Raw genomic sequence first — 72,089 nt, 5'->3', positions numbered from 1 at the left:
CCGTATCTTAAGTATTTCGGTACTCGAAAATACGCCGGTTTTTAAAACGGTTACTGAATATATGTACTCAAAAGTTCGCCGGACTCAAAAATAAGCCGGTCTCGATAATAAGCCACCAAATCCTTACGAAAATTTAAAATAAGCCGCGGCTTATTTTCATTATTTCAGGGTATCTCTTTAACTTTTTCCCTTGTTAATGATATCTTATCAATATAAGCCGCTGATATCATTTCATTTTAATGTGTTAATGTTAGGCGATATCTGATATGCATATCTCATCCAAAATCGTAATATCAAGAGGCGTTGAATTCTTAATGCAAGGAAGCCATCCAGCTGGAAGGTTGGTGGTTCTACCCAGGTGCTCGCCCATGATGAAATATTGCACCTAGGGTCCTCCATCACCATCAAAGCTGGAAAATCGCCGTATGACTTAAATTGTGTCGGTGCGATGTAAAACCGTAAAACCCTACAAAAATGTTCATTTAGCAAGGTCGGGTAAACAAGCCTATAGAATATGATTTATACGGCACTGGCGTATAATGAAATCGATGCTAAGTACGGCACTAGCTGATGATAAAATCGATGCTGTGGAATGTGATTAATAAGGTGATGACAGGTAAGGAAATTGCTACCGAGGAGTGTGATAATAATCCACTCTCTGATAAAAAATTGCTGCTAAGGATTGTGATTGGTACGGCAGCCGCACTAACTAATGATGAAATCGATGTTGAAAAATATTATTAGTTCGGCACCGAAAGATGATGAAATCGATGCTAAGCAATGTGCTTATTAAGGCATAGACGGATAATCAAATTTATACTGAGAAATGAGATTAGTACGGCACCGACTGATCATGAAATCGATGCTGAGGTTTGTGATTAGTACAGCACTGACTGATCATGAAATTGATGATCAGAAATGTGATTTGTACGTCACTGACTGTTCATAAAATCGATGGGAAAGAATGTGATTTGTACGGCACTAACAGATAATAAAATCAATGTTGAGATTTGAGATTAGTACGGCACTGACTAATAATGAAATATATGATCAGGTATGTGATTTGTACGGCACTGAGAGATAATGAAATCGACGTTGAGGTTTGTAATTAGTACGGCACTGACTGATCATGAAATCTTTATTGAGGAATGTGATTTGTACGACACTGACCGTTGAGGAAATCGGTACTGAAGATAGTGATAAGAACTCCACAGACTGATGATGAACTAGATGCTGAGAAAGGTGATTTAATTGTCACTGACGGATAATGAAATCAATGCTGAGGTTTGTAATTAGTATGGTACTGGCTGATCATGAAATCGATGCTGAGGTTTGTGATTATTACGGCTCCGACTGATCATGAAATCGATGATCAGGAATGTGATTTGTACGGCACTGACAGATGATATAATCAATGTTGAGGTTTGTGATTAATATGGCACTGACTGATCATGAAATCGACGTTGAGGTTTGTGATTAGTACGGCACTGACTAATCATGAAATCTATCCTAAGGAATGTGATTTGTACGACACTTACCGTTGAGGAAATCGGTACTGAAGAGTGTGATAAGAATATCGCAGATTGATGCTGAAATCGATGCTGAGAAAGGTCATTTGTTTGTTGTTAACGAATAATGAAATCAATGCTGAGGTTTGTAATTAGTATGGCACTGGCTGATCATGAAATCAGTGTTGAGGAATGTGATTTTTACGGTACAGACGGATAATGAAATCAATGCTGAGGTTAGTGATTAATACAGCATTGACAGATCATGATATCGATGATGAGGAGTGTGATTAGTACGGCTTTGACGGATAATGAAATCGTTGCAGAGGTTTGGGATTAGTACGATAGTGACTGGCAATGAAATCGATGCTGAGGAATGTGATTTGTATGGCGCTAACGGGCAATAACATCGATGATGCTGAGGAGTGTGATTTGTACGGCGGTGATAGCTGAGGAAATTGGTGCGGAGGAGTCTGATAAGGATGTCACTGACTGATGAGGTTTATGCTGTGGAGTGTGATTGGTACGGCACTAACTGATGATGAATCCGATGCTGTAAAATGTGATTAGTTCGGCACTGACGGATAATGAAATTATCATCGAATAAGCGGGCAAAAATATAAGGATCATTATCAGAATCTGTGAATGCCAACCGACACAAAATATGAAATGCAAAAAGATTCTTGAATGTGGGTTCACCGATGCCCAAGTATTTCAACCCTTAATACGTAGAAAATACTTCATCTCTTAAAGACCTGCTCCAGTCCTACCTTTTAATCTTAAATTGTCACTGAAAAAGCATGAAAATCCTGACTATGAACAGTGACGCCTGTCAAAATAGAGTCTATTTTATATAAAATTCTATACTAAATACCTGTGGTGTTGCAAACTCCAACGTGATCTTCCTTGCCGCTTCGCTCATTGATCACTGCCAACACAATGTTTTTAGCTAAAATTCAGCTAAGTGGACTTCTTTTAGTTATATGATTATTTAGTTATTTTTCCCCAATGTTGTCGAAGTTTACACTTCCTTTAGCACAGGCGAATGTTCCATAATGAAATATAAAAAAAAATCTGAATGAAAATTGGTATTTATTTACACGACCGGTAAGTATCCTGAAACGAAACTGAAAGTAAACAAACGAGTATGTCGACGTTGATCTTTGACGCCGTTCACTGTTATAATGCTGTCATTTGACCCAAGCCGAAACAGATGGAGGCTTTTGAACATTTTCCTGCTGGCCAAGATATGTTATTGTCAAAAGTTTGGTATATCATAATGACATATTAATATATAAGTTAATTTTTTAACCGATCTGACATCACGTGATGAACCAGGGTCACGTGAATGTTGTGTTGGCAGTGATCAATGAGCGAAGCGGCAAGGGAGATCACTGCGTTGGAGTTTGGTGGTTTTGCTAAAGTGTGCCGCGTGGCCGTTAACTGTTACCTATTGTTATTATGGGTTGCATACACACAACAGACTTTGAATAGCCGCGGAACAGGACTTTAATGCTCTTATATTACTCGGACACTATTAACATCGTCAGGTATTGTAGAATCGCTACCATTAAAAAAAACGGTAGTAATATGTCGAGCAAAACTACACTTTAAGATCTGTGAACCTCATCATAGTTAACGAAATCAATAAAATTGTGATATCAAATGAAACAATATCGTCTATTTATTACTTACATGGTCAATCATGGTATACTTGTTGGTATTTATTTGCCCATACTTTTGGTATAAAATCCCATTATTATTTGGTCGGTCGGCAAGAACATACTTCACATTCTTCCATAAATCAGTATCCTACTTACATCATAAGGACTTTTCGTAGATTCAAATTACGACATTATTCCATGAGTCATTTATTAATCTTCACCCTGCTACGTTTCTAAAATGGACTGGTCTATCATTCAATTTGGGCAGTACCATTTATTATGCAAGGGGGTGTTAACTGAAAATCTACTGACTGAATAGCGAACAGTCCAGACCATGATCAGATTGCACGGATGTACAGGCTGATCTTGGTTCGCACTGGTCGCAAAGGCAGAATCACTTGGCGCGAGCTGGCTAAAGGTTAATACATATGATATGATACGCTAGCGATCGTTTTTGTTCTGATGAGAACCTAAAATGTGCTTTAAATGTTGGGGATGGATGCAAACCAAACCCCAAGTTCTGTATTACTGACACAGTTAATGATTAACCAATAATGGAAAAATTTGTATGCCATAAAGTCATTAAAACTGCGAAATAATTTCACTTAATACTCGAAACAAATTGAAGCAGATGAAATTTTATATAATTTATCAAAATCAATAGTTTAATGTCAAAATAATGAAGTATCGGTTATTTTGGGGGCTTCAGATATTTACATTCATTAAGTCCGTATAGTATTAGTGCGGATATTCCGTGCGCGAGTTTTGAAAATGCGTCTTGCAAATCTTCATTTTGGCTAAGAGCATTTTTCTTGCTTGATTTCAGGTTGAATTCATTATGATTGTAGTCTCAAAACATACGTAATATTTTAAGACTGATGACTAGATATTTTAGTATAATTATTCAGACAATTGCACTAACTTGGTCATTCTATTAGTTCGTAAAATTTAGCTCACTGATGAAATTTTACTAATATAATAAATCTTATGTATTTGTTATTACAGACTGTAGCACTAACGAAGGACAATATGCAGGATTTTTTGCCCAAAGCCTGATAGAGGTTCTTAATCAAGGTGTGTGTGAATATTACAAAAAGATTAATATGGAAGGTTCTTTTTGTTTGTCTGCTTGTAACAGAGATTTTCAACTTACTTCGACACGGACAGCGGACTGCGTACTTACAGTAGGGGTTTTCTCAAAATATTTAAAGGTTCGCAAAACAGAAAACATACTTAGGGTATATATGTTTCTTTTACCTATATGTGTTGTAACTTTTGCCTTCATTGTACAAATTAGTGTATTGTGAGATTATCTGCTGTTATACAATACATACGTTTGAAAATATATAGATAGTAAACAGGCTACATCTAAAACACGTAATTGCAATATTCTGGTGTCATATAAATACTCTGTCACATTTTACTTGCGTTAAGCATGTTCTTCAATTATCCGTATGCTTTAACATTTTGTTTTTATATTTTGAGACATTTCTGGCGTTACTTAACCTCCGTGCGAATCGAACGATATGACATGTGAACCCACTTTACTACGATAATAATTTACCTTAATATGTTCATGCATTAATAATACAACTTGAAACATGGATTTGAAGATAACGGCGATTCCTAAATTTAATATGTGTCCGTCCATACAATTCCTAGACTAGTTTTTTCCTAGTAACATAATAAAAAAAACGCAGTACAAAATATTATTGTTAAAAAATGATAAAACATCCTGAATGAAATGGAAGTCCGTTTATTTTTTGTTGTATAGTATATATACCGTGTTCTAGTAGAATTCTGTTCGAAAAAGGTAATTGCTTTTCATTAATTTTGATAATTGTATCTAGTGTCCGATAAAATAAAAGTTTTACTGAAATATCTTGAATGATTTATTTCAACACTTTGTCTTAACATATTGGAAGTTCTCATACATGTATCTTTCAACCCCGTCGAAACGGGATCCGATACATGACCATATTTTAGATAAAACATCCTGAATTAGTTAGGTATCAGCATATGTTTGGAGACAAAAAAAGGAAAAATTGCCACTTCGTATTTTCATAATCTGATATCAGAATTGCATGTTAAAAATTGTTTTAAATTTACTATCTTAATGTGACTACTCAGTATAAATTATCAGTCTCAAATGGAATTTAATCTTTAAGTACCATTAAAACTTGATGTCAAAATGTCAATCTAAAACCCAGCGGAGACCGAAAATTGTTTTGTGAATATTAGGCATGGGATGCGTCCAAGGTCATATTCCGAGCATATTACAAAAACTGATTTATGGCCAGTGCATGCATAGAATTGTCAACGAAATTATATTTTTGACACCATTTGAGCAATTCTGTGTGGTCATTTGATACAACCAGTTTTTTTTTCTGGACTTAACGTCGCACCGACACTTGATAGGTCATATAGCGACTTTCCAGCTTAATGGTGGAGGAAGACCCCAGGTGCCCCTCCGTGCATTAATTCATCACGAGCAGGCACCTGGGTAAAACCACCGACCTTCCGTAAGCCAGCTGGAGTGAGCTTAGTAGTCGAGACAAGCCTTTATCATTGACAAAGCCTTTTTTAGTCCTGCATCTTTTCGAACACATGCATACACATGGTATGTGTAGATACTCGGTTTTGGGGAACTTGGACAAAGATTTAAACTCATGAAAACTCACGATATATATTGGTTTAATAATTTATAATGTAGCCATCTTTTATATCCTGATAAGATAACGTGACCGGGAAAACTGAATGAATTCAGTACCGTATAAAAATGAATTTGTAGGGTTTGAAATAGTTCAGAATATACATGTATAATACCAAGTAAGACATTTTTACCGCGGTGCATTAAACTGTCACGCATCGTATCGTGCATTTTCAAAATTGTGCGTCGTACAATAGCATTTCAGCAACCCGAGTGCATTAGTACGAAACTATGTTTCCAAAATCACTATATACCTTCTTTGATACCAAATATTCAACTAAATTGTAACATAATGTTGTTTTATTCCCTGATCTTAAATAGGCGAACCTCTTGCGGCACAGGGGAAGAGTGTCTGTCTCCTTACCCGGCGGTCATTGGTTCAAATCCTTGATTAAAAGGTATGTTGATTGTTGAATTAACAGCCTTTTTTGGCTGCTAGCGAATACTGGCTAGAACCTCACGAAATTGACAACAAGCATTTAAATAAGTTGCTACATTTCAGATAAAAAAGAATAAGTTTGCGATGTCTTGTTTATAAATACGGTAGTCGAAAGATTTGAATATAATAGATACGTTAATAAAAAAGGTATAAAAGGTAAAAGGATATTTAAAAAAAAATGCGCCCACGCTGTTATGAATGCTTGTAAGACAAAATACATGTATTATCGGTAATTCATATATGCAATACAACGGATATTAAATCTTATAACTGTCTTTTCTCGGATATTTTAAATAGGAACAGTATAACGGCATTAGAACCGGATGCTAAATACGCCGCTGTTCAGTTTTGCAAAAAAAACCCAACATACATACAGTTTGAGAAAACCCCTATAGTAAGTTCGCAGTCCGTGGTCCGCAGTACGCGTCGAAGTAAGCTGAAAATCTCTATTAGCGACAATAGATGCATACTAATGCAGAAATGGGCGAACAATGATTGCTACATTTATTACGACAACTGCAAGCTTCGTGTATATGGCGTGAAAAAAGCGGTAGAGTATGACCTAGTGTATAACACCTGCTAGATCAACTTTGTACACATTCTTGGTTACAATAGATTTGTACTACCATCACTTTCAAAAGCCGCATATTGCATTTCTACAGTAACTGAATTTCACTGGAAAGCTATATTAAGTTCAATAAATGCTGTGATGATTTATTTGGTGTTGTTTTTTTTCCATTAGTATTTCAATTATGTTATGGCCGGCGGTTAACCTAGCCAATGCTGCTTGATGTACAAATATAATGGCCGGCAGTTTACCAAACCAATGCTGCTTGATGTACCAATATAATGACCGGCCGTTAACCTAGCCACTGCTGCTTGATGTACCAATATAATGGCCGGCCGTTAGCGTAGTCAATGCTGCTTGATGTACCAATATAATGGCCGGCAATTAACCTAGCCAATGCTGCTTGATGTACCAATATAATGGCCGACTCTTAACCTAGTCAATGCTGCTTGAGGTACCAATATAATGGCCGATAGTTAATCTAGCCAATGCTGCTTGATGTACCAATATAATAGCCGGCAGTTAACCTAGCCAATGCTGCTTGATGTACCAATATAATGGCCGGCAGTTAACCTAGTCAATGCTGCTTGATGTACCAATATAATGGCCGATAGTTAATCTAGCCAATGATGCTTGAGGTACCAATATAATAGCCGGCAGTTAACCTAGCCAATGCTGCTTGATGTACAAATATAATAGCCGTCAGTTAAACTAGCCAATGCTGCTTGATGTACCAATGTACTGGTCGACAGATAACCTAGCCAATGCTGCTTGATGTACCAGCTGCCAGTAACTTTTCACTTACCCTTACGAATCAGATGTGTAGGACTAATGATTACATACACAACGTCTTCCATCAAATTCTTATGGAGAACATAAGTCTCGTCCGATGATCAAATACCTTGACCCCACGATATCCATTTTCTAGATAAAAGTAAGCAGGCGAGCCTTTGTAAAATTACAAAAATCTGATCATCAGTTGTGTTTCCATGAAAAAATATTTACTAAGGTCTGTGTGACCGATACCATACAGTTGACTGATGGCTTCACACATACAAACATGTTCACTTTGTGGGTGCTTCTTTGGATGCTGTGAACAATTAGCAGTTTTTAGTGACAAGCATAGAACATGAACAAAATGCAGTTGTTAAACAGATTGACAGAAGAAGAAATTGGCAGCCATCTTGGATTCTTGTAAAGTTTAAATAAGTCATTTCTTAATTATTTCCAAATCAAGAAAATAAATACACAACAAATATAAAGCATTATTACAAACAGCCATAGTTATATTTACATGATAACTTCTATGAGATTTAGAAAACTTTGAAATAAATGCATTCCTCTTAGCAATGACTGCTTGAGAACTAGACGAAAAAGCCCGCTTTTTCAAGGCTAACAAGGCAGTCTGAAAGACAGGTAATTACCCCGCCTGTTATGGATAGTGAAAGTGTAAACCTTTGACCTTGAGCTGTGATCTTGCCCTTGAACTGACATGGCTGACCTATAAATACTGTACATCGTCTTGATGAGGTGATCATTTGACCCAAGTTTCATGAAAATCCTTAAAGGGGTTAAGGAGATAGAGAGCTCAAACCTTTGACCTTGAGTTGTGACCTTGACCTTGAGCCGACACGCCTGAGTCATAAGTTCTGCACATTGTCTTGATGAGAAGATCATTTGATCCAAGTTTCATGATTATCCTTCAAGGGGTTTAGGAGATACAGAGCGGACACGAAATGAAAGGCTCAGAACTTTAACATTGAGTTGTGACCTTGACCTTGAGCCGACCTGGCTGACTCATAAGTTTTGCACATCGTCATAATAAGGTGATTAACTGACCTAATTTTTAATGCCTCCGTACAGTTTCTGGTGGATTGATGTATCTAAGTCGAAGCTCGCTCCTGGTAATGCCTTTTACATCTCTTGAGTATAATGCTCCGTAGTCTGATCTTCCTCATCACATGGGCAGGTTGGTTATGGTGCCAGTCTGTATTTCTTGTGCATTGAGCATTGAGCTTGTTGTGCCCTGAGCGAAGCCTGTCCAACATCACTTGTTCAAACCGACCAAGGAGATGAAAAACATCTTCCTCTATCACTGGTCCCGTTAGTGCCTTGATGATGGTGACTTTCCCCTTGTAGCTCACAGGTGTCGTTGGTTGTTCTGACTGAGCTCCTGGTTTAGCCAGTCGGGTGCCTATTCATTGCTTGCAAGTCAACAATTAGATGGAATCCACTGAAGAGCTACTTTGCTGGTTATACTCAGGCTCTGCATTCTCCTGGACAGGTACCGGGCTTTATTGTTCATCGTTAGCTTCCATGACAGACAGTGCATCAGTGAGAAAGACGACTGAATGGGCATGTCCTTTCAATAAACGACAAACCCTCCATACGGCCGACAAGTTTTATTCAGTTTAGCATTACAACGGTCCTAAATTTTGCAAAAAAAGAATGATTTATTTGATTTTTTTATGTGATTTACACAACATTCTTGCATGCCGGACAGGATTTGCCCATGCTTTTCCGGTGCTAGAAAACTCATTTTAAACCTAGGGGTATGAATGAATGCGTAAATTCATACGCTACTATAACAAGATAGCGACTTAAAGAAAAACCTTCTTTTTTCTTTATATCTTCTACAAATTGAAGAATAAGGCATGCACGAAAAAAGAATCAGTCACTGGCAGCGGGTAAAAATAGGAATATTCGGCACTTGGGTAACTGCTTAGGCAGGAGCCTCGTTACCGCATAAACACCATTCTCTGCATAATAGTTAGAGTGATAATACAAAAAATCGTTCAGATTATTCTACAAGCAAATCACTTTGCATGTTAATTTTTTGAAACCTTACGCTAAATTTTTGATCGAGACCCCAGCATCAATATCAGCATAGCGTCTGAAAGTGAAAATGGCCGCCAAGATGGCCGCCAATTTTCTTAGACTTGATTAAAATGTTTATTAAGTAGTATTTTATGTTGAAAGTAAGCACAATGGGTTTTGATTATGAAATATCTATATCTTATTTTCGAAAAAATAAAACTTTGAAAGCCTATATTAAAAATGGCCGACACAATTCAAGATGACTGACATAATTTGGCCAAAAATTTAGATTTTCAAAATATCTAAAATATTTGCCAAAGTTTCATCTTTTATTGTAAATCTTATTGAATACAGTTCATAAATGTGAAATTTAATGCCCTTATATCAATTTAACACCAGATGTAGCTCTACTGACAATTCTCTAAATTCAAAATGGCTACCAAGATTCCCCGTCACTACAAATTTGAAGCCTGCGACGAAACACAGTGAAACCTGATAGGCAATTAGCTTATAGAAGAGTGACCAATAGGAACTGGTCATTCAACGGGGATATTTTCATAACCCACTGTCTTCAAAAATGAAAAGGGTGCTCGAATGAAGAAAAAAAGACGGACAGAAAAATTTCCATTCATACGAAGAACCAAGCGGGTTACATTTTGGCGATATAGGATAAATTCCTACATTACGAAATGTGTACCAAAACGCCAATTTACAATTTTTATCAACAAGATACTGGCATAACTCTTTAATTTCAAGATGACCATATATATATTCTCCATATTTTACATGTAAAAGTAATATTGTTCAATAATTCATTTCTTTATATAATGACAATATTTAACACAGTGTATACATAATAATCACTAAGACTGAATATCAAAGCTGATTTACGGAATAAAGACATGTTGATATGTTGACCAACTTTCTTAAACCATTATCATATTGTGTCAGTTATGTCAGTATTGAATGCATACTCCTGCAGTGTTGTTATATTTTCTGGTCCTTTGACCTATGCTTCCTCTTTTAGATTTTAATAACTATCAAAATAATAGTCTTAAATATATTGCAGTCTATCCTTGGAAAAGAATGTGTGTGCGTTTGTGTGTATGTGGGGGTGGGGGTGGGGGGGCGAGATAGGATAGGTACGGGATTTGCGCCCTCAGCCCCTGTTAAGAAAGGGGGGTCAGGAGGATCTCCCCAAGGATTTTTTTTTATATATAGGTATGAAATGGCAGCCTCTTAAGCATTTTCTGGTCTATAGTTTTCCCCCTGAAACAATTTGAAATATTGGTATTAAATGATGGTCTCTGATGCATTTTTTGATCTAAATTTTGAGAAGCATTATTTCTTTGCCAAAATAGTTGGGTGCAACTTTGATGAGTATAGGTAACTTTTTAGGAACTTTGGGGTAGGGCATGGCCCCCTCGGTCCGGCCCTGGATCCGGGCCTCGGTTACTTTTATAGACTTTATACGATGTTTCAAAATAACTTATATATCTTCTGCATTATATTTTATCAAGAAATATATATTTCTGACATCATGATTTCTGTTACTTCTTGAAAGCTTGATGGAATTTGATGACATTTTAATCTAAAGTAAGCTTTGAAAAGTGCTATTGCCAGTGTATTATGGTTATTAGGGCTAGTGTTCTCACCTATGACATTGACCTTGAAGCACAGTACTGTATCATAATGCTTAAGGTTTTGGTCAGATCTTGTACTGTCAATAGTTATAACTGAGTGTTCTGGACGAATAGAATAAATAGTAAACATACGGGCGAGCTTTGCTATTTGTCTGTTCTTCTAATTTGGATAATGACATTATATGATTCTTTACAGGATACGTTTTATTAACTGCATGAATGCCTTCATACATTTCTGATATCATGATTTGACTTGTAATGTGTGTTTTACTGATATTTTGACAAAATGAGGGTTGATCCAGAATTAGGTAGACTTTCGTCAAAACTCCAAAATGAAGAAATATACTAGAAAAAACCTTCTTCTAAAATATTCAAAATTTATTTAATTCATTTACAAAATTTAAAGCGTGTGTACCTAATATTGACAATGCTGTAAAAATCAGAAAAAATGTAAGGTTTTGAAACACAGGGAACAGTTTCGTAGTGCCATTGTTATTTCTGTAATGTTATGTATTTTCAAAGGGTTTGGACATCTTATTTTTTAAAGTTTTGATAAGCTCTGTACAAAATAACGTATCGTTCTATAATTTATGTGAAGACAAGCGTATAATTTTGAAAGTCTGTATGTATTACATATTGACATAGCAAGTCAGTGAACCTACTTACACAAATATGTTCCAGCTGATACATAATATATTTGTGCCTTTGAATTCCAGTGGAACTACAACTATTTTTGGTTGCCCAACTTCAGCTTTTACTTGTTACTCTTACAAGAAAATGTAATTTGACGAAACTGCTAAATTCTATTCTCATGCAGACAATAGATAAAAAATGAAAGTATATAAATAAATATACAATTTTCAGTATGGTATATTATTTGAATAAAATTTTATGAATAAAGGCCATGCAATTTCGGATCATACCTTGTACATAATTATATGACTGTCAGAATCATTTACATTGGCTGGCAGCTTATAAATTTCGACTTACTGTATAATTATTTCTTAATATATTGATATCGGTAAATCAATACTTTTCCTACATATTTTTCAAAGTAAAACCAGATATAAATGTAACGTATTTATAAGTGTTGTTAGATAAAAAAGAGCAACACTTTACAAGTACGTTTGTATATTTCATACCTACAGTATCAACTAAATACACAGTCACTTACTTTTGAAATATCTTATAAATATAATGATACAATAGATAAGTGTAGTGAAATGGTAAAGTAAAGCATGTAAAATAAGTTGCGTACAGTCTGTCCTCAAACAAAACTAATAACAAATAGATATAATTATGCTATTACAAACTATTGTTCATGTTTTGCAGCAAAATTCATTGTAATTTGTATTTTAAATCTGCCTAAAAATAAAATCTTTCTGATGATTTGAAATAATAAAACAAGTTTAATGAAAAGGTAACGTAACTTGAGTAAAGTATGTCACTGATTGATTTTTCTTCGATGATGTGTTTACGAAATATTGTCATATAATGCAGTTCACATGATCACAAATTCATTCATACTATGTTTAAAATGATATACAAGTAATGTACATGTTGAATGAATTTACAGAGGGTCATTTACCATACCCACCTAGCCTTGCCTTTATTTCATATTAACGCCAAAAGTTATCTGTATTACAGGTTAAACCAATAAAACATAAATCAAATTTTGGTAATACTTGGTTGCTAAATCGTCTGGAAAAAAGTATATTCAATATGTTGATAAAAACAATGACAATTTTCCGCCCATTTTACCATTATAAATGCGCATATTTTGTACAAAATTGATATAGCTAATCTCTTGCCGAAAAGTAAACGTTTACATAATTCTGTAGAATTAACAAAAATTTACTGAATAAAAATCGTAATTCAAATATTATACAAAAATCTAACAAATAAATTTCTTACCTCGATCGAGCAAAATTTCTACCAAGAAAAATCAAATTGACATAACTTCGTCTAAAGCCTGTCAAAAACGTTGTGTAATAAAGATATCTAGTCCAGTCTATTTGAAGGGTTACGTCCCGCCAAATATTGGATTTCACGGGACTGACGGTATAGGCGTGAACTCTAACCATTACGATTTTCACGGGGATCCCGACATAGCCTTGAAATCCGATTACTTTGGCGCGGATATAAATTGGACAATTTAATACCCGTGATAGTGGTTTTGGGGATAGAAACATAAATAACTGAAGTTTGAAAAATATCTTCTTTCTTATTACTGAACCGAATTTGATAAAATTTACATAGAAATTTAAGTTATAAAATACAGTAAAACATGAGAGGTATCTTATGCGTAAAATCTGACATTTACCTCAATAACTCAAACATTTGCAAAAAAAGATGATGCAATACCTGCATTTAAACTACAGATATATTGAGGCCCGTATGTCAGTTTGTGACACTAACCCGTATCTGCGTGAACAAAACTATAATCTGCATTAGACCCAGGCGATATAGATCTAGGAGTTTGCTCTACTTCTAGACTAGTGGTATTTGTTTGAAGCTTTTGACAAGTCCCAGAATTTATTGTAAAAGTACATATTTTCATTATGTAAAAATTTCGCAATTTGAAATTTTTAGTTTGTTCGCGACGTTTAAACCTTTACACGAGGATTAATTTCGCGAGATGTAGGGCCTCGCTAATATAGCGAAAATAAAACCCTTACGAAAATGTCTGCTTTTACAGTTTACCTCTGTCAGCTGATAGTAAAATATCAGACGAACAATTGAACTGAATAGGAGGCTCCGAATCGGTTTTGCATGAAACGGAAAGTAGACTTGGCATTATATAGCACCAGACGTGATATGAGCAAAATAACAAAAACAGGAATGACCGCGGAAGGAAGGCTTCTATGTCCAACGCACACAATGGAATGAAACACTATCTGTAATTTAAAGTGGTGTTTTCATTTAATTACAGGCCTTAGAAGTTTATTCTATTTTATTTCATTATAGTGTCAGCCTCATCGTAAACATTTCAATTCTTGCATGTGAACCACTTTTTCCCTGTATATCACGTTCTAACAAGATAAGTCATGTGCTTACATTTTTTAATGCTACGTAAGTGCCAAATATATATTCTTGCGCCGCAGAGACATAGGTTAATGGCCAAATATTTTAATGGGTCGTTCTATTACACATAACTGGTGCATTTGGTTTGAAACTATTTTTTGAAAAGAAGATGTAATAGTTATGGTTATCGAAAATTAAGACTTTTGAATCGGTAGTCAGATTCGTAAAAATCACAAAAATCAAATTTTACGTACAAATGCCTCTCTCTAGTATGTATATTTATACGAAATTATCATGATATGCTCAATCTATATGATGATAATAATAATCCTCTGTATGCTATATAGCATTTCCTGCACTATGGGTCATAATTAAATGATTATGTATGAACAGGTGATTGTCAGCCTTGAATCCGGATTTTTATATTTTAAAGATATCAATATCTAGAATAAAATATATGCTCACTATCTACATATTGTTTTACTAAACACGCCTTTTAAGCATTTATACAACAAGAATCCATTTATATATATTGGCAATTAGACAGTGCGTCGCGTACACACGGATCACATACGTTTTTCGCAGATTTGCACAAACAAATTTAAAACAATTTTAGAGGTTTACAAAATTGTAACTAGTGTGCAAATACAATAGAATTTAATACTTTGTTTTGGTTGTGTGTGTAACATATTTATCCTGATACTCCCATAATGATTTATGGTTAACTTTTACATTTTCTGAAACAAAGGAGTATTTTGTAATTTTGACAGCTCTATTTTCATTTTGCAATCTTTACAACGTTTTGAAATGTACACATGTGTTGCAACAATTTCAACACTGGGGAGAACTTGAGATGTATGTTAGACACACAATAATTATATACATAGGGTCGAAATCGTTTTGAAAAAGAAGTTTGATATTTCCTAACAAACAGAATGTGCACAAGCAAAGTACATGTACATGTGATACGAGAGAAAATTCTATCACAATTCCAAACAGAATACCTTCTCTTGAAAGATACTTCTGCTTATTCTGAACAGTTTGTTTTGCATTTTATGAAAAACAAATACTCATGAAGCATGAAAACATAAAACAAAACAATCACCTGTGGGGCAGTTTCAAAATACTTTACCTGAACCTTAAATCAACTAAGGACTACATATTTAATTCATGGTCAAAGTCATGTCCTATCTGTCATGTAGATTTTTTTATGATTTAGGATAAAAGCGAACATTTTCATACTGAATGTACAGTCAAACCTGTAAGACTAGCCTTGGTAAATAAACAAAAATGCTTTATTTATTCATTTTTGTAGCTCACCTGAGCCAAAGGCTCAAGATGAGCTTTTGTTACCACTTGATGTTCGTCTTGCATCGTCCGTCTGTCAACAATTATTTCTTGTCTGCATAATAGTGGTTTCATTTATGTTTTGATTTTGGTTTTGACCAAACTTGCACGCAACTTGTGTCACTATAAGATCTTGTTTCCTTCTTTGAACCAGCTTTCTCCCACCAGAAGTTACAGCCCCTGAAAGGCAAAAATTGGCTTTTTTGGTCTAGTCTGCACGATAGTTGTTTTATTCATGATTTGATTTAACCAAATTTGCACACAGCTTGTATCACCATAAGATCTCGGTTCATTTCTTAAAACAGCAATATTCCATTATGAGTTTCAGAGTTACGGCCAGAAATTGGCTATTTTGGTCTGGTCTGCACAATAGCAGTTTCATTTATGATTGGATTATAACCAAACATGCGCACAACTTATATCATCATAATATCTCGGTTCCTTTCTTGAACAAGCCATATTCCGCAATGGGTTCCAGAGGTACGGGCCCTGAAAGGGCTATTTTGGCCTTGGCTGCACAAAAACAGATTCATTTATGATTGCATTTTAACAAATCTTGCACATAAATTGTATTACCATAAGTTCTCGGTCCTCTGCCAGGATTGTTCAAATTATTCCCTAGTGTCAAATATAGCCCCGCGTTGGGAATTTAATGATGTATATATACTTATATACGGAAAACTTCTTGTACAAAACCACACGGGCTAAGGCTTTGATATTTGGTGTGTAGCATCGTTTAGTAGTTCTTTACCAAAATTATTCAAATTATTCCCAAGGGATTCAATTTGGCCCCGCCCGGGGGTGGGGGGACACATGGTTTAAATAGGCTTGTATAGGGAAAATCCTTTTAAAATATATATTCTTGTCTTAACCCATAAAGCCAAGAGCTTAGATATAAAGTCTGTGGCGTGTACAAATCATGACCCTGGGGTCAATATATGCCAAGCCCCGGTGGTCCCTTTTTACATTGACTTATATAGGAACAATCTTAAAAGTCTTCTTGTCCAGAACTAAAACGCCCAGAACTTAGATATTTGATGCTTAGTATTGTCTAGTAGTCAACTATCAGGTTGATCCAAATAATGACCCTGGGGTCAAAAGTGACTGCGACCCGAGGTCAACAGTTTTTACATTGGCTTATTTTAGGAACCTTTAAAATATCTTTTCTGAAACCATAAGGCCCAAAGCTTAGATATTTAATATGTGGCATGTTCTAGTAGTTCTCTACCAAGATTGTTCAAATTATGACCCTGAGTCAATATAGGCCACATCCGGGCGGTTCATTGTTTTACATAGACATTTGTTTTTGAAGCAAGTACAAAGAAATTTGGACCACAAATATAATGTTTAACACAGATTTCAATGCTTACGTTGAATAGTCTTAATCTTGACCTACTAACCTACTTTTTTTAAGTTAAGGCATAGAAATTTGGACCACATGTATAAGTTTTGATACAGATTTCAATACCCATCTTGCATAGTCTTAATCATGATCTACTGACCTACTTTCTTGTTTTTGAAGGTACAAAACAGAAATCTGGACCACGTTTATAACTTCAATACTCATCTTTATTGTTGTTAACCCTGATTTATTGACCTACTTCCTTGTTCTTGAGGCTACAACAAAGAGATTTGGACCACATATATAATGTTTGATATAGATTTCAATACTTATCTTGAATAGTCTAAATCATGACCTACTGACCTACTTTCTTGGCTCTGAAGTTACAATGTAGTAATTTGGACCACCTGTATAATTTTTTAAACACACATTCTATAACTTTTGATACAAATTGTAATACTCATCTCTATAATTTATAATCGATTTCAGTATTATCTTGAATAATGTTTATCATGACCTACTCACCTAGTTTTTTGTTTCCGAAGCTTTTGCAATGTAATTTGTTCAAGCAAGCAATTAAACTCAGGTAAGCCATATAGGGTCATCATGGCCCTCTTGTATTTTATTTGAATGAAGTATGGTTCCTCGATGCGTGTTTAAAACCTTAAATGGGAAAAGAAAATGATAGCTTTTAAGTACGTCTTATTCGAGTGTCAATTCTGACGGTTGTCTTTAGCAGTGTTGGTTTAACTGAATACAATTTTCTTTATCAAATGCTAATAGAGATTGTACAGTCATTTTAAAAGGAAAACAAAGCTTAGGTCCTGTTCTCCAGCATGATATTTGAAAATTAAATATACTGGCAAGTATCAAATAGTCTATTATTATTATTATTATTATACCAGATTTATAAAGCGCCCTTTTCATGATCAATTTCACGTTCAAAGGCGCTTTACATAGTTCAAATGCAGCCACACAGGGCGCATAATTCATCCTCTACTTGTACAGACACCGAGCGATCTGACCAGAGGGACAGAGTGAGACAAAGCCCCCACGATCGAGAGATCAGAAATCAGATACAGGCTTGTCCGGCTAACTTAGCCTAGCTCGTTGCGAATAGACAGCCTGGTTCTTTAACGTGCCCAGTGTATAGCACTGATACACGCAAGGATTGCCTGGGTTCCTGACCAGTACACCTCTAGTTGGGTGGGAAACACTGAAAAGCGTTTCTGAAAATTCCAGAGTAGCTGCCGGGGATCGAACCCCGACCTCAGGATTGGAAGGCCAGTGTGCAAACCACTGAGCTATCCGTCCACCTATTAACAACATTATATTTTTTCCGTTACTGACTCATTTACGATTAAAATACAAAAATAATGATTTTACATTGGATGGATAACTTTCGAATGTGCAAGAAATGTCAAGATTGATTTTTTTTTCTGGTTATTGCTACTCTTAGTTGAATACTTTAAAAGTGATGATGCTAACCATGCTGTCAGTCATGGTTTTTTATGATGTTGTTGTTGAATTTGATAATTGTAAGTTTAATGCAATAAATTTTGGTAGCTTCATGTACATCAAAAGGACGCCGGTGATGATGTGCATCAAAAGGACCCCGATGATGATGTACATCAAAAGGATGATGATGGACATCAAAAGAACGCCGATGATGATGTACATCAAAAGGACGCCGATGATGATGGACATCAAAATGACGCCGATGATGATGTACATAAAAAGGACGCCGATGATGATGGGCATCAAAATGACGCCGATGATGATGGGCATCAAAAGAACGCCGATGATGATGGCGAAGACGGCTTATGGTAAGGACGATCAGCATTGTGAAGCTGAATAGGACGATTTTCATGTTGGTGACGGTAAATATTTGTTTTATTATTACATTTGTTACTAAAACAAATACATGATTGCTGTTATTTACGAATGGTTGTCCTTCATCATTATGACAGTATCCTGGTTAAGATGATTTATCTACCTCATTTATTGGTCATGCTAATTTACAATATAATAAAAGCAAGGATGATTTTGTGGTGATGATAAGACTATGCTTTTGACTTTATCAATAGATATGCTAACCTTCCTTTAACATATGAAAGTGTTAAATCTATCAATCTCGATATTCTATCAGATTTGGATACTGTAATATTTACCAGTGTTCTTCAGTCATTTGGTATGCATCAACATGTCGAAGTCATCGATCCATGTCTTTCTGGTAAAAATTGTACTATATCTCATGATAGTTATGCATCTACGGTGCGGAAGACGGTTTCGGAAACAACGCTCTATTGACGTAAGATGTTTTCAATCTGGACATTTCTGCGTCCATGCACAAAATATATTTCCAATAGATACAGACACGGATCAGCTAGTGGGTGCCAAACACTATCGTGCTTCGACCTACCTGTTATTGCTTACATGCTCTTGTGATTGTGCAAAACATTTAAACGCAGCTTTGAGTGGAAATGGCGTACATCCAAACTTACAATCAATCATCAACTTTACAGAGACCAATGCACTACCGTGAATAAACTTGATAGCCTTGGGTATTGTTTAATCACCCCTAGACTATGTTGCCTGCTTTTCAATTTTGTCTTTTGGCAATTTCTCTGATATGCAGGCTTCAATACCTAAGATTCCCTCTCTAAATCCAATTTGTCCATTGTTTTCTCATTTAGGGCAAACTCATTATTTTGACTGGGAACCATACATCGATTCGCACGGAATCGCACTCTGTGCATCGTTGAAGGTTTAATGTACACCACCGTATGAATGACCCTAGGGGTGTCTCTTGATTTTATTTCAGTACTTGTTAATATGTGTAAATGTTAAGTTCTGCTCTACCCGAGGCTAGTGTGCATGGGTAGAAGCTTGTATTTCCACTACCGTCCATGAACAGGCTCAATCAAACCAAGCCTGCAACATTTTCATTTATAACGTGATGGGCGACATGTGGTTTTCCATTATTTTTCTTTCTATTTTCTCATTTTAGCCCGGACCCATTGCTTCTCTAATAAGGTAAAGTCATGTTGCAGAGACTACAACGGCTTGGCCAAGATAATCTGCTTAGAGGTAATCTAGTTGCTGACTTTCCTCCGATTCTTCCTAATAACAACTTGCGAAAAAAACTTGTGACTTTTCCATTACTTAAATTGAAAACACTAGGAATGATGTTTCATTCAACTCTACCAGATTTGATAAAGGTTCAGAATAACATCCTCAGTTCCTCTCAACTAAAATTCTGAAACTGTCCTCGTGCTACTCGACCTGTCTACAGCTGTCGACATTACCGACAAAACACGGTTAAATCGCCTGTGGAACACCTTTTCGGAATCACAGATAAAGCACATGCATGGATGTGAAATACAAAGAGTATCCCCTCCACCACCCTGTCATTCTAGTCAGGAGGAAATAGATACCACACACCTAAAGAAATACGGGGGTTTGCTACAATGAAAGGTGACTTCCTACCAATGCATTGCAGCATAAATGGTGTACACTTTGTACCGAAAAAAGGACATCAGACTTGTTCTCATTCACAGGAGGAAAGGGTCTTCTTTGGGTTTGGACCTCATTGGAATTGAATAAGGCTTTGGACCTAGGTTACAAGGTCATTCAAGTGTATCAAATCTGGCATTTCAAGAAATGAAGCAATACTCTCTATAAGGAATATATTTATAAGTACTTGAAAAGGAACCAGGAGACCAAAGTGGGTTAAATTCAGGTAGATAAAGAAGACTATTTTCCGGTTAAAAGTGTCAATGAGGTACAATGATGCACGTACAGTATGTAGCTATTTGTCCTAAAACTATGGCTATGTGTATATTATCAATGTGGAACGCCACAAAGTGTGCAAGGTCAAAGGCATTACCCAGGATTACAATAACAACCAAAAGTCAAATTCTGCAGTATGATACAATCTGTCTTAAACAGGAAATCCTTTTCAGATCTTCCTCCGTTGCCGGCTAGGGGACAGAAAATGCCGGCTTTATTTCAATGCAGAAGGGTACGACTCCCCCAAAATATAGAGCTACCCGTTTGCCGTGTGTGGCGGCCCGTAAGCCGGAGAGGAGGGTCCTGGATGTTGAGATGCCCCGTAGCAACCCCGGGAGGTGATGTTTGATTGTTTTTAATGTATGCATTCTCTGTCATGTGAGGGTGCCGACAAACATCATTTGCTTCTGATTCTGTCCAGACGATTGGCCCGATACGATCAATCAGCTATTCATACCAATTCCCACGAAATCTCACTTCAATCATTATTACATCTTCTTTATTCTACATATTAAATTGCATTTATACGTTTTCGTTTCTACATCGCACAATTATCTGTATTTTTGGCAAATTCCTTCTACTGTCATATTTTACTTCGTTCAGCAAACTTTACAGTATGTTCACACAAAACTATTGAACACTTCATTGCAATATGTATTCCAAAGTGTATTTCCTATAAGGCGATGGCTTATGGTCAATTGGTTGAGTAAAATAGCAATCCCTTGAATCCCCTTATTGCATTTTTGCATTACAGCTGATGATATAAACAAGATTGCAAAATACCTGGCCGAGTAAATCACTACAGTATTCCTTACAGAACATGTATGATCTCGATATCCGCTCTGTTTGCATGGTCCTTTGTTGGACTCCGTAAATATGAAAAATATATACTAAATAAACGACCGCATACCGAAACAGACTCTGACGGCACGGAAGGTCAGAATTTTTCTCATCGGCCATTAACCTCAAACATTGCTTTCCTTAGATTTTTGCTGATTCAGTCCACCAAAGAAACATTCAAATGACAGACATCTCTCCTTTCGTAATTCAGAAAACTCTAGGGGTTGTAGCTGGTGGTCCAAAATATGTCAAGAAACTGCGTACAGGGGACCTGTTTACGCACAGAATCTACTTAGTATAACATCATTTTTCAATCACCCATATAAGTGTATTGCACACTTTACTCTGAATTCCTCAAGAGGGGGTTTTCGCGGTTCTGACCTTGCCGGGGTATCGGAGAAGAAAATTGTGCAAGAACTTACTTCACAACATATCACTGCTGCAAGACGTATCAAACTCAAACGACTAGGCAAGGAGATCAATACAAGTACCTTCATTCTAACATTTGGCATTTCATTTCTTCCTTCTTTTGTAAATGTTGGATATCTTCGTACAAAAGTCAGTACGTATACACCAAATTGTTGTCAATGCTACTACAATGTTTTTAATTTAATGCATAACGAAAAGAACTGAAAATGCGAGTATATCTGCCCAAAGCGCAGAAAAAATGGCCATTCTCATGGGTATGACACCTGCAGTCGTTGTCCATTGCGTTGTGTGAATTGCAGCGAGCAATATTCAGCCAAGTTTCTGGACTGCAAGACAAGAAAAGCGGGTAATCCATGTCAAATTCACACTGGAAATCGGATTTCTGGAAACTAGCCAATTGCCAACGCTAAATTCATATCTACATCACCCTCATCAACCTATTTTTCAATTACAAAATCAAACGTAAACAAATTAAACTACAAAGATGAATCTATGCAAACATATTATGTGCCTGTCCCAGACGTATTAAAAGCAGCAAAACCTACGTAAACGCTTGAAGTTCAGACTGCAGCTGCTAAACCAACGTTGCCACCAATCGTTCAAAATGTACCAAAAACCTCAAGGGGGAGATGTTCACAAGGGTCCAACCTTCCGAGTCAATGCAACACTAATCTATTGTTCAAATTACTAGTCTTCAAATTTGTGTTTACCATCTTAAACAGATGTTAGATGTCAATTAAAATCATCCAGTGGGATTGCCATGGATTTAAAACTAACTTTAATTAAAATCTCATCTTATCAAAATATAATCCCTCACTTATGTGCCTTAATGAAATTTTTTAAAGGAAACCGACAAAATATCTAAGATATCTCAATGTATAACTTTATAATCCACATGCATTCTGTTGGGACATCAATCATTATTAGTAGTGCATGACCACGCACAAATTGTCTAACTACCAATACTCCGTCGGTTGCATTAAATGTACATTGTACAATTACTTTCTGCTCCATAGATATACCTCCGAACTTCTTTATCTTGAATATTTTGATATATTAAAGCCATTATTAAAGCCATTTTAATGGTCATCATGAGTTTAGGGCTGTTCTGACAGAAACACTAGAGGTCAAATTATTGAAACATTTATTGAAGGAAATGCACTCTGTTAATTAAATGATAAATCAAAACGATATCTTAATCCTGGGAAAGGTAACCTTTTTTCTTGATTTGACAAATTGTCAACCGAACATTTGTCTTGATTTGGAATGGAAAATGCTAGATGACTTGTATGGCAATGACCATTTACCAATTATTGTTTCAAATACTTCTCATCCGCCTTCAGATCACCCTTCATATTTTGAATTTAATAAAGCTAAATGGGAGCAGTTTCAAACGATATGTCAAAATTATTTGACTATGGAGAATTTAACAAATATTTATGATCCTGTTGATCGGTTTTCTTTTATTCTATCTAATACTGCTGACAAGTCATTTCCGAAAACTTCAAAAAATATTAAACATAAAAATAAACCGTAATATAATGATGATTGTAAGACCGCTTTTCGAAAACGTAGAGCTGCCATTAAAAATTCAATATAAGACCAACAAAAGAAAATCTAGAGTCTACAATCAGTTAAAATTCTGAGGGTAAAAGCGTGCAGAACAATGAAACAAGCAAAGAAAACGTCTTGGCAATCATATGTTTCTAAACTAAATTCCAATCCCTAGTTATAAAGTTTGGAAGTTTGGGATAGTATTTGCAAAATTAGTGGTAACAGAAAACCTCAAAAAAAGAAAAAAGAAGAAGGAAAGAAAGAAAAAAGAAACCCTCGTCAAACAATTATGATCAACGTATTCAAAATATTAAATCACCTAAAGAAACATAAGACTTTAAATTTTAGTTCAAATAATGCTGAATATTATAATAAACATTTTTTTTACTTTCAGAATTGCTTGAGTCTCTTGAGAAATGTCACGATTCTGCAGCTGGTCCAGACCAAATCCACTATTAACTTTTAAACACATACAACAAGAATCATCGGAGCTCTTCCTCGAAATTTAGAACATTACATGGAAAACTGGAATTTTTCCAGATTCTTGGAAAGCCGCTATATTATTCCAATACCAAAACACGGGAAAGATAACACGAACCCAAATAACTATACACCGACACTAGAACGCATGGTTAATTCAAGACTAGTCACGTGATCAAATAACAAACTTTCAAAGCAATTTCGCAAGCAGAGTAGCACAACAGATTATCTTGTTCAACTGAAAAAATTTATTCGTGATGCATTTGTCAAAAAAATAATTAAGAAATAATTTATAGCAAAAGAGTGCTTTAACACTATTTATGCACGATGGGTGGTTATACGTCGGGCGTAATAATTTCACGAGGGCGCTTGTGCTATAAATTATTTCGATTCTAATATGCCCTTGATCTCAAACACTAGATAAAATGTAGAAGCGCTCTTTCTTGATCGCAACAAAATTTTTGGCGTCACCGCACGTTAACGTGACGTCATTCTAGCATAAGAGTATTTTAACAGAGACAAGCATATTAGAATATATTATAATTATGTCGATGATTTTTGATAATGTTATCGTTACAATTGAACACCAATTACAGCTGTGTTTGAACAAGTGAATGAAGTATATAAAGTCCCCTACTGGAAGGCACCTAATTTTCTCTACTGCAGTGTAACATAATGATCTGCTATCTTTAAATGATGTTGAAAAATATTTTACTATATATACAATACGTTATAACACAACATTTGGATTAAAATTTGCATATACAAATATCTACAGTGGTTGAATGATTACTAGTATTACATCTATAAATTTAAAAAAAAAGTATTTAATTTCAATTTTGATAAAATTTCATTTTAAAATTGATGGGAAAATATGAAAACAAAATGTAAGAAATCATAATTTGAAAGGGAGAAAATTCTGAAAAAAGCAACATTTATTTTTAATTAGGTTCATATGACACATGAGCTTTTATTAAAATATTTTACAGATTAGGCAGGAAAATATCAATGTTAACTTTTGACCTTTAAGTGTGATCTTGACCTTTGAGCTAGGGGTCTGGGTATTGCACATGACACATTGTCTCATTATATGGGTACATTTGTGTCAAGGAACATTAAACCCCTTAATGGATGACAGAGTTATGGACCAGGGAAGAAACAAAACACTATTTACCTTTGACATCTGACTGTGACCTTTAACTTTGATTTAGGGTTAAGGGTATTAAGTAGACATGTCTCATTATGGGAAACATTTGTGCCAAGTAATATTAAAATCCCTTAACGGATAACAGAGATATCGATCATACAGGGAAAAACCCTCTTGACCTTTGACCTCCAAGTGTGACCTCGACCTTTGAGCTACGGGTCTGGGTGCTGGGCCTGACATTCATTTCGACTTATTATGGGATACATTTGTGCCAAGTAATATTAAAATCCCTTTAAGGACTGTTGAATTACAGACAAAACAAGAAAATAACCCCGATGGCCTTTGATCTCAAAGTTTGACCTAGAACTTTGAGCTTAGTGTCCGGGTTTTGCGCATGACATGTCGTCTCATCTAGGAGAATGTTTGTACCAACTAATACTAAAATCCTTTGATGAATGACAAAGTTATGGACCAGACATGAAAAATCACTATTGACCTTTGATCTCAAAGTGTGACCTTGACATTTAAGCTCGTGGTCTGGGTTTTGCGCATTCACAAACTCTTAATGAATTACCATTGCCAGACCGAGTTATGTTTATCCAGGCCATGCTTCTTTCCAGTCTGTCTTTGTGTGTGTATATGACCCTCGATTAGTTGAATTCTTTGATATATGTGCGACTTCTACTATACCACTGGTTGGGATTCCAACAAACTACACAGGGACGATTAGTACCATGCATAGTTTTCTCACTGGATTTTCTTCAGATTTTGGCAATTGATAATCTTAATATTTAGAGTTTGCAAACTTACCATTTTTGAATTTCTATTTGCCCTGGCGAGTCCATTAAGCTTAGACTTCAAACTTTTCCTTCATTTCTTTTTAATCCCCCGCCGTGGCGGAGGGATTATAGGAATGGTCTGCGTCCGTCTTTCCGTCCGTCCGTCCTTCCTACCGTCTGTCCGTCCTTCCGTCCTTCCGTCCGTAACAAAATCGTGTCCGGTCCATATCTCCTAAACCCCTTGAAGGATTTTCATGAAACTTGGGTCAAATGATCACCTCATCAAGACGATGTGCAGAACCCATGAGTCAACCTTGTCGGTTCAAGGTCAAGGTCACAACTCAAGGTCAAAGGTTTGAGCCTGCCATTTTGTGCCCGCTCTATATCTCCTAAACCCCTTGAAGGAATTTTATAAAACTTGGGTCAAATGATCACCTCATCAAGACGATGTGCAAAACCCATGAGTCAGCCATGCCGGCTCAAGGTCAAGGTCACAACTTAGGGTCAAATGTTTGAGCCTTCCATTTTGTGTCCGCTCTATATCTCTTAAACACCTTGAAGGAATTTTATAAAACTTGGGTCAAATGATCACCTCATCAAACGATGGGCAGAAACCCATGATGCAGTCTTGACCGGCTCAAGTCAAGGTCACAACTATGGTCAAATGTTTGGCTTCATTTGTGTCCGCTCTATACTCCTAAACCCCTTGGCAGATTTTCAATCAAACTTGGTCAACGTCACCTCATCAAACTTCGATTGCAGAACTTATGAGTCTCAAGTCATTGGCCGCTCAATATCAAGGCACAAACTTAGGGTCAGAAATTTATATGACCTTCCATTTGTGTCGCTTATACTCTGGGCTAACCCTTGAAGGAATTTTATAAAACATTAGGTCAGATGATAAACCTATCAGACGATGATGCAGAAATTAAAGTCAACCATGCCAGCTCAAGTTAGTCACAACTAAGTGATCGAGGTTTTGAGCTTCCCATTTGGTTGTCCACATCTGTATCTTCTATAACCCCTTTGACAGGATGAAAAATCAAACTTGTCAAATGTCACTCATTACAGAACTCATGAGTCAGCCATTCAAACTCAAGGTCATGTCACAACTGAAGGTCCAAGGTTTTCAGCTCTGTATCTCTAAACCCCTTAAGGATTTTTCATGAAATTTGGTTCAATGATCATCTTTCATCAAGACTTGCACATTCATAGTCAGCACACGGTTCCAGTTTCAAGGTCAATGTACAGCTAAAATCAGTTTGTACCCTTTCACTATCCATAGCAGTGGCGGGGGATTTAGCTGTCTTTCAGACTGCCTTATTCATTTTAAATATTAACTACTCTCTACTTTTCCTTCTAGTAATTCTTTAAATTTCGATTTTGTAATTTATAAATTTCTCTTGTAAATTTTTATTGAGAGTGTTGAAAGCAATCGTCCGTTTCGTCCAATTGAAAAATTTCCCGAGTCTAATCCAGGACGTTCCAAATCACCTGAAGTATAAAAGATGTTGCTCACTACAGACCTGGAGCGGTCTTCTGCGCATGTCCGGAAGTGATTATCAATCGGAACGCACGACAAAAATACGCAAGTTGTATGTCCGCATGCATTTAGTGTATAACGTGTACAATATACCGTAACGTGTACAATATACTGAATGAAGGTTAGGGTTAGGATTACCATGATTACAAAATATATACATTAAAGATACTTTTCATTTAAATTGCTTTAATCCGTTATTGACAGAGGTCTACGATGGTTCCCCGGATGAGTTCGTCTCGGGATTTTGGCGAACCTCTGATGGATGAGAATGTTATTGACCTGAGTCTGTAATTTATCACAGGCTTTCAATGTCTTTTTTTAGTCACAGTCAGGTATTGAAGGTTTATAATTCTTCCCGATAGCAAAGGTAAATATTTGCAAACTGAACATGCTGTAGTATCTTCCTTGTTAAATATTTCAAACATTGATTTCTGCTGCTTCAAGGGTAGAGCTACTCATGATGGTGTTTAATATCTGATCAGTAAGATTGAACATCTTATTGCAGAAAACCATTGTTTTATTCTGGCATTTTATCTGTGATCTGACCGAGGTGCCAGATAAACATGGTCATCGTTACGTCTTCCACAGGTTTCATTCCGTTGGGGATAACAAAGTTCATCTTCAACCTGACTTGGACAAACCTGCCTCAGTTGGTCATTCCAACAATTTTGATGTTGGAATTCTTGAAGTACCACCTATTTTCTGCAGCCAGTGGAACAAGAATAGAGGTAATTTCGACAGACCAAATATAGAAGATAGTTCTTTAAATAAGCATGTTATTCTTGTCAATGAATATTTAAGGGACTTGAATACTTCACTCTCTCCTAAGTTTGAACAAGATTTTTGTTAAGTATAGATCTAAGACCAGAAGTAATATTTTTTGTAAATCAAAGGTAACGTTCACCAGTTCTTTGCTTTTGGATGGTGTACATTCTTACCAAATAATTAGCAAGGATGCGGTTATACAGAATTTGTCTGTTTCTGATTAGTTGGGGTTTTTTTATATGAAAAGCTGTTGCATGTAAATTAGAAATGTGATACTAAGAACAGCAAGTCATGTTTTGGAAACATTCACATGGGGCTGTCGCTCCAAAAGGGGTATGTTGCAATGTTAATCACATGTCGATGAGGTACTGTTACAAAACAGTCACTTATTTGTTTATAGTGACCGATCTAAATGTGTAAATTATACTGAAGATTGTGAAAATTTAAATAAAGCCTATAAAAACTCGGAAATGGTACACTTTTACGGGAGGATAGCTAGAAATATCAGTTATTAGAAAATTATATGAATTGCTTTGTGTCAATAGTCTGAAAAATCGTAACAGGTATGGTTTCTTTCCTGTGTATATCTACAAGCGATTCATCAAACCTGACAGATAATTATTATTGTAGACTATTCAATACTATTATATGAGACACGCAAAATGTTTAAGTGGCCTAAATTTAATTTATCCTACCATTATGCAAAATTTGAGGCATATCTGTTGGTGTGATATCTTTTGCTGTAACATAAATTTCCGACAGACTTCGTTTCTTAGTTTTTTTTTCAATGCGTCACCGTCTTATATATACTGTCATAATTATGCAACGTTTTTTTCATAAAAACTTGCTCTTATTACTATAACGTGTATATGAGGTCCTCACGGAATGTATTTGCAATGACCACAAGAAGTTTTATGATCCAATCGCCTGATCAAACAGAACATGACTCATCCGCAACATTTGCGCAGAATTTAAGATTTCTGCAATCAATCAAAGAATATTGTATCTTGAAAAAAGTGTTATCTGTCAGTGTCAGTGTTTAATAGTAACTCTTCGATATGTTCAGCCAAGAATCATAAATTTGATTCCCACTGTCCACATAACATACTGATCAACTCAGACATAAGAATGGGGCAGATGTAACCCTTATCATGCTGGACACGATTTATTCTGTCTTTGCGACCAGTGTAGATCATGATCAGCCTGCACGTTCTTGCAGTCTGATCAAGATCTGCACTGTTCGCAATTCAGTCAGTATCTTTTTGGTAAGCATGTCTTTTAACAGTTAATAGTACTGTCCAAATTGAAAGATTAGAATAGAGTAGAAATTTAGCAGGGTAAGTGTTCATATCACGTGATCAACTTGAGACTGTAAGTCTCTGTAAGGAAGATAACACGAGCTGCCTTTGATCGAGGGTTAAATATAGTTTCTGCTTCGACTAGATCCATGTATTTTTTAATTTACGTATTTTATACTGAAATATACCTACCTGTTTGACCAAAGCATTTCGCGATATTCTCATATGTTTTGTATCGAATGAAACGTTTTATGTATGCATGTATTTGTCTCTTGTAGTTCTGTATAGAGCCGCTGTATACTGTATAATGTTAAATTGTTTGTGTTGTATGTATATGATGTATACAGACGAGAAATAATAAAAGAATTAACTAAACTAAACTATGTTTTACTTCTTTGAAATATATTTAAGAAATGAAATGCTTTTTTTTTTCGGTGTTCATGCGAAATGAACGACAGAATAGGATCGGCAAATTAAACACGAATCGCGCGAAATGAACGACAGAATAGGATAGGCAAATCCAGCGATTCATGTAAAATTTGCCGATCCTATTCGCATGAACACCGAAAAAATAGTTTCATTTCTTATATTTACGTTATATATTTCCTTTCCATTTGAAAACAAGATAATAGTATAAATTGCACATATTTTGTGACATTTAACATTAAAATCAGACTCCCGGCCATTCTGTTCACCAGATGGAACAACTGCGACGTCATCTAAGGAACGTTCTCCCTGGCTATACGCGGACGTCCTCAAAACAGCGGTCGGTTATCACTAAACAGCGATTTCTTTTGCTGTTCGTCAAAAGTTTCAATGGAAAAGAATAGGGCGAATGTAAATATTACAGTGTGAATAACTGATAATCAACAGACCATAAGTTATTTTTTCAATTATACATCGTCAATCTATTTTCATATTTTTCATTAGACATATTATAACAACGACATTTGTTAAATTCCAATCTGATATAACAACAACTTCTACCTCCTAACAATTCTGATAACAATTATCTATCATTTAATAATAATTTAACCAGACGCACACTTTGTAGTGTAAATTACATTCCCATTAGAGGTGGTTAGATATGTTTGTATATTTTGTCTATATACATTGTTGGGGCCTCCTTGGCCGAGTGGTTAAGGTCGCTGACTTCAAATCACTCGCCCCTCATCGATGTGGGTTCGAGCCTAACACGGGGCGTTGAATTCTTCATGTGAGGAAGCCATCCAGCTGGCTTACGGAAGGTCGGTGTTTCTACCCAGGTGCCCGCTCGTGATGAAATAATGCACGGAGGGGCACCTGAGGTCTTCCTCCACCGTCAAAGCTGGAAAATCGCCATATGACCTATAATTGTGTCGGTGCGACGTTAAACCTAACAAAATAAATAAATAAATATACATTGTTTGTTTGTTTGTTTGTTTGTTTGTAAGCTTATTTCTAGTCGCCAACGGTAAACAACACAGGCATCTCCTCCAGAAGAGTGTTAGTTACGTTTGTTGGAGGACAGAATAAGACACGGAAGAGACGCTCCAATTCCAGAAGCTTCCCTGGTTCTTTAGCATGACTGGTGTAAAGCCCACACACACGGGATTCTTATATCAATGGTAATGCTTTTAGTTGGAGGAGCGAGGGCTTGAACTTACAACCCCTGGTTTTGTAGTCAAAAATTTCTACCACTGGACCACTGCGTCCGCTCTTCTATCTACATGACACCTTGTGTAGTTTTTAGACCAATTATAAAGAGCAATAGTGCCAGTCAGTAGTTTACATAAACATATTAATGATATCGTATAAAACAGACTGTAACGGACAAAGAATCTGAAAGTCAGATAGCAGATTTCATTGAATGATGCTTCCAACCCTATACTTTCCAAAAAGTATATTGTAGAGAAATTCCAAATGGATTATACATTCAATTTTAATAATAATTTAATGGCAATACTTTGGTAACGTATACTTGGTACTGTAAATTACAATCTCAGTGCCACTTTTGTGACAAAAAAAAATACACTTCTATGTAATGTAATTTGTACACTATTTATGACGAACAATAGTGTCAGTCTGTATTTTCCTTAAACATCTTAATGCTAACGTAAACATGAGCTGTAACGTACAAAGAACACGACAGCCAGATGGCAGAATTCTTCGAATGACACATCTAGCTGCATATTTGTAGAAAATAAAAGTATAGAAAAAATCTCTAGGGGTGGGAGGGGGTTAATTGATAGCTCAATGTCTATTATGGCTTATTTTGTGAGCTATGATCTGAAGGAATTCGTTGACATGAAAAGATTTGTTGACCGTCATGTCATTAACTATTCATTCATGGCTCTTCGATGCCTTGTTTAATATGATAATGAATAGTAAAAATTATGTATTCGACTCAACACCTAAGATCCCGACTGAGAGTCTAACTATTGATCGAGCAACTAGTTTTTGATCCAGAAACAGGTTCTCATAAAAGTTCTCAAGTGCAGATATGTACAATGATTCCAGAACCTAAGCTTTATTAAACACCATCATTATTTGACTGAGAATCTAGGATTCATCTCAGATCATAGGTTTTCTCGAGATCTTGTGACAAGTGCAGTGATATAAAGTAATTCCCGAAACTGACTTTTTTGTAGAAAATAAGATCGATCTATTAATGATTGACAGAGAAAACAGGTTCTCGATTCAGATCGTAACTTTTTAAGACAAATTTTTTTAAGTTGTCTAGTCACAATGTTTTTTACAATCTAAGTTTATATATGCTGGCAAGCCTTTAATTGAGATTCGAGATTTTGATAATATAGGTCAACTAATAAAAAATAGTTTATCTTCATGGAGTCATTGGCGTAGGAGCGGTTTCGTATTTTTGGGACGTGGGATCAATGGTGGGCTACCCAGCTAAACCTACCCATATTTTCCCTAAAAATGTTCGGACTACCAATCTTGTGGAATAACTTAAGCAATCGTTTCGAGCCCATTGAATAACATATGAGCCGCGCCATGAGAAAACCAACATAGTGGCTTTGTGACCAGCATGGATCCACACCGATCTAGACCAGCCTGCGCATCCGTGCATTCTGGTCAGGATCCATGCTGTTCACTAACGGTTTCTCTAATTGTAATAGGCTTTGAAAGCGAACAGCATGGATCCTCACCAGACTGCGCGGATGCGCAGGCTGGTCTGGATCCATGCTGGTCGCAAAGCCACTATGTTGGTTTTCTCATGGCGCGGCTCATAAAATGTTTATTTTTCCGCTAGACGTTAGATACACAAAAAATACTAGTAAACTAATATAACTTAGTTTGATACACTAGGTAAAGGGAAGGACAGTCCCTAATGTTGTCAAAACTTGTTGTCCGACCCTTTTGCCCTTTGATTATATATGTTGAAATTGTTAATGTTATAACTTCATATCAAAGAGTAATAAAATATGATTAAATTACTAGGTACTAGTAAGTGGTAATAGAAAGACAACAATTACATGTCTAGAATGTCATTATTTATTTCACATCAATTGAAAGTTCACATGAATGTTAGTACAGAAAGTAATTAAAGAAACGTCTAAATAAATCAACACTGTAATCAGGAGTTTACATGATCATACAATAACCAGTTTTGCAATGTAAAGTCACCTAGATATAACTAATCATATTCAAAATTTGAACTTTTTCCAAAAATTATGTCAACTTAACAAGGACGGGAGAGAACTGGCTTTTGACTCACCTAGTCCGGTTGTGAAAGTTATTGCTTCTTCCGCAATCTCACACTCTTATCATATACAGGTGTTAGATAGTGAAAAGCAGTAGCTCTATTATCAAAATATCGGAGCGTTTTACATTCTTGTTTATCCTAACAATCTGAAACGTTAGGTTCACTACGAGTGGGCATTTCAAAAATGCAAATTACCAGTCGACTTCTATAATTAAAAATATTCAATTAAATTTTCTAGCACGTCGCTAGTTAAGACCTCGTAAATTTCATTTTAATAATATTTTATTACATATCTTTATCATATGCATAATATACAGTGATATATATATATATAAAAGTATAAAAACAACAAATGGGTTGGGCTTTGGGCTTTACCGTCATTTTAATCTTTATTAGCCCGTTGGCGGCTACTGCTTCTGTTTTTGCGACCAGTGCAGACCGAGATCAGAACTGCACTGTTCGCTATTCAGTCTGTAAATTTTCAGTAAACGACCCTTCGAATGAAAAATGGTACTGCCCATATTAAATGATGGACCAGTCCATTTTAGAAATTTAGCAAGGTAAAGGTGAAACAACGTCGTAATTAGACGAAGATTTGCAGCAAAACTCCATTTGCTAAATATATTTTGGACGTGCATATATATGTACGAAAAGAGTCCATATAAATATGGTAGTATAATAGCAATTATAATTAAAAAAAAATAGAAAGAAACATATTATAGGAAACACCATAAACACTACATCTGATCTTCCACAAACACACCATCACGCCCACAACCCAATTTCCATAGAACAACCAAGACATTACAAAAACAATCAAAGCCCTGAGATGTCTAGTGGTTGCGGGTTTTGCTAGAGTTATTTTCATTTTAAATGCCAATCTATGATATACAAGTATAGAAACAAATACTAATGTGCCTCATATCTAAGATAAACTCTGCCTGACCTTAAATGAACAGCTGGAAGTCAGTGATTTTAACCATGGGCTGGAATACCTAATCATTAACAGATCTATATAATCTAATGGCCAGTGTAATGGAAAGAGGATGAATAAGAACCTTGATCACTGTAAATTCATCCGCATGTTCATGAATGGACTACTTTGTGAGCACATGAACAAATTCCTTTGGGTGATTTGAATCAAATAAAGATGCTACATGATTGTCAGAAATACACTTAACTTTGGTAGCGGGATCAAATAAAGATGCTACATGATTGTCAGAAATACACTTAACTTTGGTAGCGGGATAAACCCGCAACCAAAAATGAAACAAAGATCCCCATTAACCCTTATCATGCTGGACATGATTGATTCTGCATTGCGACCAGTGTAGATAATGATCAGCCAGCACATCCGTGCAGTCTGATCATAATCTGCACTGTTCGTCGTTCAGTCAGTATCTTTTTGACAAGCACCCCTTTTAACAGTTAATGGTACTGTCCAAATTTAAAGATGGACAAGTTCATTGTAGAAATTTAGCAGGGTAAGGATTAATACAGCATTAGAACGGTCGATAAAGTCTTCAGACAATGTATATAGTAATAATTCTTATATGAAAAGAACACGAACAGGATAATACTAACGACACGCTAGAATATTATTTGGAGCCATACAGGTCTACTGTTTTCAGAATTTAAATCATATATCAAAAATGGTGTTACAGTTAAATTTCAAACTCTCATAAATTATTGGAAAAGGTAATAATAAATAGAAGTCTACGCACTCCTAATTTGATTCTCACGGAAACGTTAACGTTACGTTAACGTCACGTTGACCTTCTATATTCGGATCCTTACCTGTAAAATAAAATAGTATCTCTCTATTCAGTCTACTTGTTTTCATAAAGCACATGTCAGAATTGACGCAAGTTGTGTCGGTGTGACCCTTAGCCCAACAAATAAAACAAAACAAAGAAGGACAAAAACAAAGTACAAAAAAAAACAACAACAGTAAAACCATGTTTTGATATATCTTAAACGCTCCAAATCGGTTATAACCACGTCGAATAATTATTGTTCTGCGGGTGTATTACCTCTTCGTTGCATTAAATATATTAAAACATAGTTCTGCTATATATTATTTCTGTAACTCAATGCAGACCTGGAGCGCCTGTATAAATTACAGACTCCGGTATATACCGGATTCAAGCAATTTGAACGAAAAGTATCTTAAATGTATATATTTTGTAACCATGGTTACCGTAATACTAACCCTAACCTTTAGTCAGTATATTATACATATTATACACTAAATGCATGCGGACATGCAATAACTTGCGTGTTTTTTTTTTTTTTTTTGCCGTGCGCTCCAATTGATAATCACTTCCGGACATGCGCAGAAGACCGCTCCAGCTCTGCAATGAGCAACATCGTTTCAGTAGACGTAAAAACGAGTATTACTATAAAATAATAAGAAATGATAACGTTTTATCAAAGGACACCTCTAGAGTATTATGTCAGCAGTTCAAACTATAAAGTTAATTGCATTAATCGGTAAAGTGAGTTCTATTCATATTCTCTATAAAGTATGTAGTATAAAGTCTGTTCTGCGGTATTCTTACAGTAAAACTGTGATGTATAGTAGAATAACTTTAGATGTATTTTTATGATAAAAATACAATATTAATATATATTCTTTTAACATATGCTGCTAAATGTTTTGAAAAAAAAAAGATATGTCTATAAGCTTCAGGACGCCTGTCCCTTTCACCCTAAACCTCATATTTTGTATTGTCATTTATTTTGCGGTCATATATTGTTCCCTCACAGAATTAACGACAGCATTTGCAGTGTTCCACTCCCGTCCCAACGCTTTTTCTACCCTTTCCATCCACGCTTTTACATCAGGGTTGCTCTTTACAAGACTTTCCAGCTGATCAACACCGTGCAGTTGATACAGCTCACACACACCAAGAATATCAGCTGCGGATACTTTATCCCCTGCTATAAACTGTTTCTTTTGTTTCTTTTGATCTTTCAGGAAGTAGTCTGCGATGTTCTGTACACCTCTTTTTATTTCTTCTTTCGCAGCTTGGTCTTTCTCCACATCCAAAGGTTTCTTACCTGTGCCATCGATGTCAATCTTAGCTTTGAACTGAAGTACAGAAGAATCAGTAAGCAAAACTATTAGATCTATCAATGAAATACTAGTATTAAAGAATTTTACTTTTAAAAAAGGACTTTGCTTTTCAAATATGTAATGATTTTTTTCCAATGTGCGATTTCCCGTCCAGCGGTATAATGAACAACTTGCATGAGAGTTTCATGGCCACTTGTATGCTGCACCCTTCATTCTGTATAAACAATGACACGAAATATAAGCCAATCACATGTCTTGCCAAGTTCATTTCCAACAAAACAGAAATGTTTACACGTAACTTCATTGTATTGAAATCTGCCAGTCACTATATGTTGATACTTCGCATGTGTTTGAATTTGCTTAACATCGAAAAATTAACATTTTTATACTCACGCAAAGTCATCCCGGACGAGAAAATCTTATTTCGAGACAATGTTTACCAAAAGAAAACGACAAAAGTTGAAAAAATAGTATTTATTTCAGATAAGGAATCTATCTAGCTTGCTAGCGAATGGTCAAGGGTTCTGACCCAGATTCTGCCCACGGATGAAATTGTTGCGACAGACTCAACATCTAATTGGAAGGTAATAACATAACATAGAGCCGCGCCATGAGAAAACCAACATACTTGCTTTGCGACCAGCAAGGATACAGACAAGTCTGCGCATCCGCACAGTCTGGTCAGGATCCATGCTGTTGCTAACGTTTTCTATAATTGCAATAGGCTTTGAATGCGAACAGCATGGATCCTGACTAGACAGCGCGGATGCGCAGACTGGTCTGGATCCATACTGGTCGCAAAAATACTAAATTGGCTTTCTCATGGCGCGGTTCACATAAATTTTGTAAGTGCGACTTCAAACTCCGAAAACCAACAACAACAAAACAATTTAATTAGAAGAGACAAAATTTTCTTACCATTCCGAGAAACACTGTGATACAATGCGCTCGGATGGCTGATCCTTGCCAATGGAGGAACTCGTCCACACGTGCTTGTTTCTTTGCATCTGCTTTTGGGTACCAGTGATCGTCTGCGGCTTTCAGCTTTGTGGTAGCTACATATCTCATAATTGCCGCGCTAAAATAAATAACATTGGAATAAATAATCAGTTGCCTTAACATTTTTTAAAAAAGGTGTGGATATTGCACAAAAAGATGCATCTGATATAGCTCTGATATTATCGTTTTATAATGTAATGCTTGCTTTCTCAGAGGTACTGACATGGAGACTACTGATTTGATTTCTCGCCAGAAATTACAGACTGTCAAACTTTCGACTAAAGTATTATATTGCTCATTCTTAAAAAAAAAACAGCAAGCTCAAAATGGTGATTAGTTGTATTAGTACATACCTTTCTGCTAGAATGAAATCACCATCGATGATGACAGGAACCTTGTGGAAAGGATTTATCTTCAAATACTCCGGCTTCATGTGTTCCCCTAGGAGAAAAACGTACATTTTTTGTATTTTATTGAATTTCATTTGTATACATGTCAAATGTTATGCGTTTGACAAAAAAATACTTATATGCTTTATTCTTGTTAAAGCTTAGTATATATATCGTTTATATACGGTGTATTACGATATTATGGACCTCTAATAACTGTCGGCTATTTACGTACAATTACGTAATCTTCGTATTCGGTTTCGGCATTCTCCGGCATTCTCCGGCTGGATGCTTGTATGATCTACATTAGCAACATGACATTAGGAGAATACATAATCCTACGCAAATTTCAGATAGTCTTTACAAGCCCATTTCCAAAATTAGATACTGCAACATTTTTCATTTATGACGTGATGAGCAACCTGTGGTTTTCCGCTTTTTGCTCTTTTACTTTTTCCGGAAACTCTTGAGATGATGGATGTGCAATTTCAAAACTATTGTACACATATATTCGCTACGTGTCAATAAACCAAGAGTGTATCTCTGAAAGCATGGTCGCCAGAGGTTTCTCTGTATTCTTATATACTAAGTGGAAACTTTGAAAACCCTCTCGACAGAAACCACATAGCGACAAGTTGGATGGGATAGTTTCCATATCAAGGCTTTATCGTAAACTTTGATAAAACATCTGATTCTACATGCCGAGCTTTTGCAGAAATGTTTCTTGAATGACGTTCTACCAAAATGTGCAGTTAACTGAGCTGCGAAACTCAGGCGAGCGATCTAAGGCCACCACGACCACACTGCTGACTAATGTCAGTTAAATGGATTTTTGGTAGCACAAACATAATCAGTGATATCAGTTTCAAACTGCTTTGGCCGAGGTCCAGAAGTTAAAGAAAATCGTTACGGAAGGGTAACGAAAAGTACGGTTATTAAAGAAACTTTGCTCATTTTACAAAAAGCAATTAGCAAAAAGCATGTCGCACCTGGATTCCATATTCTACAGTGTAAAAATAAAATAAAAAGAAAAATGTTCGAAGTTGACTGAAAGTATCGTAGAAGTTTGATTTATAATGTGTAATAGTTTGCAAACCACTGTGTCTCCAAAGTCAAAGCGTTCCACACTTAAAGCGGCATGCCTCCAGATCGTTCAATAGCAAAAAAAAATTTTTTTTTGAGATATCTTGAAATAAATGCTATATTTCTTAAGAAGGCTTTAAAACTTAATTACTGACAAACTTTATGTTACGGACACACACATAAGAATTTGCTGTTTTTACTGCTTTTTACGATGAAAATAGAAAAGCATTTGTCAGGCTTTTACTCCATGTAAACTGTCTTGATTATAAATATCTATATTTTGAAGTCATTATTCACTACTTCAGCTCTAGCGCTATTGGTTACGACGACGAGAAATGTCTTTATTGCCGCGGTGGTCCGCGGTTCGATTCCCGACGCGGTCATATTTTTTTTCTTGATTTGGAACTTTTAAAATATTTTAGAAACAAAAATTCATATTCTAATGTTCATAATATGACCAAACTTCAATTTGAAAGAAAGATTACTTTTTAGCCAAATCTGGAGGCATGCTGCTTTAAATAACGCACTTAATAACCTACACCCCGTACGTTTATCTACATTTTTTTAATTTTATAATTTCTGAAATTTAAGAAACATTCTGTCATTGAACCAGTGAAATAATCTTAAACGGCATTTTATCTGTTCACGACAGCGGAACGGTGTATTATGTGCGCTAATTACGTATCGTTTTTCACAAAGGTTGAAAAATCGTAACACACATAAATCATTTGAATGAAATTTTTTAACTAGAGTCTTAAACCATAAGACGGATCAAGATATGAGCCGCGCCATGAAAAAACCAACATATGGGCTTTGCGGACTAGCATGGATACTGACCAGACTGCGGATCCATGTCAGTCGCTTTAAAAGCCTATAGCAATTACAGAAACCGTTAGCGAACAGCATGGATCCTGATCAGAATGCGCGGATGCGCAGGCTGGTCTGGATCCATGCTGGTCGCAAGCGCACTATGTTGGTTTTCTCATGGCGCGGCTCATATGTATTCTATAAAAGTCATGAAAATATAATGTTAACAGATGTAATAGTACTGACACAGAAAGCCCATGCTCTCTAATATAAAAAAAAACTCAGTTTATAATAATTTATTTTAGGTTTATTGTGTCTTAACACTTAGCCTGCTGGCGGCAAGTGATTCTGCTTTTGCGACCAGTGTAGACCACAGTTCGCTATTCAGACAGTAAAATTTCAGGGAACAAATAATCCGAATAATAAATGGTATTGCTCAAATTGAACGGTGGACAAGTCCATTTTAAAAATTTAGCAGGCTAAGGGTTAATCACTCTCGATGCCTAATTCCTGATGGAATTTATCGATGCGAAGGTTCCCTTTTAATGCTGAGCGCCAAGAAAGTGAGCTTCTGGTACAAATTTTCACGTCTTTGGTATGACGCGGCCGGGAATCGAACCCACGACCTTCGGTACTCAAACCGGACGCTCTATAACTAGGCTATCGAAGCGGTTGAAAAAAAAAGTCTTCAGTTCAAACAAAACATCTAATGTATGTATATTAAGCTATTTCAGTAAGATACTGTAACGTTATTCTTTTGTTTGTAAATATGAGGAACCATTATATTTATTTAACAAAATGTCAGCATTGTTACATCAAAAAAGACAAAATTAATGTATATAGAATGTAATGATGAAATTTAAGAAATAGAAATTATACTTCAAGGTGTTTACGTTAGCAATATAAGATACATTTTAAAGTACAATCAATAGAAGGTATAACCTACCTTTTAAAATACTCAGCGTATGTCCTTTGAACTGCACGCCTGAACATTTGAGAAAAAGATACACTGCCCTACATGGCTGTGATAATAAGTCGTAGTGGAACTCGAGAACTTTTGCCATGGTTGTTTCCGCAATAAAGTTATGTTAAATAATATCTGCAGCACAGCTTGAAATGTTATAATATCTAACGCATGCGTATATTGTAGCCACGAGTTACCGGCAAGCTTATTATGAGGGGCGATTAGAAAGTTTACATGCCAAATACAATGGCTATTTTTTTAAACATGTCAGCACATTTATTATATATATGTGCCACAGATGTAAAAACTTTCTTTGCTGTAAATCTTAAATGAAAAGTCAATATGTATGGATACAGTGCTGGTATATGACGTGTTACAATACACTAATGCAAGTAAGTATATTACTACAATACTACAATACACAGCAATGTACGTATGACTGTGTACATGAAAGATACACCCAGGGGCCTCCGTGGCCGAGTGGTAAAGGTAGAAAAACAAGAATAAATTTTATATCAAACAGCGAATGCCACGTTCCAAAACGAAACTCACATCACACAGATGTGCAAACTGCCAACACACACACTCAGCATATACACGAGGACAAAACGAACAAATAAGGAAACACCGTGGGGCACCGCCTTTGAACGGTCAGTGGCAAAAACACCACTGGGGAGCTTAAACAAGTTTATGGTGCGCACCCAACCTCACTCTTAACCCACCATGTTCCAAAGTCACGGGACAGTGTAAATAAAAGTAATCCCCACCAGGTGAATCACTAACACACGTAATGGAAACAAAATGCATCTAAAAATGACGTATTTAACATGTTTTTATTACTTCATGTGGGTAGATGGCAAACGTCGGTATAAATGTAGGCCTATATTCATCTACAAATAATGAAAAGTATATTTTTTATGTAACAAGCTAAAGATATTATAAGAGGATCTTTAAAATATATACAAATAGATTAAATAAACAATTACGTAAGAAAAACAGTAGTAACATCATATCTAATTATCCCGTTATAAAAGTATTTTTGTTGTTTTGGATTTAACTCCGCTTTCAACAGTATTATCAGTTATGTCACGACGGGCAGTTAACCTAATTAGTGTTCCTGGATTCTGTACCAGTACAAACCTGTTCTCCGCAAGTAACTGCCAACTTCCCCACGTGAGTCAGAGGTGGACGACAAATGATTTCAGACACAATGTCTTTTATTTTATCAAATCGCCACGGAGAACATACGGACCGCCTAAAGATCGAACTCACGACCCCGCGATCCGTAGATCGGCGCTTTCCCTACTGAGCTCAGCGAGTGGGTTTATTAAAGGAATACTCTTCAAGATTTATATCAGTTATTTCCAAAGTAAGTATGTCTTTAAATTGTCCATACTTGCAATTATAAATAAAATGTAAAAATACATATGTTTCAAAACAATTGCAACAAACAAAAACACTCCTGTAGTCTACATGATATGTAGAAATGCTCTCCATTTTGTTAGCCATGCGGTAAAATTGTACTGCAAAATATAATAAGAATTCTAAGTGTGTGTGTGTTTATGATACTGATAGAATATCAACCAGATCATAAGAAATTATTTGAGCCGTGCCATTAGAAAACCAACATAGTGGGTTTGCGACCAGCATGGATCCAGACCAGCCTGCGCATCCGCACAGTCTGGCCAGGATCCATGCTGTTCGCTTTTAAAGCCTATTGGAATTGGAGAAACTGTTAGCGAACAGCATGGATCCTGACCAGACTGCGCGGATGCGCAGGCTGGTCTGGATTCATGCTGGTCGCAAACCCACTATGTTGGTTTTCTCATGGCGCGGCTCATTTTATATTTGATAACCGATGTTCTGTTATTTCAAAATTTTGATTTCGTGATATTAAATTGGCAGTAGGTATGTGTATCTTCTCTAAACTCTTAATCCCAGCCGGCATTTTGTACTGTCATTTATTTCGCGCTCATATACTTTTCTCTGAAAGAATCAATTGCAGCATTTACGGTCTTCCACTCCGGCCCTAATGCTTTTTCTACCCGTTCCATCCATGCCTTCACTTTAGGGTTACATTTAACCAGATTATCAAGCTGATCAACAGGGTGCAGTTGGTACAACTCACACACTACAAGAATATCAGCCGCAGATACTTTATCCCCTCCTACAAACTGTTTATCTTGAAGGAAGTAATCTGCAATATGAGTAACAGCTCTAGATATTTCTTCTTTCGCAGCTTTAACTTTGGCTTCGTCCATTGGTTGCTTAGTACCACCAAAACCTACTTTATCTTTGAACTGAAACACAGGAAAATTAGTTTAAACTAACAGTTCTGTCATCATTTTGTTTCTTCTTTCTCTTGTTCATTTTCTTCTTTTTATTCTTATTTAGCAGTCGTATGGTTATCAAGAGCATTCATATACAATGTACTCGCGATTTGATATTTTACATAAACCTCGAACAACAGAATTATGTATTCAGTTTCAGAAGAGATTGCATATATCACATTCAGCGTTTTCAAAGAAAAATGAACAATACCACGGACACGTCGATGATGACTATTTCTAAAATATTGAATGTAGCATATATTCATATTTCTGCTAAATGGCCGGACCTAAATGACCAGAAAATGTAACGATACTTAGTCAAAGTCAAGCGTTTTAGTTTCTTGTGGTTGTAATATTTTATCGTAAATGTCTGCTTAATACAGAAACAATCGAATTTGAACTAGTTGAGGGCCTCCGTGAGGAATAGCATTATTTTATTTCTTGTATCAGTTTTTTCACTGGATCAGGGCATGCATGAACGGAGAAAACCCATGTATCTACATTCCCATGAAGCTACATGATGGTAGGTAAAACTACAGGAATCGTGAACTTGAAGTCATCACCAATGATGACAATATATTTAGTCTTCGTTTATATACAAGAATGGCGACGATGCACATTTGTTTGTTGTATTAACATCTGCAGAAGCCCTTGGAATATGATGGTGACTTCGACCTTTGGTTACGGTAAAGAAAACAATCCCGTGGGCTTCTGCAGACGTAACACACAAAAACGTGTATTATCCCTATATAAAAAATCTATCAAGCTTGCTGGTTCTACACAGGTTTCTGCCCGTGGAATAAATAGTACCCAGGTAGTCACCACTAAACTTGTCAAGTAATCACATGACAAACATTATGTCAGTGATAATTATGTCAGATAAACAAGACAGTTCACTTGCATTATTCATATCAGTTTTTCCTTACCATTCCAAGGAATACAGTGATACAATGTGCTCGGACGGCTGATCCTTGCCAATTCAGGAACTCTTCCACACGTGCCTGTGTCCTTAAGTCCGCTCTTGGGAACCAATGGTCAGCCAATTTGTACTTTATAGCTATGTATCTCATGATAGCTATGCTGAAATAAAGAATCGTCCAATTATTTTGCTTACCCTAGCCCATAAACCTTAAAATGCTATTTTGTTTGCTCTGACATGACAGTGCATTTTGCAGAGCAAATTTACACCTGTATCAATTTGCAGTCTACTAAGTTGTGTTAAATTAGATATTTGCCGTTTCAAACTTTAGTTTTTGATGAATACATGCCTAGGTAGTTTAACAGATGTCGAAAAACAAACTGAACACGATCGAATTTGTTTGTACGACCAAACATAGTGTTCGTTATCTAAACAGGAAATGATGCTAGATACATGTACTAGATCTATACACACGTGGTTTAAGTACACGTATAGCAGTAGACTCCAGATCGTTTTCATTCGAAGGGTTAGCATTTAAAGTAAGCGCAATTGCTGGTGAAAACACATGTGTATGTGTACGCGTAAATCCCTATATATACTATTAATCTCCAGACTACTGCTTTTTGTCGGATATGTGAAACGCCTTTGGAGTTTGATATTGGGCATATGCAGAAATCGTAATGTTTGAATTTTGAAATCTCAGACATCCGCGGCAGTAAAGAATTATACCCTACACGTAGGTGTAATCATATGAGATTGATACTGCAACCTCACCTTACCCTATTAAACATTACCATCCAATACACTTTGTTTGGTATCTGTTTTTATTTTCCATGACTTATTTAAAAAAAATAATAATAATGGCACGTATTTTAATAAAATATGTACTAAATTATCAAATATAAATTTTAAATATATTTCATAACTACCTTTCGGATAGACCAAAACCATCATCGAAAATGACAGGAACCTTATGGAAAGGATTTTTCTTCAAAAACTCCGGAGTAAGATGTTCACCTAGGAAATAGAAAACGACATATAATATTGTATAAAGAACAAATCTGTTCACCTAGGAAATAAAAAACAACAGATTTTATTGTTTATGTGGTCAGTGTGTCTTTTTAGAAGACTCTTCACCAAGTTCATTCTTCCATTACTACACACTCTGTCGGGACGTTTTTGGCGGTTAAACAGTTTGAGACATTTTTTACCGCTTTTTTATGTTAATGGGAACCTGGTAAACATGCGCTTCATGCATATGACCAGTTATTGTGTCGGAGTAAGTTTAAAGGAACTAGCCTCCAGATCGTTCGACAACAAAAACAAATTATTTTTAGGTATCTGGAAATAAATGCTATATTTCTTAATAAGGCTTTAAACTTAATTACTGACAACCTATATGTTACGTAAACACATGAGAACTTGCTGTTTTTACTACTTTTTACATTGAAAATCGAAAAGCGTTAGTGACGCCTTAAACTGTCTCGGTTATAAATATCCATATTTTGAAGTTACAATTCACTAATTCCACCATAGCGCTAGTGGTTACGGCGACGGGAAAATGTCTTTATTGCCGCGGCAGTCCGGGATTCGATTTCCGATGCGGTCATCTTTTTCTCCTTGATTTTGAATTTTTAAAATAGTTTAGAAACCAAAACTCACATTCTAATGTTCATAATGTGACCAAACTTCAATTTTAAAGAAAAATTATTTTAGCCAGATCTGGAGGTCATGCAAAACACTTTACTCTCAGTTCAAATGCAAATGTAATTAATGACAAGAGAGGGGTGATGATTGAGAGCATTAATTCTAACACGATCAGCAAATAACCTATATGCATGTAGAGCAAATATGTTGTGTTAGAATCGAAATAATAAGTTCCCAAGTGTGATTTATCGTAGAATAACCCGAGTTAAAGCCACGTTTGGGAACTTATTATTTCTTAAATAATAAGACCCCCATAATCTCGTTATCAAACAATTGTCCGTCAATATAATTTTGTCAATAGTAGCGTAAAGAGAGTTTGTTTTTATTAATGGCTGACCTAATCCTCGTCCAACAATTTGACCTAAACTGTTTAATCTGGTATTATTGTTAAATTACATTCTTAGCCACAAAACCGTGGTTCAATTGTGTAAATATGAAGAAAGCTTTTTCTTTATTTTCTAATATACCAGGTCATTGTCTGCTGAATATACATTTTTGAGGAAAACAGTGCTATATTCATAATAACGTTAATTAAAATATATTGAAATTATTCAAGTCCACGTGAAAAAATAAAAATTTCAGATAGCAGTACAGGAATATTATTTAAACTACCTAAGTTTAAGATATATTCATACCTTTTAGAAGATCCACTTTCTGTCCATTGAACTGAACCCCTGAACATTTGAGTAAGAAGTATACAGCCCTGCATGGCTGTGACAATAAGTCGTAGTAAAACTCGAGAACCATTGTTACAGCAATGAATGAATTAATTAATCCTGATGCTATTTCTGAAGCACAGTATGTAATGTATAGCAAAACGTCCACAAACTTTTATGTACTTTTGCTTCGAGTGGCGCTTCAAAAGCTTTGATAATATGTCCTCTCTTAACAAAGAGGGCTGGTCAAGCATAGTAATAATGGCGGCGGTACAGAACGTGATTATACCTGTCTGTAAAAGTTTCTGTAAACTTTTGGAATAGTTTAAAATTGTCCGGGTTTGAGTGTCAATCTAATTACTTATTCATCTCAGTAAATGTCAGGTGGCCTCAGTAGCCGAGTGGTTAAGATCGTTGACTTCAAATCAATTGCCTCTCACTTATGTGGGTTCGAGTCTCACTTGGGGTGTTGAATTCTTCGCGTTAGAAAGCTATCCGGCTGGCTTAAGGAAGGTCGGTGGTTCTACCCAGGTGCCCGCTCGTAATGAAATAATGCACGGAGGGCCACAAGGGTTCTTCCTCCACCATAAAAGCTGAAAAGTCGCCATATAATTGACGCTAAAATTATGTCGGTTCGACCTTAGAACTCGTTTAAATGGGTCAACCGTGTTAATGGTCTTGCCCGGTTTATAGGTTGGTCAGGGCTACGGATATGTATTGTATTTGCCATCGAAATATTTCTATAAAATGCTTCTTCCCTTCCGTTTGGATCCGTCCATGTTCACAAACCCGTTTGTTTATTATATTGACTGTAAACCCAAAATAAGCAACAACAAATGTCACTTGGAAAATAAGTTTGAGTAGTGATTATAGATTATGTTTGACTTGTTTTCTATGCCTTCAGAATAATAAGTATACATAGGAAATAATATAATTTTGCCATTGAAAGTGGGGAATGTTTGTGTTAGCTGTCCAGTAGCATAGTTTGAAAAAATATAAAATGGTGTTCCAAGGATCTAGGTTCGAGTCCCGGCCCAAATGTATATTTTCTTACCATTTGAAGTATGGAAGAAAGGACATGCTTGATATATTGACATGCTTGATATATTCATAAGTTTTTGTTGCATGACATGCTGAATATAAGATCATAAGCCTTTTTGTTTACGTGAAGTCATTTGAGCAGATCCAGGAGATTAGCCACATGTGTTTCGTTTTGTCTGGCACGTCTTGAGAATGTATTTCTGTCTTCGAAAATAAGGTTATTATGTTCTTACAGTTCTTACAGGCCTAGGGCTACTGAGAAATGTTTGGACAAAGTTTTATGAATAAACAACAAAAGCAAAATAGGCCCCTTCCCCCTTTCTACTTACCTTTTCATATTAATAGTCAATACAACTTTTATCAGAATACCGTCTTGATAAAACTTTCTCAAAATTTCTTTTTCACTTCTTAATTATAATTGGTATGTATTTTGTAGAATTTCATGTAAAATACAATGCGATGTAGCATGTTAAGGCTATAAATAAATACATGTATTAACATGTATTAACATTTTTTAAAAATCGCGCACGCACATATACCACAAAATTAATATAGGACATTTACTAAAGATTAAACAAATTGTTTTTCAAAAAACTGCGATTGCGACACACACGAAATAAAAATTATCAGTCATAAAGCATAACTGTAGAACCGACCCACAAAGCTTCATACAAAAAGGTGAAAAAGTAATGCAAGGTAGCACGTTTATTTATATTCTGAATCAGTATTTTTATCAGGACACAGTAGTAAAATATAGAACACTGCGCGGTACATGAAAAGACTTAATGTAATTCAACACTAACAATGTCAACATGATAATGGTATGTTATGACAATACTAAACGCGCCTGAAGCGTTGGTGGGTGACCTTTTTATTTGTCACAAAGTAACAAAGAAAGAACATACGGAGAAACGCAAAATTGTAAAAGAAGAAAAAGCTTCAAACACCAGTGATGAAAAACGAAAGCTAATATAAATTGTAAAAAGGAAAGAAAGAAAAACGGTGCATATGTCTAGGGAAAACATAATTGAGCCGCACCATGAGAAAACCAACATAGTGCGGTTGCGTCCAGCTTGGATCCAGACCAGTCTGCGCATCCACGCAATCTGGTCAGGATCCATGCTGTTCGCTAACGGTTTCTCTAATTGCAATAGGCTTTAAAAGCGAGCAGCATGGATCCTGATCAGTTTCAAAGCATTCTTAAGAAATACAGCATTAATTTCCAGACATTTAAAAATCTTCCTTTCGTTTTCGAACGATCTGGAGGCAAGTGCCTTTAAGATTATTTATATTTTTTGTCTCCCCTAAGCCGCCAGTCATAGAGATCTTGGATTTATTTTAAAGACAATTTTGGATATATTTCTACTATTTCTATGTATGGCATCACTAGGCATTTGAGGATCTAAATTTTTTCTGCATGAGTAGGTACTAAAATACTGCAATTGTGTATTTAAAACGTTTGCCTTTCGCTTGTTTGATCTTTTAGTTTGAAAATGCTGTTGCTTAAATGATCGGTAAGTTCTTTGGTGTCTTGAATGCCCAGCATTTCTAACATGTATGCCTCGTAGGAATTTGAGCCGCGCCATGAGAAAACCAACATACTGCGTTTGCGACCAGCATGGATCCAGACCAGCCTGCGCATCTGGAACTATGCTGGTCGCAAAAGCACTATGTTGGCTTTCTCGTGGTGCGGCTCATTTCTATTTTAGATGATGGTTTTCAAAACCCTAAGCACTCGGCCCTTGTCTTGCTTAATTGTAAGGCAAATTTTGATTCGATAAATGTAAAGAAAGAGAACATGACAAATGAAGAATCAAAATATCCAATACAAATATTGGTTTTGAAAAACCAATCAAAGATCGAAATCGGTAAACCAGGATATTCAATATCCTGGTTTACCGATTTCGATCTTTGTTTATATGGGTTTGAGTCGGGACTTTGACAGTAACGGAGCTAACAAGTGATTGACTGATTGATAGGAATAAATCCAGAACATTGACATTACTTCTGCCACTTGATAGATATTTACCCGCTTTAATCTTCGCATAAGACAAGTTAATACTGTAACCACCTGCCGTGATGCTTATTGTTGAGTGCATGCGAAATTGTAAAATAGAAAGACGGACAGACAGACAGACAGACAGACAAAGCATTTGAATCGAACAATAATGATCTGTCATTTAGAAGTGTAAAGAATGAGAACATGACGACTGAAGGGTCAAAATATCCAATACAAATATTGCAGATTCGATCACTGTCCTTAAATTTAATCATCTTGTTCTAAATTCACATCGAGTAGCTAAAAATATATAGACGTTGTGTTAAAATATAGAACACTCTTTATACTCAACCGGACAAGAGCAATTTGTCAAATTCAAATATATAATCATAATAATAATGTATAGTTAAAGATTTAGCATTTGATGCTAAAAGCTAGTAGTAATAATGCATAATATTTGTTTCATGATAAAAAGTGGCTATTGAATTTGCATGCCGTTTAATGGTAATTTTGATTTGCTTTTTTACGCTTGGCATAGTGGAAAGCGACACGTGCATTAAAAATGTTCTATATTGATACTGTCTAAAGATTTTATAGGGATCGTTGACGATTAACTGACACTGTAGGAATTTCTTTGTAAAATGTGAAGGCGCCCGTACCTTAGAACGCCAAAATTTCATATTGAATTTGTTACAACTATATTATTAGAATATTTATAATGCTCTTATTATGCGGATATATCTGTACTCAAGGGGTTCGTGGCCGAGTGCTTAGGGTCGCTGAAGGGACTTCCGTGGCCGAGTGCTTAGGATCGCTGAGGGTACATCCGTGGCCGAGTGCTAAGATTTTCTGAAGTGACTTCCGCGGCCGAGTGCTTAGGGTCGCAAAAGGGACCTCCGTGGCCGAGTGCTAAGGGTTTCTGAAGGGACTTCCGCGGTCGAGTGCTTAGGGTTTCTGAAGTGACTTCCGTGGCCGAGTGCTTAAGGTCGCTTAAGTGACTTCCGTGGCAGAGTGCTAAAGGGTCGCTGAAGGGACCTTCGTGGTCGAGTGCTTAGGGTTTCTGATGTTGCTTCCGTTGCCGAGTGCTTAGGGTTCCTGAGGGACCTCCGTGGCCGAGTGCTTAGGGTTCCTGAAGGGACTTCCGAGGCCGAGTGCTTAGGGTCGCTGAAGGGACATCCGTGGCCGAGTGCTTAGGGTCGCAGAAGGGACCTCCGTGGCCGAGTGCTAAGATTTTCTGAAGTGACTTCTGCGGCCGAGTGCTTAGGGTTTCTGAGGTGACTTCCGTGGCCGGGTGCTTAGGCGTTTTAAGTGACTTTCGCGGCAGAGTGCTTAGGATCGCTTAAGTGACTTCCGTGGCAGAGTGCTTATGGGCCGCTGAAGGGACCTCCGTGGTCGAGTGCTTAGTGTTCCTGATGGGGGCGTCCGTGGCCGAGTGCTTTCTGAAGGGACCTCCGTAGCCGAGTGCTTAGGGTCGTCGAAGGGACTTCCGTTGCCGATTGCTTAGGGTCGCAGAAGGGACTTCGGTGGCCTAGTGCGTAGTATCCCTGGCCGGATGCTTAGTGTATTTGAAGGGACCGCCCTGGCCGAGGGCTTGGGGTTTCTGAAGGGACCTCCGTGGCCGAGTGCTTAAGGTCTCTGTAGGGACCTCCGCAGCCGAGTGGTTAGGGCCGCTGAAGGGACCTCTGTGGCCAAGTGGTTAGGGTCGCTGGCTTCTAATCTCTTGTCCCTCACCACTATACATTCAAATCTTTGCTTAGAATGTAGAATTTCTTTCATGTTAGAAAGTCATCCAACTGTCTTATGGGACGTCTTTCATTCTGTCGAGACGGCTGCCTAGGTAACCCCGCATGAGGTTTTCTTCTGTCATAAAAGCTGAAACGCGTCAATTAGTTAGGAAAGATCAGGAAAGAGGTTTTAATACAAGGTTTTAGCTTATTCCTATATCCTATCACATTACTAAATGTTTGTATGATACATATTTGGAAAATAAATATTGTTTAAACCAATTAATTAATCCATCCAACCATCTACCAGTCAAGCAATTAATCCGTACATGGTACATTCATGCAAATATCGATTTGATAATGCATATATGTCTTTTGGTACAATCTATAGTTTTTTAAACAGATAGCTTATCAGTCCTTATTGCTGCAACAATATAAACTATAGTCACTAAATGGTGTCTTGCCCATCAAAAATCACAACTCGGGGTAGACCCCATGTACCCAAAAGTAAATGTTTCGCAACATTTTGATATGTGTCTTCTTATCAATGTTATGATCTTATATGAGCAACGGTAGAGGGTTGAACTCCCAGGGCTACATTAAGCAGGTCATACAGTACAACAAATTTATTTTCATCAAAAAAAAAAAAAAAAGAAACATTTAAAATTTTTAGCAAATGCAATTTCATACATTGTTAAACATACAAACCTTAAATGGATTTTACACATGTTCGCAGCTGCTCTCAGTGTTGTTATATTTTCTGTTTCTTTTGGATCCATGGAGAACATTCAATTTTATTATGATAAAATTCTGCTTAAACCGGTGCTCGGGGGCGTGATGGGTGTTGTACATTGGTTGCATACTATGCTTCTAAAGAATCTTTTCACAGGTTTTATTAGTGAATATGTTCACGAGCGGTGCGGAGAAAAGTAAAATCTGGCGTTCATAGGTGAACGACAGTTTGTTTTAATTAAGTAAGGATATGAGGCACAACATTCTGTACGGCGACGTGTTTGCCTTTCAATGAGGCATTCGAATGTCCAACTGTTGACAATAGAACTCCTAACTACGAGATTGCAGCAACCTTTTCTTAACAATATATTATTGCTCTTACTTACTTTGCAAGTATTATTGATACATTTTTGTAAGATAAACTGTCGAAACAACACACGCGTACTTACAATGTGATACATGTTTTGCGTATTATTAGTTGATATTTGTAAATCAAGTACTTACAGTGCATCATTTTTGTATATTGATTTAACAATCATAAAATGCACATGAATGCATTTTGATTAAATCACAAAACACAAAAGCTCATTTACACATGTTATAAACTAGTTTAGATCAGAAACACAAAAAAGCTTATTGTTCCATCCTTTCGAAAATCGCCAGATTTCACAATGTCACAAATGTCTTGAAACTTCGGCTTTCATTCCGTTTCCTGTTAAATCATTTATCTTCCACGTAGATTAAATGATCCTACAACAAACTGCTAAGTAAAAATTATGTCCATTCCTTTGTTTTACGATGATCTAACTTAAAATAATATTTCAACGTCCGTGTCTCCCATACAGAGTTATTTCGCTTTTGCGGCTAGCCTTTGTCAAACTTCACGAGCCTAAACTAGGTAGACTGAAAACGGCAAGAAAACACTAAATTTGCTCTCGGAAACGATACTATCGCTGAAGCTAATTAATAATCTGACTTGATTCAATTACACCAGCGATGCGGCAGCCATTTTGTTTTAATTAAATTTACTTTCAGGATTTGTTTCAATTAAATGTACTTGCAGGATATGGAATATATTCTGTCTCCACGTGACGTCTATTGACCAATAGAAATGCAAGAAACTTGTAGGAGGCAAGATAAAACGGTACACTTGTAACATGCTCTGGTTTAAGCTTAATATTCCCCCTTCATGTTTTCGTATTCTCCTAGGACGGTCCCCGTACACCTTTGCAAAATCCCGCATTACAGTGAGAGAATCGAATAAAAGGGTACCAATGGACACATACTGTTACAATGAAGTGAGAGGTATTGATCAACACAGAGAAGCTAAAAGTCAAATGGACACAGACACAGTTAATGGTGTGAAGGGTACCAATGGACACAGGCTCAGAGAAGGAAAAGTGTCGATGAATACGGACACAGAGAATAAAATGAGAGGTACCAATTGACAAACACAGAGTAATCGAGCATGAGCACAAACAGAGAGAACCGAATAAAATGGGCACAAGCTCAGAGAATGATTTAGAGTTATAGATTGACACAGAAACTGTATAACTGATATCGAGAGACAGAGATACAGAAAATGGAGTGAGACGTACAAAAAGACACATGCTCACAGAAGGAAGTGAGACGTATCGGTGAACACAGACATAGAGAATAGTGTAATAGGTACTGATTGAATGACAGGTATCGACTGACATAGACGCAGAGAATAATGTAATGGGTACCGATTGACACAGACAAAGAGAGTCGAGTGCATGGTGGCACGGAAAATAAAGTGAGAGATACCAATACAGGCACTTAGAAAGGAGGGTGAACTGTCTATGATGGCTAACTTCAGTCATCTTCGTTTTGTCACTGAACGTACAGTCGACATTTTGTCAGCTATAAGTTGTGCGCCTGTCCAACAAAACAAACATTAAGCCGCGTTAACTTATTGATATACCCTCATAATAGTTTTTTAAATAAGTTTCAAAGCACGACCTTGTTCGGAGAGCGATACAATCATAACGAAACAAAGTAAATAAAACTTCAAAAGAAATAAAAAATACAAAAGAATTTATTATCGCTTTGTGAAAAAGATATGACTGAAGTTGGTATGTCATTGTGGCCAAACAAAAATGTTCGTTTCTGGCCGCCTGAAATGAAAGGAACTTTCAACTTCACGCCATTGGTGAGGCGAACGGAACGTTTTATTTATTACACGATCTGTATGTTAATATTCTTTAATATCTGATCTGATCTTTTGAATTTCAACGGTGTTCGATTCTGGTTTTTATTGACATACAAAGACTGATTTGACAACCCCTGTTCCTAACTAATTTCGCGCCATAAACCAGTATCTGTATTGTCGGTGCAAACTTAATTTGTGTAAACTAATTATGTTTGCCTAAAAGTGGTTTTATATACAAAAAATGTAACGTCATAAAACGTGGTGCCGTTCTACTCAAATAATTTATCGCCATGAGAATCCATCTGCAGACAGTCTCTGAGAGACACGTGCATTACTTTCCGTTTTCTCTCTTTCATTGCTCCACAGAGAAAGAAGATTGATTTTAAATCCCGATCAATTAATTTTAGGTTTCCCTCCAACCCATTGTGTACTTAACAATGATATATGCGAACGTATGAAATCTTCAAACAGAACCATGAATATTGACAGACTATTAAGTCTCCGATTCTTGTAAGACCATACCTTGGTGTTTTAATAGTGTAGATGTTAAAGAATACAAATATTTTTCTCTTGTCATACATTTATAACTTGGCGCCTTCTACCATGGGCGTAAAATTGAATGTTCTCTTTTACTAGTTTTCACTGGCCGCAACACTGAATAAATATCAAGTATATTATTACAAAAAGGTAATCAATACTTTAATCTTGAATCACTTTTGTAGAAATAATTCATTTAAATAATTTGCTTTTGTCTAGTTGTGATTTTATCGCCCCTAGAAAATGGCCTTGGTGTGCAAGTTATTTTGCAATATTAAAGCAGCTGTACTATTTTATAACCTTCAGCGAAGTCTATATTTTGACCTATACACGCGAATAACAAATATAGCTGTCTGAAAATAGAAAATTATTCTTTTAAAAACGAATTATTAAATATATTTCATAGACGATTATAAATAATTTGAGAACAAGGTAACTTTATATAGGTTTAGACTACATTTCATGATCTTTTATGATCTTTGCGTTATTTATACCACATCGAGTTTTCGCATGTTACATTGCGCATTAATTACATTTACGAAAACGATATGTTGTATTCTTTCGTGTACTTTATCTCTGTCTATCTACTAGAATACGGATATCTCGTGGAAATTACTACTGTTGGACAAGGCAAAATAGATTATCATTTACGCTTGCAGTCCCCGTCCATACTTATAGATATGGATTGGATAGGAAGAAAATCGTATATTTTGTAGACCAAAGTCACGCATTGTGAAAATTACTCTTGAAAACAAACGTTTAATGACAGTTTTTTGTGTAGGAGTTGAATAACGAAAACATCCTGAATAACTACAGAAAATGCAAGTAAAGCTGCTGCATTTTTCTATCTTACTTTACTTGTGTGTGCCATCAGCAGACTTTTGTAAGATATATGCTGTGTACGTTACAGCGCACATATGCACTAGAAGCCATACTAGCTATACTTTGCTAAACACGTATTTCTTCTCACATACAAAGTTGAACAAATATGCTGGTACTATCCATAATCTGATTTTGTTTAGTCAATTCAAAGGGACTGGTGGTCGAAATTAAAATATTTCAAAAAGCAGAATTTCGATTGGCATTGAAATTGGAGCACGCTCGAAGATCGAAATCAAAATGTTCAGTTTTAAATTCAAGCCAGCATAAACGGATGCCATTTAGAAGACTGAAATTCAAAATTTCAAATAAGCTGAATGTTGAGGTGGCATAAAAGTCTGAACCATTCTTTTTTCAAAGTACGAAGAAACAATCAGACATTCGAGCTTATTTGAATTTTTTTACTAGAATATCAACTCGAAAAGTTCAGGTTTTAAGCGCAACCACTGTTTTGCAAAGTAGCTCTTTTAATTTTAACTTTTTCGTGCTAGATTTTGGACCGAACAGTAAATTCAAGTCGCGTATCCATCTGGTCGAAAAGTTGACGGCGGAAACAGAAATTCATAGATCACTGTTTTTTTCTAAAATGTTTTGTTTAATTATGTAGCTGATGCAAAGCCGAAGTTCTTTTATAATGACATCAATGTTTTCTGTATTACGTTTGGTTATTTAAGAGTGAAGATGTGATATCGTATATGTTGTATTCTAAATAATTATATTCAAAAGTTTGGCTGTTTAAGTAACTTAAATAATATAATATCAGTTGTTTTAAAAATGGTCTTACAATGTACGTAACTTATGCAATTTATTTGCATATGGGAGATAAGTCTTTCAGATATTTTACTGTTTTCTCGGGATATGTATCTCCCTAGATAACGTAGTCCGATAAAATCTGCTTTCCTGTTCATTATATCAGTTATTTTCCTTTCATTTTCCAATACATGTATCTGCGTATTTATTGTGGAATTCAGAAATTCAATGTCGTCATTTCAGCTCCCCATAACTTTAGCTACACTTTCGCTATATGCTGCGCTGTCTTACTGAGCATGTATGGAGCTCAGTTTTTCTTTGCTTAAATTACTTTCGAAAGTGTGCATGATAAGTTGAAGACTGTTCTCTTTTCTTTTACCCCGTCTTGATCCTTTTCAACTCTGCTCTTTTCACTGCCCTCAGTCATACTTTTAGGCTTGATCTCATTTACTTTACACACTGTTACACTCGTATAAACATTTATTGATAAAACACATAAACAGGAGACAAAAAACTTCTTATGCTAATTATCTTTTTTATTTACAGTTCACATATAATTATAATATAATCACAATACATGGTTCTTTTAACTATCAGCAAATCTCAAAGCCACAATCTCTCATAATTGTACAATGATATCTAGTCAATCAGAAATCAAAATCCAGCTTATACCTCAAAAAGCAAAATAGCTTTCCACTACATTTTCCGCAGCAGATTCCCTCTACTTTTAACTATATTATGATAAAAACAGCATCCATTTTTTAACTCTCAAAACGCCTGTGTTTATGAACCTTTAGCCTGCTGGCGGCGAGTGAATCTGCCTTTGCGACCAAGATAAGCCTGCACATCCGTGCAATCTGATCGTGGTCTGCACTGTTCGCAATTCAGTCAGTAAATTTTCAGTGCACATCCCTTGGAAAAATAAGTGGTACGACCCAAATTGAATGAAAGACCAGTTCATTTTAGAAAATCAGCAGGTTGAAGCTCAAAGATTGTGAAGCAGCTCTTAGTCAAACGGCATCTTCCAATAGCCCGGTAGGAGTGAACAAGTTTAATTACATAGATCATACAGGTTATCGTTCTCTCATCTGCTTGGTATCGTTTAAGACAAACATTATACTTTCTGTATTTGCTGACTTTATATCTTAATACCTGATGTATCAAAGATGGCCATTTCAGTTCGAACGTTAAAACGCTGCCATAGATACCGAAATGTCTGTTTAATATGATTTGTTTTCATTTTAAAAAGTACTTTCTTCTATATAATAGTAATAACGGATTTCTGTTTTACAAGGAAAGCACTCTTTTCTGCATAAATCCTATATCGAGCGATTCTGTACTACAAATATTAACTAGAAAATACTGTAAAGTTGTGCTATTTTTTAGGCGATATATTCACTTAAATCATTGTACCTTTTTACAAAACTGAACATAACAAACGTTTTATTCTTTCTGAAGAAACCTACTCTGTTTTTGTAATTAAGATGAAGAACATTGTTCGAACACATAGACTAGTAAATGCTATAAGTCTGTTATAATTTACTACAGAATGCATATAGTTGCTTTTACTGTACCTAAGCTATTTGGGTTTGAGAGAAAGTATTTTCGTCTATTATGTATGCGTCAGTCGCTTAAAACCCTATAGTTAGACATGAAACGTGTGTTTTATTTTCATTTATTTCGCACTCATGTATTTCTCTCTAAAAGAATCAATTGAGGCATTTACAGCCTTCCTCTCCGGTCCCAAAGCTTTTTCTACCCGTTCCATCCATGCTTTCACTTTTGCGTTACATTTTACAAGGTTATCAAGCTGATCAACCGGGTGCAGTTGGTACAACTCACGCACTACAAGAATATCAGCCGCAGACACATAATTTCCTACTACAAACTGTTTATCTTGAAGACATTAGTCTGAAATGTGAGTAACAGCTCTAGTTATTTATTCTTTCGCAGCTTTAACTTTATCTACGTCCATTGGTTGTTTGGTAAAAGCTCCAACACATACTTTATCTCTTAACTGAAACTCAGGAATAAATCAGTCTTAAAGATAAATAGATATATCATCAGTTTCACCTTCATCATCTACTTCATCATCTACTTTATCAACTACATCTTCTTGTAATTCAGCAATCGTTTCACTCTATCAAAAGACTACAGATACTTGTGGTATGATATATTATACGAAATTAAAGTGATTACATGTATCATTCGAGCAAATATAATATGCATATTTTTTCAGGGAAGACTGCATATGTGTTTTCAAAGTCAAAGCCTGATCAAGGATACCTCCATATTTACTACTATAGAAATATTAAAATATACTTTATGTTTATATCAGTATCAAATGGAAAAATGATCATGAAATTTTGATAGTCAAAAGGCGTTAAAATGGCAGCCGATATTTTACAAGTATCTCATTTAGAATGCTGGAGTACAACGGGGACAAATATATTACTATTTAATGCTTTTTTCATGATACAAAAATATCAGTGTTTTTTAAAAGAATATAACGGTGACTTCGGTATGGAATAAGAAAAATAAGGATTCGAATTAGTCATATAAACAATTTGAATGGAGCTCTTCCTTTGCCATTAAATATGGGACCCAGACGTGAAAATCCAACAAGCAAATAATTTAACGTAACAAGTCAAATTTTACTTTACCATTCCTAAGAAAACTAGGCTACAATGTGTTCGGACGGCTGATGCTTGCCAATTCAAGAAATCCTCAACACGTGCTTGCATCTTCACGTGTACTCTTGGGAACCAATGGTCAGCCAGTTTGTACTTTATAGATATGTATCTCATAATTGCTATGCTAAAATGTATTATCGTTGAACTAAAGATATATTTTAGACATAGGCCTAATAATGCTATATTTCTCTAATAAAAGCAAATTTTAAAGCAAAAAGTTTTCTTTAAGCGTATAGTAAAGTATTTGTCTAGCAAACACTAGCAGTTTGAATCTTATTGTTATTGTATAGGGAATTAGAAATAACATTTGTTCCATTGGGACAGTTGCCCATGTTCATATAGAACAACATTTACCTACGAGCAGAATTTAGGCGTATATATAAATTTTAATTATGTTCAATTTGTTCTCTGTCATCCGCTAACCTACCTGTGCACGTTTCCTAAGAAAAGAATTATACCCTAGACTGAGATGTAATCATAAAAGAATGGGCGGTGGTCTAATGGATAAAGTTTCGACCGCTTAATCCAGGGGTCATAGGTTCAATCCCCAATGGAGTCACGACCATGACTTTTCATATGACACCACTGTACTGGTTTCCCACGGACGCGGACTCGAGAGTGGTTCCAGTAAGCTTGAAGCTTTCATCAAAAGCGAGTTAAAATAAATTAGTAGAAACTAAAAGATATCGCAACTTCATTATTACCCCCATTAACCCTTAGCCTGCTGGTGGCAAGTGTTTCTGCCTTTGCGACCAGTGCAGACCAAGATCAGCCTGCACATCCGTGCAGTCTGATCATGGTCTGCACTGTTCGCTATTCAGTCAGTAAATTTTTAGTAAACACCCCTTCAAATGATAAATGGTACTGCCCAAATTAGAAGATGGACCAGTCCATTATAGAAATTTAGCATGGTAAGGGTTAAATATTGCCATCGAATACAGCTTGTTTGGTTTCTGTTTTTATTTTTTCATTACTTATGTTGGAAAACAACTGACATGTATCTTAACAAAATATGTAATAAACTATTAAATGTAAGTTTAATTATATTTCATATTTACCTTTCTGATAAACCAAAACCATCATCAAAAATGAAAAGAACTTCGTGAAAAGGATTTTTCTTCAAAAACTCTGGAGTAAAGTGTTCACCTAGGAAATAGAAAATCAGTAGATTATATTGTTTATGTGGTCAGTATGTCTTTTTAGAAGACTTTTCACCAAGTGTCATTCTTCCAGTTACAACACACTTTGACGGGACGCTTTTGGCGGATAAATAGTTTTAAACATTTTTCCCGACTTTTATAATGTTCCATTTGACTTGTTTCAATTGACCGAAATTCGCGGCGGTGTGGCGATCGGTTGAAAAGAATTTGATTTATGAACTTTTCAGACTATACACGCAGCTAGATTTGCGCTAGTTTTATGTATTGCTTTACTTTATCGTTAAGACCTCAATAGCCGAGTAGTATTGTTTCTGGATTTGAAATTCTTTCCCTTTACCGCTGTGGGTTCGAAATCGCGGTTAAAGTGTACAATTCATTCGTATTAGGACGCCACCCAGATAAAAGGTCGATGATTCTACCCAGAAGTCAGTCTGTCCGTGAAACAATGCTGTGTGGGTCTTTTTCCACCATGAAAAAAGCTAGAAAGTCGCCATACCATGCATATGACATATTATTGTTTCTGTACTGTAGTAACAATTTGAGCCGTGCCACGGGAAAACCAACATAGTGGGTATGCGACCAGCATGGATCCAGACCAGCCTGCGCATCAGCGCAGTCTGGTCAGGATCCATGCTGTTCGCTAACAGTTTCTCCAATTGCAATAGGCTTTAAAAGCGAACAGCATGGAGCCTGACCAGACTGCGCGGATGCGCAGGCTGGTCTGGATCCATGCTGGTCGCAAAGCCGCTATGTTGGTTTTCACATGGCACGGCTCATTTATTTTCAGTTCAAATACATTGTAATTAATAATAGGAGGCTTGTTTCATTTCGAGGGGAGTGATTGGGGAATGTATGTGAGAACGTCTTTGCCATTAAATGATAAGACCTTTATAATCTCACTGGGAACATGAAGTTATCAATCAATTGTCGGAAATCGTCGATAGTAGCTTAGAGTGTGTGATTTAATTAATGACTGACCCAATTCTCGTCCAACACTTTGACCTCAACTACTTCAGCTGATAGTGTTGTAACATAAAAAAAATGTCAAGCTTAACCATAATGTCGCGGTTTAATAGTGTAAATATAGAGGGAGTTTTTTTAATCAAATATACCAGGCTATTTTCTGCTGAATAAAAAGTGCTACATTCATAATTACCTTAATGAATACCTTTTGGAAGATCCACTTCCTGTCCTGTGAACTGAACCCCTGTACATTTTAGAAAGAAGTATACAGCACTGCATGGCTGTGACAACAAGTCGTAGTAAAACTCAAGAACCATCGTTACTAATTAAACCTGATGCTATTTCTGAAGCACAGCATGTAATGTATAGCGAAACGTCCACAGACTTTTATGTACTTTTGTTTCGAGTGGCCTTTCAAAAGCTTTGATAATATGTTTATGTTTTTAACTCGCCGACGTACATATACCGCAAAAATAATGCAGGACATTTACTCAAGATTAACATATGACAGGAAGAATTTCGGAAAATCTTCGATTGCGACCTATGTGGAATAACAATTAACATTCATAAAGCATAACTGAAGAACCGACCCATACAGCTTACTATAAAAAGATGAAAAAGTAATTTCATGTTTATTTATATTAAATACCTTTATCGGGACAAAATAGTAAAATACAGAACACTGAATATAAGATATTTCAACACTAACAATGTCAACATGATAATGGTATGTTCTGACAAAACTTAAACGCGCCTGAAGCGTTTGTATGTGACTTTGTTAATTACCGCAAAATAAACAAGGTAACACCAAAACGAATTTCCGGAGAAAAGGAAAACGCTTCAAACATCAGGCGTGAAAAACGAACGCAAACGTATATTGTACTAAGGACAGAAAGAAAAACAAATATATCCAGTAATAACGACTACAATCAGCTTCTTCCTAGATTGGTTGGTGAGATGAATTCAAACTCTACAACTATTGAAAATCTTGTTATAGTCGATAAGTATGTAATACATTGACGATATGACATTCAAACATCTCCGTATTTGAAGCTTCTCTGGTTTCTAAATTAAATGCGAAGTAACCTTCCTACATGAAGTGATATGAAACAAGCGCATGCACAATCTAAGCCAAACATATGGACTTTTTTTAGTGAGTTACTGTACTTTTTCCATTTAACTCAGATACCTGATATATTGTTAGCGTGTCTACGCTGCCAATCGAGAAAATCAATTTAATTATTTGATTCATTTCAAATATACATACACATGCAACCAATGTTGACAACTAAACAAATAGTCCGATGTTTTCGACTTGATTGTCAAAAAGATATCAGCTACTGACTTTGTCTAAAAGCATGAGAGAAAAGAGAGAGAAGTTAAGATACCTTTTTCCTATCTGAGTCCCTTAACAGAACATGTTCTGTTTCTAGGTTGCACCGGAAAAACACCGAAGTAATATTGCCAAAACTACAATTTAGTGTTGAATTTGACTCACCAGGCAGTATTTAGTGCCTTAGAAAATTTGTTCAACAGCGACACTAATTACACGGGACCGAGTCTAGATGTTAAGTGGGTTTTTTTTTACATAGGTATTTTGACTTGCCAAAATCGCTTGATTAAAACAACGTTCACATATATATTGTAACATTTTCTGATTCTTTAAGATTATTTATACGTTCTGTCTCCCCTTAGCCGCCAGTCTTATCTTCCTTGAGATCTTGGAGTTATGCGACAATTTTGGGTATATTTCTACTATTTCTATGTATGGCATCATTGGACGTTTAAGGATCTTAAAATTTTCTTCAAAGCTGAGACAGTAAGTCTTAGAGTAGAGACAAAAAGAAAAAGACTGAAACGTTTGTCTTTCAATTCTTTGATCATTTAGTTTGAAAATGCGGTTGCTTAAATGATGGGAAAGTTCCTTGGTGTTATTTCTTAGAACTAGTGCCACCTGTGTCTTGAATGTCTAGCATTTCTAACATGTCACAGAAATTTCAATTTTAGATGATGGTTTTGAATATCCTGGTTTACTGATTTCAAATTTTGTTTATATGGGTTTGAGTTGGAGCTTTGACAATTTCATTGCTAACTAGTGCTGGACAGTTTGATAGGTATAAATCAAAACCATTAAATTGACTTAACCACGTGATAGATATTTACCCGCTTATTTTCGCCTAAGGAGAGTTAATACTGTAACCACCTACTGTGATGCTCACTTTTGGGTGCATGCGATAATTGCGAAACAGAAAGACGGACATATAGATAGAAAGCATTATAACCGAACGATATTGAGATGTCATTTAGAAATGTAAAGAATAAGAATATCACAAAGGAGCAATCAAAATATATAGACTGTATCCACTACAGATATTGTACCTTGTTCTGAATATTGTATCTTCTTCAGTGGCTTGATAAAAGGTTAAATTATAAGAACGTTGTGCTAAAATATAGAACACTCTTTCTACTCAAATACTCTGTACAATGGCAATTTGTCAAACATAGAGTTAAAAATCTAAATATATTATAACTAAGTTAAGCAAACCCGCCCGCTTAGCTCAGTAGGGAGAGCGTCGGTCTACGGATCGCGGGGTCGCGAGTTCGATCCTCGGGCGGGGCGTATGTTCTCCGTGACTATTTGATAAACGACATTGTGTCTGAAATCATTAGTCCTCCACCTCTGATTCATGTGGGGAAGTTGGCAGTTACTTGCGGAGAACAGGTTTGTACTGGTACAGAATCTAGGAACACTGGTTAGGTTAACTGTCCGCCGTTACATGACTGAAATACTGTTGAAAAACGGCGTTAAACCCAAAACAAAGAAACAAAAACTAAGTTAAGCAAAGCGATGTCAATAGATGGTAGTAATAGCTGTAATGCATAATGATACTATCTGTTTCATGATAAAAAGTGGCTATTGAACTTGCATGCCGTTAAGTGGTAATTGTAATTTGCTTTTTACGTCTGGCATAGCTGAAATAGACATTTTAGTTTACTTTATTTTGTGTCAATGAAAATATGTTATTTTCAAAAAGAAAACTCCTCAACATATTTTAACTGAAGTAACAGTTTAATATAACAAATACTGCTTTATAATAAGATATATGACATAGTATTGATTAAAAGACGTGACCATTTCTCTGTGAAAAAAGTTAGACTTTAAGAGCTGATTTAAGGTAAAGGGAATGATATTGTCATTTTACTTCTAGTTTTCTTAACTTTGAGCTTTTACACGTTTTACACTAGTTTAATTCGCAGTGTGTACCAACTTGATCGAAACAAGTACGAAAAAGTTTAGTGCCAAAAGTCTTTTAACAGAAGGCTTTTGAGATTTATCTAATTAAAATAGTGTATGTTTGGTTAGTTAAACTGTTACATTACAATTAATATGTAAAATCACATAACTTATATGATATGCTGTGTTGAGGTCTTCTTTGACAGAATTGATTTTATCACATGAAAATGTGGAAGTTTATCGAATCAAAATTTGCCTAACAATTAAGCAAGACAAGGAGCATTTATCTTTTAAGTTTAAATCTGTCTTTTTAACCAGATGTCTTATTTTGATACTGTATAAAGATTTTATATGGATCGTTGACGATTAACTGACACTGTAGGAATTTCTTTGTAAAATGCGAAGGCGCCCGTACCTTAGAACGCCAAAATTTCATATTGAATTTGTAAAATATTTATAATGCTTTTATTATGCCGATATATCTGTATCTGAAGGGGTTCGTGGCCGAGTGCATAGAGTCGCTGAAAGGGGTTCCGTGGCCAAATACTTAGGGTGGTCGATTAAATGACGGAATTCCGTTGCAGAGTGCTTAGGGTCCCTGAAGGGACCTTTGTGGTCGAGTGCTTAGGGTTCCTGAAAGGGACTTCCGTTGCCGAGTGCTAAGGGTTTCTGAAGGGACCTCCGTGGCCGAGTGCTTAAAGTCTCCTAAAAGGACATCCGTGGCCGAGTGCTTAATGGCGCTGAAGGGACTTCTGTTTCCGAGTGTTTAGGGTCGCAGAAAGGACCTCCGTGGCCGAGTGCTAAGGGCTTCTGAAGGGACTTCCGCGGCCAAGTGCTTAGGGTTTCTGAAGTGACCTCCGTGGCCGAGTGCTTAGGGTCGCTTAAGTAACATCTATGGCAGAGTGCTAAAGGGTCGCTGATGAGACCTTCGTGATCGAGTGTTTAGGGTTTCTGATGTTGCTTTCGTTGCCGAGTGCCCGAGGTACCTCCGTGGCCGAGTGCTTAGGGTTCCTAAGTTAGAGGTGGCATAAAAGTCTGAACCATTCTTTTTTTTTCAAAGTACGAAGAAACAATTAATCAGATATTCGAGCTTATTTGAATTTCTTACACTAGAATATGAACTCGAAAAGTTCAAGTTTTAAACGCAACCACTGTCTTGCAAAGTAGCTCTTTTAATTTTAAGTTTTTCGTGCTAGATTTGGGACCGAATAGTAAATTAATTCAAGTCACTTATCCATCTGGTCGAAAAATTGATAGCGGAAACAGAAATTCATAGGTCACTGTTTTTTAAATGTTTTGTTTAATTATGTAGCTGATGCAAAGCCAAAGTTCTTTTATAATGATGTTGTTTTCTAAATAATTATATTCAAAAGTCTGGCTGTTTAGGTAACTTTAATAATGTGATATCAGTATTAAAAATGATCTTACAATTTACGTTACATAGGCAATTTATTTGCATATGGGAGATAAGTCTTTCATATAATTTAAAGTTTTCTCGAGATATGTATCTCCCTGGAATAACGCTGTCCGATAAATTCTGCTTTCCTGTTCATTATATCAGTTATTTTCCTTTCATTTTTTCCAATATCTGCGTATTTATTATGAAATCCAATGTCATCGTTTCAGCTCCCCATAACTTTAGCTACACTTTCGCTATACGCTGCGCTCTCTTACTGAGCATGTATGGAGCTCAGTTCTTCTTTGCATAAATTGCTTTCAAAAGTGTGCATGATAAGCTGAAGACTGTCCAGTTTTCTTTTACCCCGTCTTGATCCTTTTCAACTCTGCACTTTTCACTGCCTTCATTCATACTTTTAGGCTTGATCTCATTTGCTTTACACATTGTTACGCTGGTATAAGCACGTATTGATAAAACACATAAACAGAAGACAAAACACTTCTTATGCTAATTATCTTTTTTTTTCAAATACAGTTTACGTAAAATTATAATATAGTCACAATACATGGTTCCTTTAACAATCAGGAAAACCCCAACTACAATCTCTCAATGTACAATAATTTCTAGTCAATGAGAAAGCAAAATCCAGCTTATACCTCAAAAAGCAAATAGCATTTTCCACAGCAGATTCCCACTACTTTTAACTATATTATGTTAAAAACAGCATCCAGTTTTAACTCTCAAAACGCCTGTGTTTATCAACCTTTAGCTTGCTAGCGGCGAGTGAATCTGCCTTTGCGACCAAGATCAGCATGCACATCCGTGCAATCTGATCATGGTCTGCACTGTTCGCAATTCAGTCAGTAAATTTTCAGTGAACATCCCTTTGAATGATAAGTGGTACGACCCAAATTGAATGATAGACCAGTCCATTTTAGAAATTCAGCAGGGCGAAGCTTAAAGATTGTGAAGCAGCTCTTAGTCAAATGGCATCTTCCAATAGCCCGGGAGGGGTGAACAAAACCAAGTTTCTGGATTTAATGTAATCTAATCGTTAATGTTATTTCTTTGAAATAATGTTGATAACGTAACATATAGTCAGATTAGTAACTTTGATAACAATTAAAATTAGTGTTGTATTAAATCGTATCAATAAAAAAATTAATTTTGAAACCAATTACTTTATGCAATTATCTTCAGTATTTTCTTTAATTAGATACAAATTAAACTTACGTAAGGTACAGTAAAATTTTGCAAAAAGCGAACAAGATGTCTTTGATTTCGCAAGTTTGATTGAGCATGCTTTAAATTACCTAAATCATACATCTTCTCGTTCTCTTATCTGCATCGTATCGTTTTAGACAGAGGTTATTACCTCTGTATTTGCTGACTTTATATCTAATAAAGGATTATTAAAGGCGGCAATTTCAATTAAACTTTACCCTGCTAATTTTCTAAAATGGACTTGTCCATCAACCAATTTGGGCAATACCATTTATCATTCGAAGGGGTGTTTACTGAAAATTTACTGACTGAATACCGAACAGTGCAGACCATGATCAGACTGCACGGATGTGCAAGCTGATCTTGGTCTGCACTGGTCGCAAAAGCAGAATCACTTGCCGCCAGCAGACTAAAGGTTTAAACGTTAAAACACTGCCATAGACACCGATATATCTGTTATAATATTTTTTTTATTTTACAAAATACTTTTCTCCATACAATAGTAAAAATGAATTTCTGTTTTACAAGGAAATCACTATTTTCTGCAAAACTGCCATATCGAGGAATACTGTACTACAAATGTTACTTAGAAAATACTGTAAAACTTTTTAAAGTCGAATCATTCAAATAACGAGTGTGCTTTTTTACAATTCTTAACAGGGGAAACTTTTAATTCTTTTTTGAAGTGACCTGCTCTATTTTTTTTTTTTTTTGTTATTAAGGTGAAGAACATTGTTCAAACACATAGTAAAAGATATTAGTCTGCTATATTTAAACTTATTGCGAAATATATACAGTCGCTTTTACTGTACCTACGCTATATGGGTATTTGAGAGAAAATATTTTTCGTCTCATAGTATAATGCATTTTAAACCCTAACTTCTATTCAATGCGAAACTTGTGTTTTATTGTCATTTATTTCGCAGTCATATATTTCTCTCTGAAAGAATCAATTGTGGCATTTACAGCCTTCCATTCAGGCCCTAATGCTTTTTCTACCCGTTCCATCCATGCTTTCACTTTAGGGTTACATTTTACCAGACTATCAAGCTGATTAACCGGATGCAGTTGGTACAACTCGCACACCACAAGAATGTCAGCTGCAGACACCTTATTCCCTCCTACAAACTGTTTATCTTGAAGGAAGTAGTCTGCAATATGAGTAACAGCTCTAGTTATTTCTTCTTTCGCAGCTTTAACTTTAGCTACGTCCATTGGTTGTTTGGTAAAAGCTCCAACACCTACTTTATCTCTCAACTGAAATACAGAATAAATCAGTCTTAGAAATACGTAGATATATCATCAGTTTCACCTTCATCATCTATTTCATCATCTACTTTATCAACTACATCTTCTTGTAATTCAGCAATCGTTTATCGACTACAAATACTTGTGATATGATAATATTTATATTATAATTATGAAATTCAAGTGATTATCATTCGAGCAAATATAATATGCATTTTTTTTTCAGGAAAGAGTGCGTATCACATTATGTGTTTTCAAAGTCAAAGCATAACTAAGGATACCTCCATGTTTACTACTATAGAAATATTAAAATACACTTTATGTTTATATCAGTATCATATGGATAATGATCATAAAGTTTTGATAGTCAAAAGGAGTTAAAATGGCGCCCGATATTTTACAAGTATCTTCATTTAGAATGTTGGGGCACAACGGGGGCAGGCATATTACCATTAACGAGCCGCGCCATGAGAAAACCAACATAGTGGGTTTGCGACCAGCATGGATCCAGATCAGCCTGCGTATCCGCGCAGTCTGGTCAGGATCCATGCTGTTCGCTCTAAAAGCCTATTGCAATTAGAGAAACTGTTAGCGAACAGCATGGATCCTGACCAGGCTACGCGGAGTCTCAGGCTGGTCTGGATCCATGCTGGTCGCAAACTCACTATGTTGTTTTTCTCATGGCGTGGCTCATTTAATGCTTTTTCGTGATACAGAAATATCAGGGTTTTTAAATAAGATATAACAGTGACTTTTGTATTTGATATGAATGATTCGAATAAGTCATATAAACAATTTGAATGGAGCTCTTCCTTTGCCAGTAAATATGGGTCCTAGACGTGAAAATCCAAAAAGCAAATAATTTAAAATTTTACTTTACCATTCCTTGGAAAACTGTGATACATGGTGTCCGGATAGCTGATGCTTGCCAATTCAGGAACTCCTCTACACGTGCTTGTGTCCTCAAGTCCGCTCTTGGGAACCAATGGTCAGCCAGTTTGTACTTTACTGCTATGTATCTCATAATTGCTATGCTAAAATAAATTATCATTGAACTGAGTATGAATTTTAGACATAGATTTTAAAACGGTATATTTTCTTTAACATAAAAGTGCAACAGCTGAGCAAAATTCCGCCTGTATAAATCTGGAATTAATTAAGTTTATGACAAATTAACTAACTATTTGCCATTCTTAAGTTTCAAACCTCAAACGTCGATGAATACGCGCGTAGGTAGGTTAGGAGATGCCGAAGACCAGATATGGTATATATTTGCACGTGTTCTTTATTTGGATAGAAATGAAACTTATAGTCTTTACAGATACAAGTACTCTCTGTACTCATGTTTTTGTACAGGTTTTGCAATAGAATACCAGTATTATCGTTTTCGTTAGAAGGATTTGCATTAACAGTGTGTGCAATACACTGTAGTTGGTTGCTGATGATAAACAAGTGTATCTCTGTACGCGAAGTAAATCCCTATAACAATACGATTCAGACTGTTAGTATTTGCCTGATTAATAAAAAAGAGTTAAACGCTTAAAGTAAACCTTTTTCTTTAAAACCTAAGATTTTGATTTTACAAGTACGAACTTAATCTGTACACAGCTACATTATGATAAATTGAAATGTTCTTAATTTTGACACATCAGACGCTCCTTGAAATAAAGAGTTAAACCCTACAAGTAGTTGTAATCATTAAAGTATGAAATCACCACCTCTCTATTGGCTTATAAAATACTGTAATTTAATATGATTGGTTTTAATTAACAAACACGAAGCTGTACATGAGTTGAATTGTAAGTTTTATGGTTACCTTTCTGATAGACCAAAACCATCATCGAAAATGACTGGAACCTTATGATAAGGATTTTTCTTCAAAAACTCTGGAGTAAGGTGTTCACCTAGGAAATAGAAAAAAAAAACAACAGGTTATTTTGATTATGTGGCCAATACGTCTATAGAGAACGCATTCAGTAAATCATCTAATTCTTCAAACTGCTACTTGGGCAAAAATAGTTTTAAACATTTGTTTTCCAATTTTTATTTCATGGGGACATGCGAAAACAATTTCTGAAGGTATTCAATGTAATAACACAATAGTTTCTTTTTTATTACGAACAGAAAACCATCGAAAATGATATTTTTTCATCTACACAAGGAAAGAATAAAAGTTTAAACTGACGGAACTTTCGAGAGTGTAACGGTCGTAGGAATAGAATTTTATGAATTCTTGGGACAGTTTGTTGACAATGAGCAGACCCTCAAAGATACTATAATGTTGAACTGCTTACATATTGCTTTTATTATCTCAATTCATTCAGTATTATAGTTGAACACAATGATTACAATGCAACTTTTTTCAGAGCATGGTCCGTGATTTCTCCGCAAGAAGCAATTGGCAAACTAAGAACTGGTAAAACTATCGCAATAAGCCTACTGAGACTCCTTGTAAATGAATGATGGTATACGCCGGTATTTAATTTGGACATGAATTACAAGTCAGTATAGATAGTTACATTGCAGTCTTAATCTAAAGTGTAAACAATACAGAAAATACTCTCATATGTATCACTTTCAATGCCAACATTTCAGAAGTGTAATATAATAGTGCTTATCTTCATATCATTTCCTAAGCATAGTATGCATATCAAATACATACGTATGCTAAAATTGGTTACCAAGGTAGAAAAATAAAGTTTCAAAAAATACCACTGATGAAAATCTAATACGTATTATGCGCTCTGTTAAAATAGATAGAGGAAATTCAAGTTTTTTGCATGAGTATGGTTTTTATTTTCAACGAATGGTATGAAAATAAAATATTTCACAAGAGTGATGTGTGTCTTTTTCAATTATGTTATTGTTATGCACTCTAATTAAACGGGGTTGGGTGGGTTGCGTGAGTCAATAGGAAACTTTTGTCAGTATAAAAATTGCGGGATCCTCATAATATCTGTGAGAGCAACAAGTTATCATTCAAGTGTCCGTGGATAGTAGTATAGAGTGTGTGTGACCTTATCCTTGTCCATTATTTTGACCTTAAGTGTTAAATCATGTTTTGTAGTTAAATAAATAAATGTTAAGCTTTAACTTTATTTGCCATAAAGCCGTGGGACTACAATGTAAATATATAGAGACTTTTTTACAAACACACCAGGTCATTTTCTACTTCATATGCATTAAAAACAGAGAAAAATACTGCTATATTCAAAGTTACGATAACTAGAATATACTGAAGCTGCTTGAATCTAAAATTTAAGGTGGTAATACAACAATGTTATCTCAACTGCCTAAGTATAAAAGTAATAATCTACCTTTTAAAAGTTCCACTTTCTGTCCTTTGAACTGTACACCTGAGCATTTTAGCAAGAAGTATACAGCCCTGCACGGCTGTGACAATAAGTCGTAGTAAAACTCGAGAACCATTGTTATAAATTAACTAGTTAATCCTGATACAAATTCTGAAGCAGAGCATATAATGTTTTTAGCGAAACGTCCACAAACTTTTATACAGTTTTGTTCCGAGGGGTGTTCCGAATGCTTGGATACAATATCAACATTGGAAAAAGAGGGCTGATCAAGAACATTTACGACGACAAGAACTATATTTCTATGGTATACGACATGATTATATATATGTACTTTTGTATAATTCTATAGGATGATTATAAGCGTTTCGACAGAGCATTTTAACAGTATGAAAATGTCTGGCTTCGTCTTTAGGTCATAAAGCATAGTTAAAGAACCGACCCACACAGCGCAATACAAATAAGTGAAAATTAATACATTTGTTTTTTTACATTCAGGACACCGTAGTAAAATGTAGAACAGTTTACGGAACATGACGATTTTAAGATATTTGAACAAAGTAAATATGATAAAAGGTTTGTTTTGACAAAACTTAAACGCGTCAAAAGGTCAGGTAGGTGACTTTGTTATTTATCACAAAATTACACTAGGAAAACGTATAGGGAGATGCGAACTTGTGAATGATTAAAAGG

The 72,089-nt window shown here is 35.8% G+C and overlaps 4 protein-coding genes across 4 annotated transcripts; all 4 read right to left on the bottom strand.

Annotated features, from left to right (window-relative positions):
• Window positions 1–34,910: 34,910 nt before the first annotated feature.
• LOC123534191 (glutathione S-transferase theta-1-like) lies at window positions 34,911–40,919 on the bottom strand. Its single transcript, XM_045316315.2, has 4 exons — window positions 40,699–40,919; window positions 37,827–37,914; window positions 37,393–37,552; window positions 34,911–36,489 (listed from the first exon to the last, which is right to left on the bottom strand). Exons 1-4 carry the CDS (start codon window positions 40,814–40,816, stop codon window positions 36,133–36,135), a joined length of 723 nt encoding a protein of 240 aa, XP_045172250.2. The 5' UTR covers window positions 40,817–40,919; the 3' UTR covers window positions 34,911–36,132.
• Window positions 40,920–41,535: 616 nt separating this feature from the next.
• Window positions 41,536–46,536, bottom strand: LOC123534703 (glutathione S-transferase theta-1-like). The gene is made up of 4 exons (XM_045317058.2): window positions 46,308–46,536; window positions 44,895–44,982; window positions 43,973–44,126; window positions 41,536–43,016 (listed from the first exon to the last, which is right to left on the bottom strand). The coding sequence occupies exons 1-4, from the start codon at window positions 46,417–46,419 to the stop codon at window positions 42,678–42,680; spliced, it is 693 nt and encodes a 230-aa protein (XP_045172993.2). The 5' UTR covers window positions 46,420–46,536; the 3' UTR covers window positions 41,536–42,677.
• An 11,302-nt stretch (window positions 46,537–57,838) lies between these two features.
• LOC128547165 (uncharacterized) lies at window positions 57,839–61,296 on the bottom strand. Its single transcript, XM_053518931.1, has 5 exons — window positions 61,185–61,296; window positions 59,915–60,002; window positions 59,284–59,296; window positions 58,237–58,303; window positions 57,839–58,008 (listed from the first exon to the last, which is right to left on the bottom strand). The coding sequence occupies exons 1-5, from the start codon at window positions 61,294–61,296 to the stop codon at window positions 57,839–57,841; spliced, it is 450 nt and encodes a 149-aa protein (XP_053374906.1).
• A 4,293-nt stretch (window positions 61,297–65,589) lies between these two features.
• Window positions 65,590–71,630, bottom strand: LOC123535469 (glutathione S-transferase theta-1-like). Its single transcript, XM_045318157.2, has 4 exons — window positions 71,403–71,630; window positions 69,902–69,989; window positions 68,966–69,119; window positions 65,590–68,094 (listed from the first exon to the last, which is right to left on the bottom strand). The coding sequence occupies exons 1-4, from the start codon at window positions 71,512–71,514 to the stop codon at window positions 67,753–67,755; spliced, it is 696 nt and encodes a 231-aa protein (XP_045174092.2). The 5' UTR covers window positions 71,515–71,630; the 3' UTR covers window positions 65,590–67,752.
• Between the last annotated feature and the right edge of the window lie 459 nt (window positions 71,631–72,089).

The sequence above is a fragment of the Mercenaria mercenaria genome, chromosome 12 (genome assembly GCF_021730395.1).
Source record: "Mercenaria mercenaria strain notata chromosome 12, MADL_Memer_1, whole genome shotgun sequence".
Classification (NCBI taxonomy): domain Eukaryota; kingdom Metazoa; phylum Mollusca; class Bivalvia; order Venerida; family Veneridae; genus Mercenaria; species Mercenaria mercenaria.
Note: the sequence above shows the minus strand (reverse complement) of the source record. Positions and strands in the feature narration are given on the sequence as shown.

Coding starts and splice junctions, on each gene's coding strand:
- LOC123535469 (XM_045318157.2), bottom strand. CDS start 71,514: ATGGTTCTCGAGTTTTACTACGACTTATTGTCACAGCCGTGCAGGGCT. Junction 69,990..71,402: donor GAAAGTGGAACTTTTAAAAG/GTAGATTATTAC, acceptor TCTATTTCCTAG/GTGAACACCTTACTCCAGAG. Junction 68,095..68,965: donor TCACAGTTTTCCAAGGAATG/GTAAAGTAAAAT, acceptor TCTGTATTTCAG/TTGAGAGATAAAGTAGGTGT.
- LOC123534191 (XM_045316315.2), bottom strand. CDS start 40,816: ATGGCAAAAGTTCTCGAGTTCCACTACGACTTATTATCACAGCCATGT. Junction 37,915..40,698: donor TACGCTGAGTATTTTAAAAG/GTAGGTTATACC, acceptor TTTTTCTCCTAG/GGGAACACATGAAGCCGGAG. Junction 37,553..37,826: donor GATTTCATTCTAGCAGAAAG/GTATGTACTAAT, acceptor TATTTATTTTAG/CGCGGCAATTATGAGATATG.
- LOC123534703 (XM_045317058.2), bottom strand. CDS start 46,419: ATGGTTCTCGAGTTTTACTACGACTTATTGTCACAGCCATGCAGGGCT. Junction 44,127..44,894: donor GGTTTTGGTCTATCCGAAAG/GTAGTTATGAAA, acceptor TCTTTATTTCAG/CATAGCTATCATGAGATACA. Junction 43,017..43,972: donor TCACTGTATTCCTTGGAATG/GTAAGGAAAAAC, acceptor CCTGTGTTTCAG/TTCAAAGATAAAGTAGGTTT.
- LOC128547165 (XM_053518931.1), bottom strand. CDS start 61,296: ATGGTTCTTGAGTTTTACTACGACTTGTTGTCACAGCCATGCAGTGCT. Junction 60,003..61,184: donor GGAAGTGGATCTTCCAAAAG/GTATTCATTAAG, acceptor TCTATTTCCTAG/GTGAACACTTTACTCCAGAG. Junction 58,009..58,236: donor TGATGAAGTAGATGATGAAG/GTGAAACTGATG, acceptor ATATTCTTGTAG/TGCGTGAGTTGTACCAACTG.